The sequence below is a fragment of the Lygodium microphyllum genome, chromosome 27 (assembly GCF_053477565.2).
Source record: "Lygodium microphyllum isolate KBCC chromosome 27, Lygodium_microphyllum_v1.1.10, whole genome shotgun sequence".
NCBI classification, from domain to species: Eukaryota; Viridiplantae; Streptophyta; class Polypodiopsida; order Schizaeales; family Lygodiaceae; genus Lygodium; species Lygodium microphyllum.
Genome location: NC_141161.1, coordinates 99644187 through 99716275, shown reverse-complemented (window position 1 = coordinate 99716275; position 72089 = coordinate 99644187). Strand labels below are relative to the sequence as shown.

The 72089-nt window shown below is 38.4% G+C and overlaps 1 protein-coding gene across 1 annotated transcript; it reads left to right on the top strand.

The window, feature by feature from the left end:
- Nucleotides 1–48132: 48132 nt before the first annotated feature.
- On the top strand, nt 48133–48759 carry LOC148012649 (arginine decarboxylase-like). The gene is made up of 2 exons (XM_087669182.1): nt 48133–48425; nt 48570–48759. Exons 1-2 carry the CDS (start codon nt 48133–48135, stop codon nt 48757–48759), a joined length of 483 nt encoding a protein of 160 aa, XP_087525308.1.
- The last annotated feature ends 23330 nt before the right edge of the window (nt 48760–72089 follow it).

The window sequence follows — 72089 nt, the reverse complement described above, 5'->3', positions numbered from 1 at the left end:
CATTAGCTAATAGCAAAGCTTTCAACCTCTTCATTAAATCCTCACATCTACTTTGTTGGCCCTTAGCTTCGGACAGAATTCATCGAGAAACTTTGCTCTTCTCTATCACCTTGTTTGGCCAATCATCATCTGTCCTAGATTTAAGAAGCACTTCTTCAACTTTTCTGCGTGACTGCAAATTCACTGGGCTAGACTGGTCTTGCATAGTTTGAACAAGAGAGCTGAATTTTTCAAGCTCATTCTGCAAATTAACAGTGGAAGACTTGCCTATAAGCAATGTTCCTTCAAATACTCCATCATCTTTGACAAAGACTGGGCTGCAAGAAGAAGGGCAACCACAAATTTCTTGGAGAGGGCAGCCATTAACTCTTCCCCGAGCTTGAATAAGGTATGCCAATCCATTCTTGGTCTCTCTTTTACATCCAATTGTTGAGCTCATCCACTTGATGAGAGAGATGGAAAAATTGTATCCCTTCTTGAAGCTTGAGAGTGCCAATTGAATTCCCATCCCCATCCCACACTCTTGAAATGCATGCATGGCTGAATGCTCTTTAAATTTCTTTCCCCATTGATCAAGATTTTACTCTAATCCTTAACCATAATCTTGTCTTCATTCTTGATCGATAAGAGAGAAATTTTTAAGAAGGGTAAGTCATGCAATCAGTGAGTCACTGATTGCAGAGGTAACCCTTCCCCTATCCCATTTCCTTATTGGTCATGCATCTCATGAAAAGCCTAACTCTTCAATTGAAATTGCATAGCATGCTATTATCCCAATGCTGAGGTGCTTATTCCAAGACATCCTAGGCCTCAATGGTGGTTCTCAATGCCACATAGAGCCATACATCATTTGCATCAATAGTTCTCTTGCTGAGACTGTTTCTTGATTGCATGCCCCATCACTGCATACATCCACCATACATTCCCAAGTGATACATCTCATTACCAATACATCTACAAGGTTGTGGAATGTAAATGATCGGGCTCAGGCTATTCATTCAAGTGTACCTGCACCTACAAGAAATTTTGGGCTCCGGATCACTGGGAGGTGGGAAAAGTTCCCCTCGGGCCGGGTTGTGCACCCCTTCAGGGTCTTAATCGGGAGGGGGCTTCAAGGTTCCCTCTTTTGCTCCCGACTCGCCTGGTCTATGTATACATGGTAGGGATTTTTAATTAAAAAAGCCTTCTTGTGTGACTAAGCCCGGACCCCATAGCTTGATTTGAAGAGGAAAATGTTTCCTTCGGTTTGAGACAAAAATTCTCCCCATTCTGCCCTATGGTTTGGGAGATACACCCAATTTTGTGCTCAGAGGTATTGTGGGACAGACATCAGTCCTACAGAGTCAGCCCACAAAAGTCAATTACAGAAAAGCCTTGATCATTTAATATCAAAGATATTTTTACATAGCCTTGTGGAGGGGATTGAGAGCTTTAATTTGAATTAGAAAGTTTGGGGATCGGAGCTTCCTAGCTCAAGATATTGCCATTTCTGTAACAGGGGGTCTAGTGGACTGCACTTAGGATGGCAGGCCACAAGGGAAAAGCAAAGGCCCAAGAGGACTTCCAGCGTGAAATAAGGAACTCCCATGCCTCAATGAATGATCCTAGCTTAGCCCAGGAGGATTGTGAAGACAGGTTTGAAGATGGTACCCCCGACATGGATCGCTTGGCTATGCTTAACCATACTCTATGCCAACATGAGACATGTCATGCCGACTGGCATCGAGAGTTGGAACAACGCCATAGAGAGATGGAAACCCACCAAGATCAGCGTCATTACGAGATGACGGCCAAGATGGACTTATTCATCAAGCACATGGGCGCCCTCATCCCCGCCATCGCACCCTCCTCGACTCAGCCCAAGGAGCATGTTCCTCCACGTGAGGCCAACCGCCCTCCTCCCTTGGAGATCGAGCGTAGCCCACAAGGTTTTGGTGGCACCCATGGATTTCCCTATAGCACTTATGAGACAGGCAAGCCCTCCACTCGACATGATAAACCCATCCTTCCCTCCCCCATTACGAACCCTTCAAGCCCATCCTTGGGGCATCAGCTCCCCAGTAATGGAAGCTATATGCATACTCATGGGAATGGCCAGCAACGGCCTAATGCAAATTTTGGGCAGCATGGAATGCAAGGTGTACATGGGCAGCATGCACATGGCAATGGGTAGCATACACATGGTAGTTTTGGGCAGCAAGGCCCCAATGTTCAGTTTGGTTTGCATGTATTGCATAGGCAACATGGAAATTTTGGGCAGCAAGGCCCTAATGCAGGTGCACATGGGTAGCATGCACATGGTAGTTTTGGGTAGCAAGGCCCCAATGTTCAGTTTTGTTCACATGTACTATATGGGCAGCATGTTTATGGGCAACAATATGACCAAAGTTTTGGTAATAATCAGCAGCATGCATATGGAGATTCTTATGCAATGGAAGAGCAGCAAGCTCGTGTGATTATGACTAGCATCATGCCAATACCTATGCTTATGGACTCGCCACTCATCATATTTATGGTCAGCCTAGGATGCAAGGACACCATTATAGTCATATTGGACAGTCATCATGCAATCTTGGGTAGCATGTCTATGGGCAACAATTTGACCAAAGTTTTGGTAATAGTCAGCAGCAAATAGATGTACATGAGCAGTAGGGCTTTTATCACCATATGCAGTATGGACAGCATGAGTATCACTATGAGCAGCAGCCGCATTAGTATGACCCTCCATGGATAGCATGAGCATTATGGTCATGGGCAACCATCTGTTATACATGAGCAGCAAGATGGCTATGAGCAGCATGTTAGAACTACTACTGAGCTAACCAATGGTGATGAGCATGTGTGTAGATTGCTATCTAAGGCTAAACTCATTAGACACCTTACTAGTGATACGATATGGGAACTGCATGCTATGGGCATATGCTATCGATGTTCTAAGCCAATATCTTGTGATCATCAAGACAAATGTAGAGCACAGAATGCAAAACTCCTATTTGTATTCGAATATCATTATGCCAAGGATAGGACAGATCTTGCTGAAGACCATTTTGATGTGGGTCTAAAGCAAGACGAAGTTTCATTCAAGAAAGAAGATCATGTAGATCTTAAATATCATGCTCATATTACGAATCAAGAAAACATGTCCTTTCAGGAGACCCTTCAGTCTATACACATGTTGTTAGCTATATATAGTCTGTCTATATATAGCGCCCCTGTTAGCTATATATAGTTTGTCTATATATAGCACCCTAGGTCCCCACATGTGTTATGTTGTCTATAGAGTGGCGTCGCGAACCGTCTCTATAGACCTTGTGTTGTTCTAATGTCACTGTAACGTTTCTCTTTAAGTTTTGATGTGACAGATATATTGCTTACATCCCAAGTTCAGTTGAAGGAATTTCTTGGAGATTTTATCTTTTGCAGTGATGTCGCTTATCCTTATTTTACATGTTGTATATTTAGGAGTAATAAAGCTCTTTTGATGCCTCTAAATAGGTTGTTGTAATTCAGGAGTGATGTAGCTCCTGAATGATGTAGCTCCGTTGATGTTCTAATTCATGAGTGATGTAGCTCCCTTGATGCCTATGAATAGGCTCTTGTAAGTTCAACTTTGTAATTTTATATTTTGAATATTAATATAATGGTAGGCCTATATAGAGCTGTGGGTTTTTCCCTTGAGCCCCCAAGGGTTTTTTCATCCATAGTAAGGGACCTTTATTTGAGTAGGGGTGTTAGCTATATATAGTCTGTCTATATATAGTGCCCCTGTTAGCTATATATAGTCCGTCTATATATAGCACCCCATGTCCCCTCTATATATTCCTATCATGTGTGCTCAGTTGACACACTTCTGGGGTTCCACTTCCGATGTCTCATATCTCTCTTCTCTCCTCTCTTTTTTTTGTCTCTTGTCTTCCTCACAGTTTCTTACACATGTCACATATAAGGGTTGATGCAATACACTTTTTAGCTTATGCAACCCCATGTGTTATTGACAACATCCAAGCGTAGACTGAGCTTAATCATATGATGCTTATGGCAGGCTCGATGCAACAGCTAGTGGCACTCACCATTCTAGCTTTACTTGTGGATGGTAACCCAATGCATGAAAATGATAACCACTTTCCATTTGACCCCGGTGGTAGTGCAGAGACCTACGCTTGCATGGATGACCTGTATGCTAGTGATGCTTACCATGCAGGTTATCCATTTGATCCCGGGGGGGTTGAAAAAAAGCTCTATCGACATCAGCACTCCCCCAGTGCAGTCCCCTCACCTTGAGGCGGCAACCTTGGCTGAACGACAACTCGATTTGGGTCTGTTTTGCAGTAGACAGCCATCCGTTTTTGAATATTTTTGGGGCTACATTAATTGCACCCATGCATGACCTACCCAGGTTGAAAGTACGCTCAAAGATCTCCGTTTTGACATGCGGAACATCTCATTTGGAGTTGCCCATGGCAAGTTATGATAAGTTTTCCACTACATGCCTGTTCAGGACAGCATGCTGCCCAATGTTGTCTAGCCCTTCTTGTTTGGAATTGTTGCCTATCCTTGTACTAAGTTACCTTCTTCCCTCATGCTCACACTACATACATGCTCATAGGCCACTGTTTCACAAGATTTCACCCCCCCTCCCCCACCTAGTCATACCAATACATCCACTTTTTTTTTGTGAGGGCAAAAACCTTCCAAGTCGGGATGGAATGTAAAGAATGGGATAAGAGGGTCTTACATGGGGTTAACACGGGGCTAGCACATGCGAATACCCGGTTACACTGTATAAATATTTTTTGTTTAAAATAAATTTATGAAGCAAGGAAAATAGGGTAAAAAATATCGAAAAAGGAAAAGGTCTAAGGACGAGTTATTTTTCACCATTTACAAGTAACTTTCTTACTTCATCTCTCTCCTCCAGCTTTCATTACCTGACTTCTCTTTCCTATTCTTGTGTCTCTCCCTGTTTTTCTAGTATTTCTCTCACCTCTTCCCTATTTCTCTCTCTTTATACCATCTTTCTCTCTCCTTCTATAGTATTCTCTCTCCTATCTTTCTTTCTCTTAGTTCAATTTGTGACTAGTGGCATCAGAGCATTAGTCTTTTGTTCTCTTAGTTCACTTCATGACTAGTGGCATTAGAGCATTGGTCTTTGATCCATTCTCCTCCTCCCTTTTCCTTCATATCTAGGTTCAATTTTCAAAATAAAATCCTCTCTCAAACAAGTACTTTAGGTATAGGATGTGGATTTTGACTAGCCGTGACTTGCACATCTGCTACAACTAGAAGACCTCATAACTAGAGGCATTTATAGAAGCTTTGGCAAAAGTGGTGGCATCCATGCTTTTTTAGTGAGTCATGGATAAACTTTGAGTTACTTTGATAGGGAATTTGTAAAAATAGCCTTCAATGGACCTCGATGACACTAAAAGTCTTGCTACTTTTCAAAGGAGGATTTCCCCTTTGCTCTCAAACCTTCTTTCTAAAGCTTCCATGGAAGTTCTACCCTCAAATCCTCCCATTAGTCTGTTGCCTGGATGAATCTTGTACATAAAACCCAACCATGAGCTTTGTTGCTTCATAAGCTTGCCAAAGAGCACCTAATAGGGAGGGAAATGGCCACTTGTGTTGATCTAGTTGTGAAAACAATCCAGATTGTCCAACCATATCTCTTGATAATTTCTAATACATATAGCAAAAAAAAAACACTTTTTCCACATTGAGGTCAAAATGGCATCTGGTGTTTCATGTCTTATTAGAGTATTGGAGATTTCTTAACTTACTTAAAAAAGTTAAAAAAATCAACTATACTAAAGCAAAGATGTACTATGGCCATGATGAATTCAATTGACAATTGATGGGTTTGGAGTAATTTTTTATTTACATCAAAGATTGCTATGGTGTCATTTGTATTAGCTAAAAGAATAGGTTCTTGTTAATTGCAAGCATCCAAAGATTTTTATTATACAATAATCTTAGTATTGTTCATGGAGATCTTCCATCTAATTGTGTGTGTTGATTCTTAATTGCATAGAGAGTAGCATGGCATGGGTTGAACTATGTGAAATGCACTGATGACTGTGTAGACACTAGCATGGCATGCTCTAAACTGCATGGATAGCCATATCGCATGTTGTAAATTTCATGGGAAAGAGGGTGGACTAAACTATGTGTATAGTAAGTAGCTTCTTCTCAAGTTTATGGACATCATGTAGTTTCCTCAAGCTTTGATGTGAATATATTGGATAGCAAGTAGCTTCAACTCATGATTCAAGCTTATGGTGTGGATAGAAATTAGCTTTCTCAAGCTTATGATTCAAGTTTGTAGTGTGGATAGCAAGTAACCTCTTCAAGCTCATGATTCAAGCTTATGATAATTCTAATGCCTCTCTTAACCATGGCCATTGATGGCTTATATGCTGAAGATTGAAGGCTATTCATCAACATTAAAGCAATATACCTTTCCATTACTATTGTGATACATAGGGCATGCATAAATATTTTCATTCTTTCCAAGATTTGGAGCAAATAGGAGAGCTATTATTCTTCTCAACGGTAAGTATTTCTCTTATTTTGAAGCTTTGGAAAACCTAGATATGGTGAATTTTAGACAATATGGATATTTGACTTAAATTTCATTGATTAGAAGCTTTTAATCAAATCTAAACACTTATGGGATCTACTACAACCTTCATTCTACCATCCAAGTGAGGGTATGTCTCATTTCACCCCTCATTAAGCCTTAATCTCCAATGGATAAGAATGGATAGTAGGGGCCTCTAATTTCTCATCAAGAGTGCATCAAGATAGAGGGAATATTCCTTTTGGAGGCCAAGAAACTTGTTTACAACATGGACATATAAAGATCGTGCAAGCATGGTTTCATTGGAGGTTTCTTGAGCATTATTAGGTTGGATTTGGGGAATCCATCAACAACCTTACAATTTCCCATTTTTGAAGGCTAAAGGTAGCTGAATGCATTCTTACTTCAAGGATTATTCATCAATAAGTCAATCTTTGGAGTCATGGATTTCATGGGGATCTATGTGAGTATGGGAGCTAATACAAGCCAAAATTGGATCCTCTAACCTACATAAAAAAGAAACAAGGTATTTCCAAGACTAAAGATGGGTGATACAGGTCTTTAATTGTTTTTCACATATCATATATAGGTTTCTTAGTATCCTACATAGTCCCTTAGCTCAGTATACAAGGATAAATAGGGTGAAAGTTGGATTTATAGGTCTCTCGCATAATTATTTGGACAAAAATTTATGACTAATTTAATGACAATAGGTACAATAGGACTACACTCTAAAATGGCAAGGAACCCAAGTATTATGACCATTATTAAAGAGATTGATTCCAGCAAGTTAGATGTTCATATGGCTGACATGATGGATACTTTAGCACATGTATCTATAACTTTTGATGATTCCAAGATGGCATGAGAGGTGATAGATGTGCGTATGATAGAGCAATTACTTGTTCATCAACTAAACCCTCATGTTTCTCAGTTGATACATCAAAGTATTATGTAGGCCCTCATCAATCTTTATGACAACATTGTTTTCCAAGGATATATAGGTATTGTGAAAGCCAAAAAAATGCTGGTTGCATTGAGATGGCAAGCTCATTTGTGCCGACATTGATGATGAACCTCCTAGTTAACCTTTGTACTTAGCATGTGCGTGGTCATTATGATCCTCACATGGGTATTAACATATCAGTTATTATATTTGATATACTACACCTACCTACAACTGGCATAGCTAAAGCACTAGTTGATTAGTATAGTTAGTTATGCACTGCTTGACTTAGTAGGTCACTTTCCTTTATATTGTATCTTATCTATACTTTATGTACATTGTATTGGGTGAAAAAGAAAAAAAAGACCAAAAAGAAAATGTATTGGTCTCCATCTCTCTTCTTATGTTCTCGTGTAAACTATTTCTTGTGTATATTATGTGTCTTTGATGCAGTAGCTCAAGTAAGTGTCCCCACCATGCAATTCCTGACCTATGATCAAAGTGAAACCATTGATGAAAGCTAGGTTTAGAGGTTGAAGTAAATGAGAAGGAGCAAGGATTCAAATAATCAAGTAATTAGTAAGAAGCTCTCCCATTCTCTCTCTTTTTCCCAGGAGAGCATTTGATATTGGAAGATCAGAGTGAGAGCATAAAGCTACGTGCACAAGAGGGAGAGAAAGCTTAAATAAAAAAAGGAAATCTTGCTTAATAAGTCGTTCAAGTACAACTAAGGTACACTCTCTCTACACTTGTGAGTGACCTCAAGGCTGTTTATATAGCCTCAATGTGGGATAGGGTTAGGGTTTCCCTTCCTTTGTAGCTCATTCACACCTCATCTTCCCTCATGCACCCTTGCTTACTCAGGCTTCACATGTTAGAATTAATAACCTTTCTAAATTCTAAGGTGGCATTAGATTACATAGCATGTAAATGGTTTTCCCTCGATGAATGAATAGAATGGTTTTATAAAATAGGCTACAAGGATGTGTATGGACAAATGATACAATAGATATTAGAAAACTTGTTGGTCATCAAGAGCTTTGGAGATATAGTTGGCCTCCAATTCTTTGGGTACTTCAAGAGAGTGTGGACATTTACTAGTGATATGCCTTGTTTGTTTACATTTTTTGCACTTCATCTCGCTGGGATATTTTTTCCAGCAATTTCCCAAAATATGTCATTTTTTATTGCGAAAGGAACATTTACTAATCAGAGTAAGGACTAAGAGTTGGTTTGTTGAAGTAGATGTTGAGCCCGTGTTGCCTTCCTTTTGGTTTCTTTTCTCCTTATTCAAACAAGACTGAATGACACCTTCAAGTGTAGGATTTGCTTTCTTTTCTCCTTATTCAAACAAGATTGAATGGCACCTTCAAGTGTAGGATTTGGTACATTTATTAGGGTACTAAAACAAGGATTGAAAAGACTTTCCTTATACCTTTCAAAAGTATTGAAATGACATCTTGTTCAGCAAGAATCAAAGCTTGGACTAATGTTGATTAAGCCAGCAGATCCTTCATGTGGAAACTAAGCTTTCCTAGGTCTTCTCCTTGCTTGTATTCCAAGCTGAAGAACTCTATTTTTGAGGAAGATTTTGGAATTCTTTCCTCTTCACCATAAAATTTCTTGAGCTTATTCCACTTCTCATTTGTAGTTGCAAGTTGGTCAATATGGTGAATTACGGATTCATCTGGGTGCTTTATTATTATGGCTTGGACTCTTTCATCAGCTTCTACAACCATAGGGTTGGATGGATCAATGGGTTTGGTCCCTTTGATGAAGGGCCACTAACCCCTCTCCATCATTTTTATATTTCACAAACACCTACCATGGGTGGAAGTCTCTCCCATCCAAACTTTTAGATTTGAGGCTTTACATCAATATAGGCCATGATAGGAAGGTCTTCCTGATTGCATGAGGCAATGGCACTGTCTAATCGTTTACAAGGCGAGCAAGAAGAGCGGAAGCAACTAAAAGGATGTTTTAACCTAAGTGAATAGTAGGCTGAAACTAACTCATGTGTACTTCGACAAATAAGATTATATAAACAGAACAAAATGGTCTATGTGTTTATATCTAACACATAGCCTTACAATGATCAAGAGTGAGATGATGAGAGTTAAGCATTTAGAGGATATACTTAAGATGAGAAAAACCTAATCTTGTGCAAAGACCTAGAATATCTTCCACAACTAATTTAAACCAAGATAATGATTGGGGATTGGAGCATTAGTTCTTACAAGCACTCATCTCAAATTTATGTCTCACTTGATATGTGATATGTCGAGTCTTTTGATGGACTTCGCGATGTCCATTAAGTGTGTCTAGCCCAAAGAGAGAGCTTTCAAGTCTAAAATAGTCTCCATTGAAGATTAGTCACTAATTAGAATCACTATTAGTGTCTCCTAGGATGATTAAGGTTTGGATGAGAAAGCTTCAAGCTTGCTAGCTATGGTTGCCAGCTAGACCCATAGTTAGGATCTCACTATTTGTGGCCAATAAAGAGGGAGTTTTTCAAAACAGTTTTAGGTGGAGATAGCTCACTTAGGGGGTTATAAATGCCCAAAAAAAGCCCCTTCAGGGGGTTCATCAAAGAGAGCATTTGCAAGTCCCTCTCTAGGTGTGAAAACTACCCTAGATTTGGGTTTTTCTTCAATGCTGGGATCTTGTGTGCCGAATGTGGGCATTGTTGTGCCACGTTGCTACAGCCTAAGGTGGGGAGAAGGTTCCTAGAAGGAAACTTCTTGAGATATTTATTCATTTCTTTTCCCTAGGCCCTCCATTGGGCTAGTGGTCAGAATTGGCTATGGTGGAAAAGAAGATAAAAATGAGTAGAATGAGATCTTTGGATGTCCTTGAGAGTGATCTCCTACCTATTTATATAGCCTCACTATGGGCTAGGGTTAGCCCTTCAATTCATTCACATTCACCTTTCCTCATGCACCATTGCGGTTCACATACTATACTTCTAACATTTGAGGCCATTTCAATGTTAACTTTCATGGATGCAGATAGAGAGAAACACATAGAGTGAAGCAACATGCTTCCTCTCTCATTCAACTCATTTACTGAAAAGACATAGGTCAAGTATTTACAAGTCTAGAAGGACCATTCACACCAACCATAAAGACTAGAGTACTGACTTATTTAATATACCAGACTAATATAGCTAGACTAGCTGTGTCGGTCAAACACATATGAAAGAGCTTGATATTCTAACACTCCCCCTCAAGCTCAAGACATCATATGTACTCCAAGCATTTGCCTAAAACCACAGAATTTATCTTTACCCAAGGACTTGGCAAAGATATCCGCAACCTGTTCATCTGTCTTTACATGCATAAGATCAACTCGTCCTGCAAGAACCATCTCTCTAATGAAATGGTAGTGTACCTCTAAGTGTTTCCTTATGGCATGATAGACTGGATTCATAACCAGGAGTACACTACTCAGATTATCACATAGTAACTTCACTGGAGCATCTACCTGTATGTCCAAATCAGCCATAAGCTTGAGCAGCCATGAAATCTCGCATGCTGCCAATGCAGCACCCATGTACTCTGTCTCAGTACTCGACAAAGCAACCGTAGGTTGTTTCTTGTTGCTCCAGCTAATCATGCCGCTACCAAATCCAAATGCATATCCACTCGTAGATCTACAGTCATATGAGAAACCTGCCCAATCTGCATCCGTATATCCAGTCAATATCAAGGGCTTATCTCTGACATAGAACATCCCATACTCTACGGTGGACTTAACATATCTCATAATGCATCTATCCGCATCCAAGTGCAGCTTTCTAGGCTTCTGCATAAACTGGCTTATGAGCCCTACAGCATAGCTCAAGTCAGGCCTAGTGATGGTCAAGTAAATCAAGCTGCCAACCATCTGCCTGTACATAGTCACATCCTCTACTTCAGCCCCAATGTTCATGTATAGCTTGACATTCTGATCAAGAGGTGTATCCAACGGTTTGCATTCAGCCATGCCATACTTCTTCAGCATCTCCATGGCATAGTGCTTCTGCATCAGCCATAACCCATTGTCAGCTGGAACTACCTCAATGCCCAAGAAATACTTCAGTTCTCCTAGGTCTTTTATGTCAAATTTAGATTTCAACATCTTCATTACATGCTGTATGCCCAAGTCATCATCACCAGTGATTATCAGATCATCAACATATATGACCAGCACTACCAAGCCACTGTCAGTCTTCTTTGTAAATAGGCTGTGATCAGCCCTGCCAACAGCAAAACCCAATCTCTGCAAGTAGTTATTGATCCTAGTATGCTAAGCTCTCGGAGCCTGCTTTAGCCCGTACAATGCCTTTTTCAGCCTGCATACATAATGCTGAAAATCAGGGTGAACATACCCTTTCGGCTGAACCATATAAACATCCTCTGCTAGGTCACCGTTAAGAAATGCATTCTTAATGTCCATTTGCTTCAATTTCCAGCCTTTAGGAGCAGCCAAGGCAATCACAATGCCAATGGTTGCCATCTTGGCAACAAAGCTAAATGTTTCCTCATAATCAAGTCCATACTGTTGGGCATACCCCTTTGTGACTAGCCTGGCTTTGTATCTCTCCACACTACCATCTGACTTGCATTTGATTTTGTAGACCCATTTGCAGCCAATGGTCTTTTTCCCTTCAGGCACTAGCACTAAATCCCATGTCTTATTTTCAGCCAAGGCATTCATTTCTTCGTCCATGGCTACACACCAGTTCTCATCTTTCACTGCTTCAGCATATGTACCTCGTTCTTTGACCTCCATCACTTTTGTCATGTAAGCATAATGCTTTGCGGAGTAGCCACTGTATGTCAACCTATCAACAGGGTATCCGACCCTCTGCGACGAGCGTCTAAGCTGTGGTGCACTACTCGATTCCCCTCTCTCATGAGGCAAAATATACTTGCTTTGCCTCGTGCCAGGCGTATAGACAGTCGGAATACCAAGTTTGCTGTCTAAAGTATCAATAGACTCATAGCCAGAAGTCATTCTGCCAGGTGTCATCATACCAGATGCATCCTCAATAACTTTCTCTTTTACTTTGTTGTCCAAGACATCATGTCTCCCCCTCACTGACATACTAGTGTCAGTGGATGGTGAGCTCCTCAATCTCCCTGTCCATGGGGATACTGTCTGACTAATAGGTCCATTCATAGCAGTGCTCTGCTGTAAATCAACTATAGAGACATGAGTGGAAGGCATATCTGATGGCACTGCAACTAGTGATATATACCAAGAGCCCATCTCATCAAAGATAACATCCCTTCTCACCAAAGTCTCCCTGGTAGAGGGATTATAGCATTTGTATGCCTTCTTCTTCTGCGAATATCCAATGAAAACACACTTATGCGCTTTGGGATCTAGCTTCTTCCTTTTCTCATCTGGAATATGTACATAAGCAAGACAGCCAAAGACTTTTTTATGTGACTTACATCTGGCTTATAGCCATATAGCTTCTCAAACGGTGTCATGTCATGAATACCTGTAGTGGAAGTCCTGTTCAGAATGTATACGGCTGTCATAACAGCCTCTGTCCAATAGTAAAGCGGCATATGATTTTCATCATCATGGCCCTAGTAGCTTCTATCAGAACCCTGTTCTTTCTTTCAGCTACTCTGTTTTGCTGCAGAGTGTAGCTGCAGATTAGCTGCCTACGAATGCCATTTTGAGCCAAGAAATCATCAAATTCATTTGATACATACTCCCCACCACTGTCAGATCTCAAGCAAGAGATGAAGCATTGAAACTCCTTCTCAACCTGTGCTTTAAATTGCTGAAAAATAGCAAAGACCTCATCTTTTGTTTTCAATATGTAAGGCAAGGTATAGCGATTGTAGTCGTCAATGAAAGATACATAATATCTGGAACCTCCCATAGATGCATTATGAGCTCGCCCCCAAACATCAGAGTGCACTAACTGTAATAGTCGTGTACTCTGCCTTACATGCTTGACAAACGGCAATCTAGACTGCTAACCGAACTAGCAAGCATTGCATACATGACCAATATCTGAATATTGAAACTTGGGTAAACCTTTAACCAGATATTTCTTCTGCATAATTTGTAGCCTTTGCAAATTGACATGCCCCACTCTCTTGTGCCATATTTCCAAATCCCTAACAGTGCCAAAACCATGGGTAAACATAGCTGAATTCAGCTCCGGCAAAGAAGCATCAAGAGTAAACATTTGGCCATTCCTGTGACCATGAGCTATCAACTTGCATCCATTGCCAAACTCTTCAATAAAGCAGCCATGTTTATTGAATCTAACTTGCAAGTTTTGCTTCGCCAATAGACAATGAGTTCTTCATAATTGAAGGGACATGCAAGACATCATGCAAATTTTTCTTCCTGCCATCATGAACCACAAGAGGCACTTTGCCTTTATGCTCAATGCTATGCTGCGTGTCATCACCTGTGCATGTATAGCCATGCTTTTCAGCCACCATATCAGTGAACCAGTCACCGTGAGCGGTCATGTGATTCGATGCCCCTGAGTCAATGTACCACACTACATCATCAGATGATTTTTCAGCAGGCTTATCTTTGACATATTGCATGGCAAATAGTCTATCACCAGAGTCATCTTCCTGACTGGACGTAGCATAGTGTTCATGTTGCTTGCCCTTCTGGTTTCCCTGCTTCTTCCAGCAGTCCTTCGCAATATGCCCATACTTTCCACAGTAATGACAATCCTTATCCTTGTTCAGATTGTCAGACGAACGCTGCTGCTACCATGAGCCTCTGCCACACAGGAGTTAGATCTCCCCCTGTCTCAAAAATTTCCACCACCTCTTGCATTTGATGACAATTGATTGCTATTACCATAGGATGCATTCTGCTGGCCTCCTCTACCAGATCCATAGCCCCTACCACGGTTGCCACGGCCACACTGATTCGAGTAAAAAACTGCATCCTTATTCTTTGAATTGCTTTACCCTATAGCTAAGCCAAGCTTCACCTCTTCATGAATCAATAATGCAACCAGCTCATTAAAGTCAGGCATTTCAGCCCGCACAGACACTGAAGTATCAAAAGACTTGTATTCAGGACCCAAGCCATTCAAAGTCACTGCAACCATATCTTCATCTTCAACCTGTGAACCAATAGATGCCAGCTGATCTGCTATGGTCTTAACCTCTGTGACATAATCCTGTATGGATCTATTCTTCCTCTCCATGCTATTTAATTTCTGTTTCAATTGTATCTTCCTGGCACTTGTGGTTGTGCCATAGTATTTGACCAATATATTCCATGCATCTATTGGGGATTTACAGTTCATGATCTGCATCACCATAGCATCTGAGATACATAATGATAGCCAATGTAAAACCCTAGAAGCTCTTTCCATCCAAGCTCGATGCGCTCATCTTTGATCAACTGTAGGATTCCTTTCTGGAACTTCAGGTTCAGCCTCAACATCTGTCACTAAGTCCCAGTATCCTTTGCCTATCAGAAAGTTCTCCATGCGAAACTTCCATATTGCATAATTGTTGCTATCAAGCTTTTCTCCCACAATCTGGGTTACATTATCAGTTCTATCAGCATTTGCCATGTTGTAGACCTTGCCTGACTACCTGCAAACCAAGATCTTCTTAACAGTTCAACTTCAGCTCGAAACTGTTTATGATAGTTTTCTGCAATTAATTGCAGTAAAAAACTAGGGTATTTCAGCCCACTGACAACCCAAAACAGCCCACAAACAAGTGTCTTAACCTGTAGGTAAAACAGTCAGTACAAATGCTATGTATTTACTTCGGTTTGAACTCCTGCAACCTCACTGCCAGGGTACATACATGCAGTCTGAAAATTGTAATTCTGTGAGTGACCAGCAGTGGTTTCAAGCCCAAAACTGAGTGGTATACATGTCAGACATGTCCCAAACTTTCATAGGTAGTTGCTAGTACATGTGTCAAGCTGTACATAAGCATAGAACCACAAAAAAGTATATGACCAGCATATATGAATGTCATAAATACATTCCCAGATTTCAAACAGCCATTGCACTGGCAACTGGGATTGATTTCAGTCACAAAAACCATAAAGCATTTGCATTGCTTCCATTTCCAATGCTCAAGCATTTAATAGTCTCACAGACCAAGTCTTCAAGTACCTGTGGGGCTAACCAAATCAACTAGTTCTTCCAAGAACTGGAGTAACCAATTAATGCTATATGTCTGCAAATTTTTTAAGTTTTCAGCCTATCACAAGTTCTCAGATCAGGCCATTCCAAGCTCCAAGTTTATGTCAAAATACCTAAGAAATATGACATGTCTTCTACCAAGCATCAAGTGCTACATTCAAGCTCAATGTACATGCCAAAGAGCATCCAAAATGTAGACACCACAAGTGTATAATGTCCCTGTAACTCCAATAACAGTTCAGCCCTGTGTATTCAGATCTGTACAATTCTATTACAGCTTACACATGAGCTCCCACAGGGGAAATGGCAAAATATACCCTTCAAGAACCTTCCTTGGTATGCATCCATGCTCTATGCCACTTGACAAGTGCTATTCACCTTGAATCTCTGCCAATGAGAGCAGCCTGTTCACAGGCATAGTCCACACAGACAGTTCAGAGTATATTCAGATCAGATTTCATGGTAATGATGATGAATGCCCACTTGTTGATGCTCAATGGAGCCTTGGTGAGTCTCCAAACAAGCCACACACTTGTTAATGCTCAATGGAGCCTTGGTGAGCAGTCCATATACTAAATCCCAGCCATGGAGTTAAGCCTAGAAAACAGGCGCAATCATGCTGGCTGGATTGACCTCTGTTGCTGCACGATTTGCTGATTATTTTAATGATGAAGCACTCACTAGTGCTCAACCAATCCTTGGGAGACTCCTCAGCAAGCCACAGCTCCTCCTTCAAGCAAGGAGAATCCAATGCTTAACAATGCATACCTTTGTGTGATCATTGATGGAAATGACTGTCAGTCCTCTTCCTTTTCCAGCCCTTTAGGTCAATCTTCAAGTCTTGTTCTTCAGTGCATTCCACCAGTGAGCCCATTCATGGCTCTGATACCATGTAAACTTTCATGGATGCAGATAGAGAGAAACACACAGAGTGAAGCAACATGCTTCCTCTCTCATTCAACTCATTTACTGAAAAGACATAGGTCAAGTATTTACAAGTCCAGAAGGACCATTCACACCAACCATAAAGACTAGAGTACCGACTTATTTAATATACTTGACTAATATAGCTAGACTAGCTGTGTCTAGCTCACGGTCAAACACATATGAAAGAGCTTGATATTCTAACATTCAAGCCCCATTTTAGCTTCACAAGGTTGTGAATAGTAGTTTCAAGGAATATTGAAATCTTGCTTGTGTTAGTTGTTCTCATGTGCATATGTTACAAATTTCATATCTGTAAGTTTTGAGGTGTTTATTAGGAAGAAAACACAAGGTTTATCTACAAACAAGTTGCAAATTATATATGTTGTTGAGAAGTCTTAGCAAGAAAGGCTACGTACTGTGTTGCTGTGCATATCCAGGGAAAGGTTGTAGAAGACTTGCTAGTTTTCTGGTATTTAGTTTTGTCATAATGGTTGAGCATAGTGGAATTTCTATTATTGAGAAGCTAGATAATAATATCTCATCATGGAAGTTTCATGTGATAAACTTCCTTGTTGGAAAATACCTATTTGAGTTGATTTCATGTGAAGAAAAGGAACTAGAGCTAAGCAATTCTACAATTGTAGAAGAATTAAAAGCATGGAAAGAATGGAATGCAAAAGACAAAAAGGTAATGTATTGGCTATTTGCAGTCTTTGATAACACTATGTTGGGGGATCAAAAATGTAAAAACTTCACATCTTGGATAATCTTTAAGAATATGTTTAGAATAAACACAAAGGCATAGAAGACGTTTATAAATTAGTACGTTTTGAAGGGAAGAAGCATTGCATATACCTTAACAACTACTGATGCAATACTTATTAATGATGATTTTTTTTCATCTACTTATTAGGGTAAGCATGTATCCCTCTTTCAATTGACAATATGGCCCAAGTACTCCACCTTAGTCTACATGAAAGAGCACTTCTTCTCTTTAGCAAAGAGTCCATAATTCCTCAATACATTAAGAACCTTCCACATATGTGATAAATGGTCATATAGAGTCTTGTTGTAAATCAACATGTCATCAAAGATGACTAGGATAAACTAGAAGAAGAACGGCTACAAAATCTTACTTATCAGACTCTAGAAGGTAACTCGAGCATTAGTAAGCCTAAATGGTATCACTAGGACATATTATAGCCCATGATTAGTCCTAAAGGTAGTTTTAACTTCATCACCCTTTCGCATACGGATCTGATGATATCCTAACCTCAAATCAAACTTGGTAAAGAATCTAGCCCCCTTGAGCTCAACAAAAGAGAACCCATCAAAAAAATGAAAAAGGATATCCAAACCTACCAACCATTCGAAGAAAATTTTAAGGTCAACATAGAGGCAACGTTTTATAATATAGACAAGGCTAGAAACTTGGAGGAGAACTATCCTAAAAAACAATGCAAGTACTACAAGCTACAACAACCTATAAAACCACTTAAGTTGCCACTATCGTTCATACAAAGTGTAGGGCTCTTAAAACCTCTTCAAACATCCATGTAGATGGAAGAAATAGTGGTAGCATGTGTCTCATGAAGAATCCCTCCTAGATCAAAAGGAAAAGTGTCAACATGATCATAAAAATGTTCTTGCCCAACTTTCTCTTCAACATTCTCATTGTAAATGGTATTCAGAAATACATTTGTTTCATCATTATCATCCTCTGAGTCTTTAAAGACTAACATATTATGGACCTCAGATTTTACATTATTGTATACATAATTTTTTGCATAGTCAATTGTATACTTCTCTCCACATTTGAAACATAAGCCTTTTTCTTCTCTTTCTTTGTATAGATCCATAGGAATTGACTTTGGATTAACATTAGCTAAAGTAGTTATAAACTTCTTATCCCATTTTTAAAAATCCACTCTTGGACTACTTGTTATCCTAAAATCGCCTTGAGGTCTTGAAGCATTGAATGATGGATAAGTTTGCACTCTAAAGCTTCGACTTGGTGCATGATTGCTGCCATAAACATGTAAAACTTGTTCCTATTTTAAAACAATCCTTGGCTATCCAGAACCAGGCCAAAATGAGGACTCTCTTCTATACTTCATTCCATAATGTTTCGCAAGCTCAATGGCTTTGAAAAGAGTGGTGGGGTTTTGTGCTATAACATCAACTGATAAAGAAGATTCTAAGCCATACATATACTTGTGGAGTTTAGTTTCATCACTTATACTCTCTAAATACATGGTAAGGTTGACAAATTTGTTTATATAATCTTGTATACTTAGGCCTCTTTGCTCTAGTCTGTACTATCTAGCCAATTTCTCTTTTTCAAGAGGAGAGACAAAGACCTCAACCATAAGTGACTTGAATGTATCCCAACTCTCTACTAACATGTTCTCTTATCTTAATATATCTCCACTACGTATATGCAAATCCTTCCAAATATAATGAGGCAAAATGAATCTTCATATAATCAATTCTAAGGAATATGTCAAAATAGGACTCTTTCTTTGAAATCTATTCCTCTAGGTCAATGGTGATGATGATTGTCCATTGTACTTTTCCAAAATGATTTTTTCTTTCAATTCCCTTTCATGAAAAGGTTGTTGTCCCAAAATAGACTGATCGTGATTATAAGAATTGATTCTCCAAAATGAGACATTACTCTTCCAAAAGGTGGGTGAGAGTTAGTGTTGAACCTTCTTGATGGTAAAGGACCTCTAGAAACTTGAGGATTTAGTCCATAAGCCTATGGGGCTAGCACTATTCATCTTGCCTAATATAGTCATCATTTCTTTTGAAGTCTCTCCTACTTTCATATTTCCTATTGGGAATGCCTCTTCATCTAATAATTGATTGAATTTGACCATTTTGATTAGGTGGATGAAGTGGGACTGATGGGTCACTCCTTGATTGTAATTTCTCCCTAGAATCCTTGGTTCGCATCTACATTTGTATCCATTGAGATAATCAAGCCATGATTTGTGTATTGGATTCTACCAATTTGTCAATTGAAGGCTTTGTTTCGGTAGTGGAATCCACTAACAGCTCAGTAGAAGACTTGGTTTGATGACTAGACAACACCATTTATTCAACTTTGGATAGTAGCTCTATATACCTTTGACCATGTCTATTCTCATGTTCACACATGGTATGATTAAGAGCACTAAGTTATCTTTACACTTTAGGTTGTTCAATACTCTCTTTAGGTATATTTTCCAATAGATTATCTTTGATTTATTGGGCATATTCATCCTGGGCCTTACTCTTCTCTTTATGACTTGCCATAGTAGTGCACTCTTACAGGAATCCCTTATCACTAAATTGGCTATAAGTTGCGCTAAAAAATTTTAATTCTTTAAAATTTTGACTCAAAATATATCCAAAAATGCCCTCTTTGAGATGAGCTATACCATGTTATAGTAAGTCTAAAGTAAAATATTATGTAACCCAATTAGTGAGGCTAAACTGTCTAGGCTTGCATTCTATTTTAACATGTAACTACCTTGTTTCCACTAGTGAAAGAAAAATGGTTATACTTAATGGGCTTAAAAAACCCCGTAGGGAGATGGATAGGACTTGTGGGAAACCTACAGTAGTATGTGCACCTATATCCCAATGATGAAAATGCTACCTATAATGACTTATTCATACCCTATAGTGTCTTGTAAAAGCCTTGTTTCACCCTCTTTTGATATTCAAGATACTAAATCTTTGAGACTACATGAATCTTTCATGCTCCACTCGTGGTACCTATGTGAGGGATAAAATAGAATGATAGGATCCCTGTAGGTGCTCAAAATCATTGGGAGGTGGGCAAAGTTTCCCTCGGTTCGTCTCATTGCACCCCTTTAGGATCTTTAATAGTGGGAGAGGGTCACCTCTCTATTGTCCCACTATCTCCCTTAGCATCTACCTTTTTCCTTAGTGGGGATCTCAACATGGTAGTGATATTATACTCTAATAAATCAACATGATGTGCATTACTAAACTTTTCATTCAGCTCACTCCATGAGATGCAATAGGATTGAAATTGGAAAAATGAATAGGATGAGGGTCTTATGATATAGTGACTCATTTTGACTTATCCTTTACAATGGATTATGATATATTTTTCAATGAATCAAATAATTTTTAACACATCATTATAATAGAGTGAGAAAGTTAACCAATCAATTGGACTCTAACAAATAGGACTGAATGTAATGTTAAAAACTCAAGCAAGGGCTTCTAATTCAATGTTTGAATCAAGTAAGCAAGGCACTCCATGAATGGGCTGATTTAACCAATGATGGGTTGAAATTTGATGGATAAATTTTCAATTCTTTAATCTCTCAATAAAATGGATGAAGCTTAGCAATTGGATAGACGACAGAGATTGCGAATTGAAGAGAAATACCTCTTACATAGCTTGATGAAGGTTTGAATGATCCCCAAATGCTTGATGAAGCCTTTGATTGCTCAATGTTACTAAAATAACCTTCAATCCTTATTCCGTAGACACATAAAAGCAATCTTGAAACCTCAAAAATCTGAGATTGAAGAATTGAACCCATTTTCCCCAAAACTTGACTCCATGAAAACTCTTAAGGTTGAGGCTAATCTTGCTCAAATCCTTAAAATTTCTTCAAGAAATATTTAGTAGAATGAATCCCAGGGCTGAAATGATGAAGAATCTTCAATAAATGTAAGAGAAGTTGAAGCTTGGACTAAAGCTTTCATGGTTGGCCATGGACTGCAATGTTAGGATTCATAAAATTAAGTAATATGCCAAAAGGTTTGGAAAGGATGCTCTTAGTAAAGGAGGTGTTTTATGCTTAATGAAACCTTGATGTGCAAGATTGATCCAAAAGAAGATGAACATCAGCAAATGTTTAGCCAAGCTTCCTAAAATTGTGCATTTTTTTTGAGTTGTTCTTGAAGCAGCATAGATAGCTAAAACTCCTCTGATAGGTTATGTCCCAACTCAGAATGAAGAAAGAAAGCTTATGTAAGTATTGAATAGCCTCTAGAGATGAAGGTCTAAGAGGTAGAGTGAATTATCTATTGAAAACTTCATGGAACTTGTAGGGAAGTTTCAAGAAATGAGAAAGAGAATCCTCTCTTTGAAAAGTAACCATAGTTTATTCTTCTCCTAAGTTTGATTAACCTCTGTTTGACTAAGTTACCTCAACATAGCCTGTAATGGATGCATAACCTGCCATTTTAGCCACAATTTGGCCAAATCTATCCAAGATCTTAGTCAAAGCTCCAAGATTAGTCTTTTCTCCAAGTAGAACATTTGCAAGTACCTACAATGTGGCTCCTGTACCTGCTATCCAAGATTCAATGGTGGAAAATTGGAAAAAATATATCTAAAAATGAGAAAATCAAATGGGTCAAAATCCTAAGCTTTGATACCACTTGTCAAGGAGAGAACTAAGAGGTGAGAGAAAGAAGATCTAAGGAGAGAGAAAAGAGTGACGAGGAGAGGGAATACTATAAAGCTAGGAATGAAGAGATAGAAGCCATATAGGAAACTATGAGCAAGGAGGTGAGGTAAGAGACATTAAATGTATTAATGTCCAAAGATGTGAAAATTTACATGCCTCACCCCTTTTATACCTATGTTTGGGTGACAAGGTATTATTAATAACCCCACACTAAAATATATCTTCTTCCAAGCTTCTTAGATGATATTCTTAATCTACTATATAACAACATGGGTAACACAATATTTGAAAGTACTAGAGGAAGTGTTGAGCACATTATACAAATACAACTTGAACTTCCAACATTAATAATTTCATTCAGGAGCCAAAAAAAAAAGTTATTAGTGTACATAATTTAGTAGAATGAATTCAAGTTGATCCACCCAAGATACTTTCCATAAAATACTATGGTGCATCTACAATAGTTAAGCTATTATAATGGTTTTTGGGCATGATTGCTAGTGCTTTAAATTTCATTCCAAAAGCACATTAGACCATGGACTAGGGGTAGTTTTGTTACAACAAAAGGAAGGACAAGAGTGGTATTCAATATTATGTATAGATGGGGGGTTAACAAAGGTTGAATCCAATTTCATAGCAACAAAGAAGGAATTGCCATCTATTGTTTGGGCATTTGCCAACCACACCCATATTTGCATGGTCTAAAAATAATTTAAAAATTCGACAGTGAAAGGGGAGCACAAACAAAATAGTGGATGCATTGAGTAGAAGCTTACTAAAGATCCAAAATAATCAACTAACTCTCCATATTGAACTTCCATGCACACCGCAAGTAGTGATGGCACAAATTATTGATCCATCAGACATTAAAATCCTTGAAAATTGGAAAAATAGGACACATTTCAAATCAAAAGCAATTCATGGTTCAAAGAAAGATCCTTCATTATGTGCAATGAGAATAATAGGAGTAGATTTGATACTAGGAATAGTGTCTTGAAAGAAATAAATTTAGCATATCTTTGAGAGTGATCATTAGGAGCCTTGCAAGGAACATTGTGCATATAAGGTGACACTTCAAAACATTCTTATCATGCTGCGCAGATCGGATGCTGTACGCTCGCGTAGTGAATGCCGGAAGGTCCCCAAGAACAATAGAACTCTACTTTTTGCACATTCTACTAAACGTAGCAGGTGCATTAGTCAATCCAAATGGCATCACTAAAAATTCGTAATGACCGAACTGTGTTCGAAATGCAGTCTTGAATATGTCTGACATATCTAGTCTCACCTGATGATAACCAGACTTAAGGTCTATTTTACTAAATATAGCAGATCCTTGCAGTTTGTCCATAAGGTCATCAACTCTAGGAATGGGATACCTATTCTTTACAGTGATCTTATTTAAAGCTCAATAGTCAATGCACATATGATAGGTATTATTCTTTTTCTTGACTAACAGAACAGGTGCACCACATGGAGAACTACTAGGTCTAATCAATCCTCTATTTAGTAATTCCTCAACTTGACTCTAAATTTCTTTTTGCTCTATCTGGTTATGCCTATATGGTGCTTTGCAAGGTGGTTGTGTGCCAGGAATCAAATCTATCTTATGGTCTTCTGGACGTGAAGGAGGTAAACTAGGTGGTAGGTCTTCGGCAAAACAGTCCTTAAAATGTGCAAGAAATTCTTTATGCCTAGGATGCATATGATTTTCTTTAACTTGTAGTTCATTCACCCAAATGAGATAAGATTTACTACTCTTACGTAATGCACGTTTAGCTTGAGTATGCGAAAGCAATGGAAAAACATTAGATGCATTCATACCATATAATGTAATAGGTACAGTCTGTAACTTCAATTCTTTTACTAGCTTTGCTGAAATAAAATCATGAGTGCTACCGTCATCATGCAAAATAATCTTTTTCTTTCCATGCATCAAAGATTTCATAGTCAATAAAGAATGTGGAGTTGGCATACCTGGTAACGTATCCGAAGAAGTAGTAGTTTCGTCCTCATCTTCTGTAAAATCAGGCATATCTTCATGTTCTTCATCGTCCATTGCTCCAAGGTAGTTGATATGGGCAGGTGGCTTCTTTGAATGGCAATTTACTGCTAGATGTCTAGGCTGGTGGCATTTATAGCATACTATAGGTTTGGCTTTGGTTACATTGTTTGCAATGGCGGGAAGTCTAGGTACATTAGGATTTGGCTGTGGAATAGGCTTAGAATTTTGATTGACATTGGATGGTAAAGCAGGTGGCTTTGCCTAATTTTTACGGAAAGATGATGAAGAGAAACGACCTGGATTAAATCTTCTAAAATTGGAATTGAATTGCTTAGATCCATAGTTACCATTGGCTTGGAATTGCTGTGGACGTCTGTCTCTACCTCACAACTTGTCTTCAGTGTCGTGAGCTAGTGAAATGGCGTCTTCAAGAGTAGCAGGAATGAACATGTTAACTTCAATGTAGTAATGCCCAAGGAGTCCAGACATATACTTGCGCTTGTGTGTCGCTTCAGGTACGTCTTCAAGCATGCGTAGCTAGAGTAGTGCATTCCAAAAACGCTCTGTGTACTGAGGAATAGGCTCATGATCCCGTTGTTGAAGAAGATCCCATTGCTTTATGGCTTTCTCATGAAATTGTGGAGGAAGGAAACGTCAAACTGACTAATGAATACAAGAACAGTTTTTCCCTCTCGAGTGCCATTGAAAGTACAGAATTTGAAATTTCTTTTACTTATCTTTGATTCCTTGCGGATGGTTTGAGCTTCGAGAGTCGTGTCGATGGTATGTCGAATAAGATCTTCAGATTGAGGTTCTTCTTTGTTGGTAGACGATCTTTGTAAATTTGCCAATTGAACTTGCAATGCTTGCCTAGCTCGTTGTTCTTCATCCAATTGCATCATAATTAAGTCCAGCTTTTGCTCCATCGTAGGTTCAGCTAGGTCGCCTTCAGCCATTAAATCGTCCATATGTGGTTCCGTCATTTTGCAAAACTCAAAAGACCTTTCTCACTCAAAATCAAGTTAGTGGGATGAGCGTAGCTCAAGTTCGGGAATACAAGGCTTATGTGTTTTTGGGTGTAGCTTTCACAATCTTCGAATAATCTGTGTTTTATCCTTCTTCGTATGCTGAAAATGCTTCAGCAAACCTGTGTATGGGTAGAGTACCTTCCAATGAACAACTTTGCAGCTCAGAGTTTCTACACAGGAACAACCCTTCTATGAGTTTTAGACAGAAGTCAGTTTTGACTCCAGTTGACTTGTCTGACTTGCAGAGTACTTTACTAATGTGACTTGCAGAGTTTGTTGACTTGCAGTACTTGCTTGCTCTGTCGGACTTGTAGAACTTTGACTTGTTAAAACTTGCTGAACTTGACTGGTTGGGTGTGACCTGAAGTTGGTTATGACTTGCAAGATTGAAGAGCTTGTGTGACTATTGCTTAAATGATAAAGCTTGGAGCTTAATGGGCAGCAAACGACAAAATTCATGGGGGGGCGTTTTCTGTCGCCGTGATTTTTGGGATGTTGCCGCCGTTTTGTTAACGATTTGATGCTTGAAGCTTTTTAAAGCTTCTAACTAAGCTTAATAACTTGTAAACTTAAGCTTTGAAGCTTAATGAGAGATATGGAAGTTACTCTTTTCTCTGCACCAAATGACTTGAAGAGAGGGATGTAGGAGTGGGCCTTCGCCTCTGCAAACCGGTCCTTCGCAATCCGATGATGGAAACAGGGGTTCTTGATCGCCAGAAATCTATCTGTATTGATGGTTCGTGACGAGATTGACTGTAGAGCCCGATCGTTCCAGGAGCTCCGCCTTCGCACGAGATGGGTAGCGATTGGAACCTCTTGATCTCAGCTTCGCTCTGATACCACTGGTGCACAGATCGGATACTGTACGCTTGCGTAGTGAATGTCGGAAGGTCCCCAAGAACAATAGAACTCTACTTTTTGCACAAATTACAAGGTAAAAAGCATGAACGACAAGAGCAAGAGACCAATTGGGTGCAATCTCCCCCCATGCCTTGTGTGAATGCCCCACAAAGCATGTATTTTATGTATTAATCATCTTCAAGCTCAAATAACAGCCCAAATTACAAAATAGTAAGCTTTTAGCTTTTGAGTTTGCTTTAACACAAAATAGGAATAAAGCTAATGGACGGTGCCCAAAGAGTCTGACACGCCCAATACAATGTCCAAGTAGAAATAACATAATCGTGCACCCATGCGCATACAAAATAATAATAAATATCCGACGCCTTAATAAATAGGCGTGACAAAATATAGGCGCCATGCCTAAGGTATGCGCCCATCAAAATATAATCCATAAATCGAATACTCGCTATCCTTCAATGCTTTCCTCCGCCACTGTTGCTATCTCTACACATCAACTGAAGCATTCACAATCGTTAGTAAAATAATACAATTAAACCGACAAAAGTGAATACCTAGCTGTCTTCAGCTACATAAATAAATCAACTGGTTAGAAATAAATCCTAACCTTAATTTATTACGAGTGCGCACTCTAAACTCATAAACGTTTATTAATTTAATATGCATTTTGCGGAATCACCTGCTATGGAATCACCCATGTACACACTAAATTAATGAAACGCCCGAAAAGGACAGGCGTCCCCATCAACTTCTCGCACAAAGAATCCACTTTTTGTATGAGCCCCGGTCATCAAAGTTTACGGAATCCACCGTAAAACCTCACGGAATCCACCGTGGCACAGAATCCACCGTGAAATATGCCTCCTGGCATCATATCAAGGCATATATCTAGTCTAGTTTGCAAAAGGTCATTAGTTTTGAGTTTGAAAAAATGAGTAAGAGGGTATTTAAACCAAAGTTGAGAGAAAATAAATATTCTTTATGACATTTTAAAGATATGGAAAATAGATACCATTGGATGAGTACCACACAGTTCAAGGGAAATAACCTACATCTTGACCATAGTTGATTACCTTTAGTTGAAGCTCAAGCTATGAAAAACATCAAATAAAATGATGTGGAAAAATTAATCTACAAAAATATTTGTTGCAAATTTGGGATATTACTTGAAAACATCATATTGGGGAATATGGAAATTTTCCATAAGTTTGGGACACATGGTCAAATCTTTGGATTTGTCACAACTTGAACACTATAACTCCAAATCGAGCACTTTATAGCTCAATAGATTAAATTTTTCAAGTGCTTTCTAATGATAGGTCATATCATATGGTTTTGAGAAGCTTATGGGTATGTTATCAGTATGCCACCTTTTTAGTATTCAAAAAATGGGATTTGGGAGATTCCCAAACTCACTAATATTGTGTTTGAAAATTTATTCAATAGGAAACCAAATTCTCAAGTTGATTTGATTGACTATCTTTATGGAAAAATGCAAGTGAAAAAGCATGTGTTTTCTCCATATTATCTACAATGCAATTGTAGAAATGAATGTTTAAAAATATGGTTGAAAATTGTGTTATACATGTATGTACTCTAGACATGTTTGAAATCACAAAAGAATTTGTTAAACGGGAATATAAACGATTGCAAAATTGGGTTGAATAAATCTCTGAAATTGGGTTCATAAAAAGGCTATCTATTCAAAGGGGGACTTATATTCAGGATATGATTAGTTTTAGCCTAGTACTAGAAAGTAAAGATGTTACTACTATGAAAATGCCATTGGGTTTCATGTGCATATGTATCATTTTGCAAGGAGCAACAAATTTTGTTGCCCACATGATGAATAAGGTTTTGTGAGACTTTCTTCCCTAGCTTACCATGTTGTTTCTTGATGGTGTATCAATCAAGGTTTATGAAGTGCATGAAACGAATGAAAAGTTGGATGACAATGGTTGCTGGATATTTGTTGCCAATTATATTACAAATTACAAGAAGATTTTGACTCACTTGGAATAAGTGCAATTAATACTATTGGGTCAAAAGTCTCTATTTGGGGTTGAGGAGTTGTTGATCATAGGCCACATGTGTGGGCCTTATGAAAGAAAGCCCTTAGTGACAAAGATTAATAGAATTGAAAGGTTGCATGGGAATTGCTCTAATTTGTCACAAGTCAGAAGGTTTTTGGGCACATGTGTCTTTTATCCCATATGGATTCCTCACTTTACACATGTGATTGATGATCTCTATCAACTATTGAGGAAAGAACACAAGCTATTGGAAAAAGTGGCATACTAAAGCAATGAGGAAATTCAAGAGACTATTAAAGTCTACTCCAACATTAAGAAAGGCCAATTACTCAAATGGAAAGGCTATTATTCGTATAGTAGATATGAGCTTGATTGGAATTGGGTGGGTAATTGGACAGAATGATGATGAGGAAAATAGGTATGCCATCCAATTTGGTGCAAAGCTACTTGGTGAGAGGCAAAGATGATATTGGCAAGTAAAGCGAGACTGTTGGGGGTCATTATGATAGGGCTTAAATATGCTAAGGAATAATTTGTGGGTTCTCATGTGATTATTGAGATAGATTACTTGCCACTATTGGGGATGATTTCTAGTTGTGCCACTTCGAACATTGCTATATTGCATTGAATAGAATATATTACACCACTAAAACTTGAATTGTAGCATATTGCAACAAGGGATAACCTAGTTTGTTGGCATGCTATCAAGGCCATGGTTTGATAATGAAATGGATATGATAGAAGATGAAGTGGATGATGAATTAGCCATTGAAAATGCTTATTATACTACAAGGGCTGATTGGATAGCTACTATAAATCCAAGGATAGGTGTCATAAATGATGGTACAACTATCATAAATAGAGGAATATCATTAAATGCAGCAAGTATATCAACAATATCTCAGCACACTCCAAGAAAGAGGAGTGGTTAGAAGTAGAGTATAAAAGAATATAGAGAAAGACATTTGGAATTTTCTTGAAAGATAGTTATTTCTAGAAGCATGTGAAGAAAAAGAATGGGCTTTAATTGCAGGCCATTAGGGTTATAGTGTCTCAATAGATTATGCAAGAATTTTATGAAAGTCTATGGGCTCACCAAAGAGGTGTCTTGGGCACATTTTAGAAGATCAAGGAAAAATATTGGTGGAAAAGTACCTAAAAGGATATATCACACTTCATGGAGTCATCAATACATGCCAAGTGTACTTTACTATGAGATATAGTGATGGATTATAGCCAACTTATCCATTATCCACATATTATAAACGGGTGGTTGATCTAGTGACAACACCTACAAATATTTGGCATATGTGGTGTCTTGTAATCTCATGAGAGGATCTATCAAATCAAGTTAAGGGAAGAGCTCTTAGTACAAATACTGCATAGGTTGTTTTTAGATTTCTCTTATAAGAGGCATTTTTTTGATATGGATGTGTTGGCAAAATTATACTTTTGTTTGAGGGGAATGGATGAAAATGGGCTTGTGAGTTCTTTTCATGGTTTGGAATTAAGTAGACTCTGGCTATATCATATAATCATGAAGGTAATGATTAAACAAAAGGGGATAGTTTTCTATAATTATGGCACCAACAAAAGTATGTTGAGGTAGGATAAATGAGTGGTCAAGGATGCTACCATTTGCATTATGGGTTGATAGGACAACACACAATGTAGTATTTGGTTTTATGTATGCTAAATTGATGTATGGCTAGAAACCTATTATGCCAGTTGAGGATCTCATTATGCCATGGAGTATGCCACATTGGCAAGAAGGGTTAAGGTAGAGAGGAACTGTTGACTCTGCACATTAGATAGTTGGAGAGAAGGCCAGAAGACATTGAGGCACTGGTTTCTATGTTGTGGGCAGCAAGACTCTAGAACAAGGAGAGGTTTGATAAGAGGAATCAGCGGGACTGAGATTGAGGGTAATACAAGAGGGTGACTAGTTTATGATAGCAGCTTAGATAACACACATATTGTTATTTACAAGGTTTTGAAGTAGTGGTCTAGTCCCTATGTGGTATGATATGTACATGACAATGCTACATGTTCACTTAGTGAATTGGACGGGATTGCACTGCATATTCCTATAGTAAGTAAGTGCATCAAGCTCGTCCAAAATATGAGAGTCTAATGCATATGAGATACAAGAGCTAGAGATAGGATCAATTGATGAAATTGTGGAAGAGGATGGCATGGAGATGGATGATGAGGGGTTCAAACCTACAAATACTAAATACAACTGAACTAGATAAGTTGGGGTAGAATTGAAAATCTTGAAAATTTCTCTATTTTAGTGAGGATTTATGGTGTTCCCAACACTTCCAAGATGGGATTTTATACTTGGGGAAGAGGCCTACTAAGATTGATTGCCATCTAGGTTGATATGCAAAAGTCACATGGGTGAGAAGGTTCACATATGTTAACTGAGACTGCATAGTCATAGTGTAAAAGACACAGTTGCGCGTTGCATCTAAAATTTTAGGGGCTAACATCTTCAGAACTTGGTTTTGAGTTATTCACAAAAGTTCTAGGTTGGAAATAGTGCTACAACTTTGTAGAGGAAAACTCGGAGATATGAGTTACATATTAAAAGATATAAATTGTAGTTTTTTGTAGGGTGGTTTTGTCATTAGAAAGAGAAGGACTGAATCTTAGGCATGTAAAGTATTGTACATGACATATGCTTTAAGATAGGTGGATAGGGATGACTTATGGATACCTAAGAAATAGAACTAGACCAACATAGTCAAGAAAAGAGATCTAGAAGCATAAGCTGTGAAGGATGAAAGGTAGGATGACATGGTAGATGAAGAAGGTATTCTAGAAGAGAAAGAAGAATTCAAAGCACAAGATAGTGACTTTGAGTACATAGTTGAGCTTGGAAATAATTATGAGTAGTTGTGGGTGATCTAGAAGATGTGCAAGTTTGGATGGGATGGATGTCATGGCATAGTGTGTTGATTCAATAAAACTTATAAATTACATAGAAATACTATGATTTCCTATATGTGTCAACACTAGTTTTTGGCAGGGAAAATGAAAGTTTATTATGTCTTAAAGACTATAAAGGAATATGAGTAATAGTTAAGTAAAGACTTGTCAAGTGTAAGATGGAGTTTACATATGATATACCTACTAAGTTGGTGATCATAAACTTTAAAAATGTTTTAAATGGTTAGGACTAAACATATTAATAATTAGTGAATGTTTAAGATAATATCCACTGCTCATGGGACAAGGGCAAAGTATCCAAATGTAGTGAACATGCAAAGGGTAAAAAGGAGAGAAATGGGGCTTTTGTGTGAAGCCAGTCACTCATGGACAACCAAAAAGGAAAAACAATTGATGCAAATTTTTCAACCTATTGGTGACAAAAATATGGAGAGGTTGGGAAGGAGAGATCTACACTTCTTATGCTCAACAAGAAGCTCCCAAAATAGGGAAAGAGGGAAATTCATCAAAGCTTATGATAAAATGACTTGAAGGAGGGTTCTAGAATAGATTTTTGAAATGTCTTTGCTATCCATAACATGCAAAATAGGGCGGCATGCTCTTCATGAAGTTCACGAACTTCAAAGAGACTTTCAAATGCATCTCTTGATGGAATCAAACTTTCTAACACTAGAGAAGGTTTGAGTATCATCAAAACTCAAGTTTAGAGTGGACTTATTGCTAGAAAGGAGTGTTCTATTCTCCTTGTAATAAAACTATCATACATGGTTGAAGTGGTTTTTGAAGCCATGTAATTGATAAATAGTTATTTTGACAGATTTTGATGCTTGATATCACTTTCTGGGATTAATATGCACGATCCACTACACAAATTTAGATGTATGTATGGATTTATGAGGTGCATGTCTTTGCTTCTAGACTATGTATAAAAAATATCTTCCTGTATGTGAGAGGATGTAAAGTCTCAGATTGTGTGTTGGGCAATTGTCCCAAGTGTATTTGCATGCCTAGGATTTGGGAATCTTATATGGTTGTATTAATATGTATTGGTTGACCATATATAGAATGAAATCATCGGATTGCACCTCTAGGATTGTCTTTCACTTCATCTAAACACCTAGTACTCTTTCTTTCTTCCTATTCTTTATTTCACTCTCTCTAAACCCTTTTGTCTTATACCCCTATGGTATACCTTTACTTGACATGCTTTGACAATGACCATCATCATCAACATCATAAGAGACACTATATGTCCTAGTCTAGCTACTATAGTTCTATGTATAATAAAGGAATCCAAACATATAAAAAATGTAAGGGACAATCTTGAAACACATGCATAATTACAATAAAACAAACTTAAAATTTGGAAAATTATACCTAGATAGTAGAGGGTCCTACTCCTACAGCAGACTCTAGAGCAACTCATGCTACGAAAGATTGAAAAGTATTACTCTTCCACTTTCATAATGGACACTCACGGCTACACAAAAGAGAAAAGAATCCATATAAAGAGGATCTATAACTCTAAATTTCAAATAAATTCTAATATGGGTTTGTTTATCCACACCTCAATTCCTCAGCTTGAGTGAAATGACCCAAACCTTAGATGCTTAAGTTGATGAAAGCAAAGTTATACCACAACTAAGAATTAGGAAAAGTGATTACAATCTTCTCTAAAGCTCATTTTCAATGTTACTTTTTAAAAAGGGGGACATATCTTATAGGTCTATGCTTACCTAGCTTTAAGGTTAATCTGCCCTTCTTTTCATTGCTATAATTGTTTTCCAGACTAGATGATAATCTTCCCTACATTTGAAACATGTTTCTTAGTCTCACAACCAACATTTTCTATCAAGCTATATGCATTTTTACTCTTTAATCTATCATATTACTAGGGAAGCCGTTTGTTTACTTCATCTTCTTTAGTCCTCCTCTACCATGGCACTTTTTGACTCGTTCTATGGCTAGGACAACCATCCTACACCCCTTTTATACTCCATCTTCCCTAATCCTCCTCTAGAATGACACCTCCCTATTTTCCTAACAATGAAAAGCTTAAAGGTTTTGACTCTCTCACCTAGAGTCTTTTCACCAATGCCACTACTCCTGCATGTGAATGGAATAAAATTTCATAGTTTCTAGTTGAGTAGGTAAGTTATACAAGGATGACCTCTAGCTCCACTTTCTACTATCATTACAAAACCTCTCTTAGTATGATAGACTTGAAGATATAAGAACATGGTTTCCCTATTAAATGGGATGGGACTTCATTGTGTACCTAAATCTTCACTAATGATAACTCAAATGTGCTACAAGCTTCTAGATATAAGAATAGGGTTGCCCTACTAAATGGAATGGGACTCCATTTTATACCTAAATCTTCGCAAATAATAACTCAAATGTGTAGCAAGATTCTAGATCAAACATTCACTTGTTAATTGGAATAATTATGAGGGAAATTGAAATGATATTCCTCTCACTTAGAAAAGAAGAGGATTGCCCTATGGTTTCAAGCAATATGGCCCTATACATATCTTGCCCTTAAATTAATTTCAAGAAATATGGTTCAGACCATGCAGGAAAGGGTAAGCACACTTGCCCTCAAATTGATGGGTATGCTAGATTTTGATCTCCCTTGGGCTTTGATGGTCATACATTGGATGATGCAAGTCAAGCCTTCCAAGGGACATGTTGATTAGCTCTTAAAATAGCCCCTAAACATGTAAATTACCCAAAGTTTCATTAAATATCACTATCATAGAGAACATTCGTTCCCTATGCAAATGAAGCAAAGACCCAAAATGCATTTATAGATCTAAAGATAGTAGTATTTTGAGTATCTCCATAAGGTGGGCAGGAAGTGAGGAAATTTAACATGACCAATGTTTATGGTGCTATTGAAAATAAAACGAGAGGGAAGGAATTGGTTTAGCCGCGTGATGTTCCAATGGGAATAGGACTTGTGAGGGTGACTTCAAGATGGTTATAGTTGAGGCTCACTTAAATCATCAATTATGTTGAACAGGTGGATCTCATGACACTTGTAAACTCACTAAATCTATTGTGTTTTGCTATTAGAGAGCTCAAATAGAGGGTATAGTCTACAGAGGATCAATGGCAAATGTCCTATCTATGTTGTAATCACTAAATTTTACAAAAAATCTGTGTTTCTACAATAAATAGGAGGCCTAAATTTGCATTTTCACCAATAGCAAGTTAAAATATTATTTTTCAAGTATCAACGATGTAGTACCCCCTTTGGCTAAATGATTAATGTCCTTGCTTAGGTAATGATACCAGTTGAGAGTTCGCAATAGAAGAGGAACATGAATATGGAGAGAAAAGAGAAGAGAGAGGTAGTAAGAAGTGAAGAGAATGAAAAAGTGGAAATCCCATGAGGAACAAATTTAGTCAAGGGTGACTTCAAGATGGTCATAGACTAGAGTGATGTGTTTTTTCTACTAGCCTAGATTTTTTCAACCTATCATGTGCTTGTTGTGCTAGCTTCTTCCTTAAGGTATATGGTGGGAAAAGTTCTTATAATGGTTGAGAGAATAAAGCTTTGTCCACACTTTCACTACTATTTCCAACCTATGTACATGAGAAAGTATGGAGTCATGTAGTCTCGTAAAAGAGGAAGGACCAAGCTTGAGAGTTGAGCAGATCCCATAGGGCTACATGGATCCAACTATGGCATCCTTCATGTGATGAGGAATGTGGCTAATAACAATTTCCCAAAGATCAAACATGTCAGGTATACAGTCCACTTTACAAGACCAAAGGGAGTAGTTAGACCAATCTATGCAATCTTCTTTTGGAAGGGAAGGTAGAACCAACACTTGTATAATTAAAGGTGCCATTGTAGGCATATAAGGGCCAAAAGGATGGGCCTTATGCGAGATAAAAAGGAATCTTGGACAAGAGAGCTTCTTTGATCTTTGAGACCTATCACAAGTTTATGCCCATTGAGAATGGGACTCTGACCTTCTATCCCCACATCTATCATTAGATGCATATTGAAGTAATAGTATGGATAGATTGCTTGCCTACTCCACCAAACAAGTGAATTGATGGAATTCCATCTCTAAGACACCTACTACAAACACACTAAATTTGCTATGTTTTACTATTGGGGAGCCCAAATGAAGGGTATAATCAGCTACATCTACCAAAGAATTGTGAAAAATATCCCATGTATGTTGTAATCAGCCAAATAATGCAAAGAATTTGGGTTTTTCGCAATAAATAGTAGGCTAAAATTTTCATTTTCAACAACAAGCAGCTAAAATTTGTGTTTTTAAATAGGAATAGTGTGGTCTTTTCTTATTGAAGCTTTTGTATCCTCACCTAGGTAATGATTACTATGAGAGTATATATCATAAGAGGAACACAAATACTAAGAGGAAAGATAAGAGAGAAACATCAAGAATAGAAGAGAATGAAGTGATCATTTGCATGATACGTTGTAAAATTATAGAGCGATTAATTTTTTGAGACAAAAATGTCTACATTATTGATTTTTCTCATCTTCAACATTAGATGGCCTAATTTAAAATGTGTGGGTTTTTTTGTATTTTAACAACACATGTTAAATATTTCTAAGTATATTTGTTTTTGATAATGCGCAAAGGTGAAATGCACATTATTGCACATTTCTTTAGTTAAGTAGAATGTGTATGCAGATTGTTTAACATAGTATATAATGGGGACATTACATCCTCTCCTTCTTAGAGAAATCAAGAGGTCCTCATATTTAGAGAAATTAGGGATGCTCTAGTAGACTCACATGACATATATTATGGATCTTGAGATGGGTGGTAGTCTAAGATTGTAGGCTTATTTTCCCATCACCTTGAACACCTTTTAAGATCCACACTAACTTGGAATAAGCTTCTTACACATTTCCAAGGATAGTGGGTCTCATCCTTAAGAGAATCATGTCGACTTCCTTCAACATCCTTATGGACCTTTTAAGATCAGCATAGGACTTTTGTTAGTCTTGGGAAACTTTAATCATATTGAATAGTTTGACTTATTTGGTCCCCATCTCTTTAAGCATGGTCTTGGATGCTTCCACATTAAGAGTAGGATCCAAGAAACTTAGAGATACATGGCATTCTTTTCCATGCAATCCTTCAAATGGTGACATCTTGATTGTCTACTAATGTTGATGAGTAGAATTATAAGCAAATCCCACAAGAGGTAGATGCTCCATCAACTATCTCGATCCTTTGTGTCTTCAATGGTTTGGTTTACACTCTCAACGAGGAGCATAGTTTGAATTACAAGGCTTGATATTCCTTGAAGTATAGGCCATTAGACTTCCTTCGTATACTAGAACCTCACGAACTACAAGTCCACTTGCATCAATGCTTACTTTGAATGGTTGGTTGAAGTTTGGGAGCTTCACTATTAGAAAAGTTGTTACAATGTCTTTAAGTTTATTAAAGCTTTTTAAATATTCAACTACCCATATAATCACAATATTTGTTTTCAAGAGATTTTGTAAGGTGCTCTAATAAGAGAATAATCCTTGATGAAGATTTTATACTTCTGAGAGTTCACTGTGGGTAGCTTATGGAATCACGTAAGTGCAAGGGAGGGGTTGTTTTTTCAGAAAGTGCATAAGCATACATATTAGGGATATGCCCCAATTAATGTCTCCCTCCAATATTAAAAGGATGGGGGGAATGGGGTAGTTTGGGGGAAGGGAGTAGGGGTGGGTGGTGGGAAAGAAGACATGGGAAAGGGGGGAGGGGCAGGTGTGGGCCAATTGCATAAAGATTACCATACTTGATATGGCCCTTTATTTCAATTTCTAAGAGCTTATATATTAACAAATTCATATGCAGTACCACTTGTTGTACATATTATCAACAACAGTCTATAGTTGATTTCTGAGGTTGATTTCAATGATTCATGCAAAATAATGCACATGATAATATCTCATTAACATTGCAAGGTGTAATTTTTTGCATTAGAAATGTTCTAGTTTTCCATGCTTAGTCAATATATAAATTGAAAAGAATAAAAAATATTATATTAAAAAAAATAAATGTGATAAACTTTTTTGATACATCATATAAGAATAAGAATGTAGGTCATATGCATTTTCTCATTTTGATACAAAGTTGATTTTCACAATGTCTACCATGCAATCCTTAAGTGACCTTCATGATCCTCTAATGAACTTGAGTACAATAGTACATCGTCAAGGGATACTAGAACAAAGTAATGTAAATATGGTTGGAAGATATCTTACAGCAATCAATTCAATGGTGTTGGGACATCATTGAATTTGAATGGCATCCCAAGAGTTTGTAATGACCATACCTAGTATTGACGGTAGTCTTTGGGATATCCTTTACCTTGATTGAGGTTTGGTAATATCTAGATCTTAGATCTATCTTGGAAAAGACCTTGTCTTCATGTAGAGATCTAGAAGTTCATCGATCTTGGTTCTAGGGTACTTGTTATTAATCGCCACCAGGTTTAGTCTTATGAAGTCAATGCAGAGTCTAAGAGATCCATCATTTTTCTTTTGGAAAAGAATAGGCATGCCTGAAGGTGAATTACTTAGGCTGATGAATCCTTGCACTTTTAGTTGCATCAATTGTTCTTTGAGCTTGATGGCCTTAGCTACAAAACAACTTGTACGGTCTAATGTATATTGGTTCCATTCTAAGAATCAGCTCTATCTTGTGGTCAAAGTCATGTTTTGAAGGCAATTGGATCAAATTTTATAGAAATACATATTCAAAATCATTGATCTAGAAAGGTAGAATATCTTTTTTATTCTTCTCAACCTTATTTGGGCCTTATTTAACTGGATGATATAAACTAGCCAATCTTTCCTTATAACCCTTTTCTGAATCAACTTCCCTTGGCTAGTTAGAACCTAGTCTTTTGAGCTTTTCCATATGCTTTCATGGTATTATCTTCCAGATCTTGGTAGATCACTTTCTCTTTGGCACACAAAATATGTCCTCTATTCTTTGTAAGCTATTCCATTCCCTCAATGCAATCATAATATCCTAATGGTAGGATTTGAAATTTTACTTTAGTTGGATGGTTCCTTCCTACTAGCTAGTTCTATTATCATGTGTTCTTGTCTCCATAGTTCTAAATGCAATATCTTCTCTATTTTATGTTCACGAAAGGAATGAGTACTACCACAATCGACTAAAATTCTGAAGGATGTATCCCTGTAAGTATCTAAAGTTTGGATTACATGACATTGAAGATCTATCTTTTCTTCTTAGTGGTAGCATGTATGGATCCTCTTTCAATCTTTTCACCTAAGTTATACTCTTCTAATTGCCCTATCATGGTGTTTAGCTAGTCTCCGGCTCCTCTTGGTGTAGAGATCGGATACCGTAAGCACGCGTAGTGAGCATCAGAAGGTCCCCAAGAATAAAAGAACTCCACTTTTTGCACAAAACTCAATGTAGAAAGCATGCACGACATGAACAAGAGACCAATTGGGTGCAATCTCCCCCCATGCCTTGTGTGTGCGCTCCACAAAGCATGTATTTTATGTATTAATCATATTCAAGCTCAAATAATAGCCTAAATTACAAAATAGCATGCTTTTGGCTTTTGAGTTTGCTTTAGTGCTTAATAGAAATAAAGCTAATGGACGGGTGCCCAAGAAGTCAAGCATACCCAATACAATGTCCAAATACAAATATCTAAATCGTGCGCCCATGCGTATACAAAAATAATAAATAAATATCAAACGCCTTGATAAATAGGCGTGACAAAATATAGGCGCCATGCCTAAGGTATGCGCCCATCAAAATATTGACGATAACTCAAATACACGTTATCCTCCAATGCTTTCCACCGCCACTGCTGCTATCTCTACGCATCAACTTAAACATTTACAATCGTTAGTAAAATAATACAATTAAACCGACAAAAGTGAATACCTAGCAGTCTTCAACTACATAAATAACTCCATTGGTTAGAAATCAATCCTAACCTTAATTTATCAGGAGTGCGTACTCTAAACTCATAAACGTTTATTAATTTAATATGTATTTTTCGGAATCACCCGCTATGGAATCACCCATGTACACACTAAATTAACGAAACGCCCGAAAAGGATAGGCATCCCCATCAACTTCTCGCACAAAGAATCCACTTTGTGTATGAGCCCCAATAATAAAAGTTTACGGAATCCATAGTAAAACCTTACAGAATCCACCGTGAAATATGCCTCCTGGTATCATACCCCTGGGGTGGGATAGCAATTGTCCTCAATTGCTATTAGCTCAATGTGGGGCTAACAGAGTGGGGATCGCATTTAAGTCTCTAGTATGCATCCATTGGGCCTCTTCAACAGGATGATTTTTAAACTTGACAAAATATCTAGAATATCTACGGCCAGTTCTAGTGGTCATAAAGTCAGTATCTATAATAGCTTCAGGCTCAAGGATTTCAATCTCTTCATCTAGTAAAGGTGGGTTTTCATAGACAGGGTGTACATGTAATTGGCCTCTAAAGGGTCATAATAAACTAATATGAAAGGTGTTGTGAATTTTCCAATGGGGTGGTAGTTCTAACTTAAATACATTGTCATTGATTTTGTGAATGATCTTGAATGGTCCATAGAATCTAGGTGCTAATTTCACAACTGGGTGTTTATCTACACTTTGTAATCTACATTTTTCTATTCTTAACCAAACATAGTCATCAACTTTGAAATTCATGGCCTATCTTTTCTTATTGGCTTGTTTTGTATATGATTGCTGGGCTTTGGCAATCATTTCTTTAACTTCATCAAAAATAGTAGCGTGCATGTTAGCAATATCATTAGCACTCTGAATTTTATTTGATAAAGATGCAACAAGTGTAGACAATTTATAACCATAAATAACTTCAAATGGTGCTTTCTTTGTAGCTATGTGTGGTGTATTGTTATATGAAAATTGAAGTAAATCTAGATGTGTATCCCATGAAATAGTATAAGCACGTAAAAGATCTAAAATAGTAATGTTAGTAGCTTCTGTTTGACCATTTGTTTCAGGATGAAATGCAGATGAAAAATCAATCTTTGTGCCTAAGTTAGCAAACAAAGTAATCCAAAAATTATTACAAAATCTAAAATCACGGTCAGAAATAATAACTTCTGTTAAACCATGATTAGTAAAAACAGTTTTAAAAAACAATTGAGCTGCTTGAGATGTAGTTAAAGTTTTCTTGCATGGAATGAAATATGCTTGTTTGCTAAACCTGTCTACAACACTCCAAATCATATCATGGTTAGCTTTAGTGTTAGGTAAACAAGTAATAAAATCCATAGAAATCTGTTTCCATGGTCGTGATGGAATAGATAAGGGCATTAGTAAACCATACTATTTACCATGATGTCTCTTAACTCTTTAACAAATTAAACATTCAGAAACAAAGTTAGATACATCAATGTCCATATGTGGCCAATAAAAATCTTTAGTCAATGTATGCAAAGTAGATATAATACCTCTATGACCTTGATATGGAGGACAATGAATCTCATTCAAAACAAAAGATGTAAATGGAACTGTAACACATAATCTCTTTTCATAAAAAATGAATCCATTATTGTAAGATAGTGAATCAATAGGAATCCAGTTATTTGCAACTAATTTATTCCAATCATCATGAAAAGTAAGATCCTAATGATAAGTATATTTCATAGGGATAAGAGAATCAAATGATATGACAGAAATATTATGAATGGTCGGTCTTCTACTTAAAGCGTCAGCTCTAACACATTCTCTTTTCTTGGTTGATATTGGATAAGGGGATGAAAACGCTGAATGAAAGCTGCCCATTTGATATGTCTATCACTAAGGAGATGTCTAATGCTTTGTTGGTCGATTTTAATCATAAATTCAAAACCGATTAAGTAATGTTTCCATTTACATAAGGCTTGTACTACAGCTAGTAATTCTTTATTATATGTAGAATATTTAAGTTTAGATAGTTTCAGTTTATAGCTAGAGTAGGCTATATGATGATTATCTTACATAAGTACAGCTCCTATTCTAGATCCGCTAGCATTAGTAACTACTAAAAAGAATGATCTATTGAAATCAGGTAGTTGTAATACAGGAGCATGGGTTAATGCATGTTTCAATAAATCAAAAGATTTTTGTTCAGTTATACACAATATCCTTCTTTAAAAGTTTAGTCAAAGGCAATGCAAGTAATGAAAAAATTTCACACAAACTTCCTGTAAAAACTAGCAAGACCTAGAAAAGAACATAACTTATGCATATTTTTGGGTATGGGCCAATTTAATATTTCTTCTATCTTTTTAGGGTCAACCTTAATACCTTCTGATGAAATAATATGAACTAGATATTCAATTTTTGTTTGAAAGGATTTACTCTTTTCAGGATTAGCATACAATTGATTATCTTTCAACAACGTGAAAACTAAAGAGAGATGTTCATAATGCTCATTCTCATTTTTACTAAATACCAATATATCATCAAAGAATACTATAACACAATGCTGATATTTCAAAAATATGCGATTCATCATTCAACTAAATGTAGCAGGGGCATTAGTCAATCCAAAAGGCATCACTAGAAATTCATAATGTCCAAATTGTGTTCTAAATGTAGTTTTGAATATATCAGATTTATCTAATCTCACTTGATGATAACTAGATTTAAGATCTATCTTACTGAATATGGCAGAACCTTGTAGTTTATCCATAAGATCATCTACCCTAGGAATCATATATCTATTCTTAATAGTAATCTTATTTAGGGCATGATAATCAATGCACATGTGATAAGTATTATTATTCTTCTTTACCAATAAATCAAGTGCACCAAATGGAGAACTACTAGGTCTAATTAATGCTCTGTTAAGCAATTCTTCTACTTGATTTTGAATTTCTTTCTGTTCAATTTGATTATGCCTCTATGGTGCTTTACATGGTGGTTGTGTACCAAGAATTAAATCTATTTTGTGATCTTTATGACATGAAGGTGGTAGTCCAGGTGGTAAATCATCAACAAAATAATCTTTAAATTGAACAAGAAATTGTTTATGCCTAGGATGCATATGTTTTTCTTTAGCTTAAAGTTCATTCACCCAAATTAAATAAGATTTGCTACTTTTACGTAATGCATGTTTAGCTTGAGTATGAGTAAGCAGTGGAAAATTATTAGATGTGTGCATACCATGCAATATAATTTATTTTCCTTGGAAATAAATTTTAATTGAATGCGTGGAATAATCTATGTCAGGATTATACTGATGACGCCAAGGCATACCCAGGATAATATCACTAGACTGCAAAGGTACAACTAGGAAATTCCTTCGTTCAGTGTATTCACCAATTTTAATTTCTAAGTTATGCACCTCTTGTGTTCCATTATATCTTGTGCCTAAGAATGTTGCTTTAACGCGATAATGTGTAGAAAGAGTTTGTAAATTCAATTCTTTCACTAACTTTGCAGAAATAAAATCATGTGTGCTATCATCGTCATGCAAAATAATCTTTTCTTTACCATGCACTAAAAATTTCATTGTCAACAAAGAATGTGGAGCTGGCATACCTGGCAAAGTATCCGAAGTAGTAGCAAGATTGTCATTCTCTTCCGTAAAGTCAGTCATTTCCTCACGTTCTTCTTTATCCATTGCTCCATGATAATTGATATGGATAGGTGGTTTCTTCGATTGGCAATTGGCTACTAGATGTCCAGGTTGATGGCATTTGTAACAAACTATAGGTTTGGCTTTAGATACATTGTTGGCAACGGTAAGAAGTCTAGGAATATTAGGATTTGGATGTGAGGATGGCTTAGGGTTTTGATTGGTATTTGATGGCAAGGCAGGTGGTTTTGTCTAAGACTTACGGAATGAAGATGGAAGAAAACAACTTTGATTGAATCTTCAAAAATTTGAATTGAATTGCTTGGAACCATAGTTACCATTTGCTTGAAATTGTTGTGGACGTTTGTCTCTTCCTCGAATCTTGTCTTTAGTGTCATGAGCCAAAGAAATTGCATCTTCAAGGGTTGTAGGCTTGAACATATTGACTTCAGCGTAGTAATGTCCAAGTAAGCCAGACATAAACTTGCGTTTGTGAGTCGCTTCAGGTACGTCTTCGAGCATTCGGAGTTGCAGTAGGGCATTCCAAAAACGTTCAGTGTATTGGGAAATAGGCTCACGATCTCTTTGCTGTAGAAGATCCCATTGCTTTATGGCTTTTTCATGGGATTGGGGAGGAAGGAAATTCTGCAAAAACTTGTTTTTGAAACTCTCCCAGATAGTGGACAATCAATGCTCTTACGAATCACATTCCACCAAAGAGATGCCCGATCGACTAAATGAATAGTGACACATTTTATTTTGTCTTTTTCAGCGTATGTCTCTTCATGAAAGTAGTCATCAAACTGACTGATAAATGCAAGTATAGTCTTTCCATCTCGAGTTCCATTGAAAGTACGAAATTTGAAGTTTCTTTTACTTATCTTTGTTTCTTTGCGGATGGATTGAGCTTCGAGCATCGCATTGATAGTACGTCAAATAAGATCTTCGGGTTGCGGTTCATCTTTGTCAGTGGTAGATTGTTGCAAATTGGCCAATTGAACTTGCAAAGCTTGTCGGACTCTTCGTTCTTCATCAAGATGCATCATAATTAAATCCAATTTTTGTTCCATCATAGGGTCAGGAAGATCACCTTCAGCCATTAAATTATCCATATTTTGTTCCGTCATCCTATAAAATTCCAAAAGACCGCACTCTCTCAAAATTTGATTAGCGGGATGAGCGTAGCTCAATGTTGGGTATACAAGGCTTATAGATTTTTGTTTGGCCTTTACGGTCTTTGTCTTTTGTGGTTACGACGTTCGTAGTCTTCGTACAAACTGCGTATAACCTTCTGCGTATGCTGAAACTGGTTCAGCAAATCTGCGTATATGAATAGAGTCTTCCAGGGAGCAATTTTGTGGTTCTGTGCTTCTGCGTAGGAACGGTCTTTATGGGAGTAAAGAAGATAAGTCGGTTTTGATCCTCTGTGACTTATAGGACTTGCAGAGTAAGTAAGTTTGAACTTGGGAAGTTAGAGAGCCTGAAGTAGACTTGTAAGGCTAAGAAGCTTTAAGCTTCTGAAGCCATCGTGGAAATTTAGGACATATTCATGTCCTTGACGGATTCGTTGTTGCCCAGCACATGCCGCTGCCGTGCGTCATCGAATTTTATGATTGGAGCTTTTTAAGCTTCTTAAAAACCTTACCAAGCTTTAACTTAAGCCTTTGAACTTTTAGTTATGATGAAGCTTACTGGTCTCTCTACAGAAAAATGACTTGAAGAAGGAGATGTTGATGTGGTCCTCCGCTTCCTTAGGCCGGTCCTTCGCGATCACAGGCTGCAGACAGAGGTTCTTGACTGCCACGAATCCACCCGTATCGACCGTTCGCGATGAAACTGACTGTAGAGCTCGATCGTTCCAAGAGCTCCGCCTTCACACAAGATGGGTAGCGATTGGAAGCTCTCGATCTCAGCTTCACTTTGATACCACTGGTGCACAGATCGGATACCATAAGCGCGCGTAGTGAGCGTCAGAAGGTCCCCAATAACAAAAGAACTCTACTTTTTGCACAAAACTCAATGTAGAAAGCATGCACGACATGAACAAGAGACCAATTGGGTACAATCTCCCCCCATGCCTTGTGTAAGCGCTCCACAAAGCATGTACTTTATGTATTAATTATCTTCAAGCTCAAATAATATCTCAAATGACAAAATAGCATACTTTTGGCTTTTGAGTTTGCTTTAGTGCCAAATAGAAATAAAGCTAATGGACGGGCGCCCAAGAAGTTCAGCAGGCATACCCAATACAATGTCCAAATACAAATATCTAAATCGTGCGCCCATACGTATACAAAAATAATAAAAAAATATCAAACGCCTTGATAAATCGACGGGAAAAAATATAGGCGGCATGCCTAAGGTATGCGCCCATCAAAATATTGACGATAACTTGAATACACGGTATCCTCCAATGCTTTCCACCGCCACTGCTGCTATCTCTACACATCAATTGAAGCATTCACAGTCGTTAGTAAAATAATATAATTAAACCAACAAAAGTGAATACCTAGCAGTCTTCAGCTACATAAATAACTCAATTGGTTAGAAATCAATCCTAACCTTAATTTATCACGAGTGCGCACTCTAAACTTATAAATGTTTATTAAATTAATATGTATTTTGCAAAATCACCCGCTATGGAATCACCCATGTACACACTAAATTAACGAAATGCTCGAAAAGGATAGGCGTCCCCATCAACTTCTCGCACAAAGAGTCCACTTTGTGTATGAGCCCCAATAATAAAAGTTTATGGAATCCACCGTAAAACCTCACGGAATCCACTCTAGCACGGAATCCACCGTGAAATATGCCTCCTGGCATTAGCTCTCCCATGCCCACAACCTTGGTTTTGTTTTTGTTCTCATTGTCTCTTTCAATACAATGATTTGGGTTTGGATTTTGAGGAAAACTTGGACAGTTGTCCCTTAGGTGTCTAGTCCTTCTACATAGTTAGCTTTACATGTTTCCTAGCCCATTTGGTCGTTGGTGATAGTATTGGCCCTCGCATTTTCTCTTGCATTGTCCATGTTGGGACTAGGGTATAATATCTTCCATAATTGTTGTTCATAAGGTGGTTTCATTGGCCATTCTAAGCAATTTCCTTAGCTATGATGGGCTTTGCTCACATCAATATACATTTGAGAGTTTCTGGTCTCATTGATTAGAGGTAAGTGTGTAAGGGTTGATCTAGTACTTGGCATGGAATTTGCTATGTTCCAGTCATGCATTGTGCATACTTGCATTAAAGATCCAAAAAATTTCAGCAACGCCCTTCTAAAGTTAAGTTCATTTGGTGCAAGTTGTAAATTTTATTCTTTATGATCAACTCAAAGGATTGAGAAAGGTCTCGACCTGTCATAGCTTCTTTGGCTTGTTTACAACTCTGGGAGGCTTCTAATACTCCTCATATGCACACCATTGTTTCTACCAAAGCTTTGAATCACCAATAAGATAAAGGCATGTAGTCATGGATTGATTTGTCAAAGTAGTTTTAGTAGCCAAGAAATAGTCACCCATACCTTCGATCTATAGTTCCACATCTTGCTTCACCTTGGATCCTCCTTTGTTGAACTTGGGTGGTAGTGTCTGCATCTTAAGAAACTTTTTCTCTTGGAGCTCTTTGTATGTATCATCTATTCAAATCAATTGGTGATTCCAATTAATAAAGTCAAATGCTAGATTGAACTTCTCAAGAGTTTATATCCCTCATCTCTTACATAGTTTTATGGACTAGGGTAATTTTTATTGATTCAAAAGAAAGGAATACAATAGATTTTCAATAGTGGACTTTTTCATGTTTATTAAATGAGTAGGTTTCTTATCTATTTCAAGGGCTTTGTAAACTAAAGATAGGGGAGCATATTCTCTACTAGAATAACAATTTTAGGCATGCTTCCCATGAAGTACTATAAAGTGAGGAGGTAAAACTTAGATGACTTTGTCAAGCATTTTTTTGAAAACTAAAAGCCCCTAGAGAGGTTTAATTTTTGTTAGCCTAGTTGTTTGCGTGACTGTTTGTTTTGACATTTCATAGTTGGATTTTCTATGTTTGTCTAGCTTAGGATTTGTTTTTGTCTTTTTTTTTTGAATTTTGAGTGTGAAAACTTGATAGCCTTGGTTGAGATTTGGTATTTTTTGGGACAACTAAGAGTTCGAGATTGTTGGTAGTTGCTAAATATTATAGAACATGTATGTTTTCTTGCCAAATTTTTGCATAACACAGGGATTATGGGTTCATCAGCACTTTATGTTGCACTTGTTTGATACATTGCATTCAAAAGGTAGTCTCCTGTTTTTTTCAAATATTTCCATACCATGGGTTGGGTTGATGTACATTTTGCACCATTGTTGAGCACTAGCATGGCATGAAGCCTACTACATATATATGTAGTAAATCTTAGATGCATGCCCACTTGAGAGAGGACCTTTCATTGAACATGCACAGTTTCTTGCACTCATGATATTTGGGGTATAAATCACAAAGTTAGGAACCTCTAGTTGGATGGGAAAGGTGCTTGGGTGAGTTTGAGGGTCGTGAAGGTTGCCGCCACTTGTGAGATGGGTTGTTTTCCTAGTCAACATCTTGAGGATCATCATTTCTCTTGAGTGACAAACAGATTTTAGGTGGGTAGAGTGGAGTACCATATCTTCTCTTGATAAGTGTTAAGAGGAGAGGATAAGGATCTTAAATAATCAAGGAATTATGTTTTGCATGACACACAGGCACATGTAGATAGGCTAGGCACTATTTTCTTCAGTGTATTCATTTTCTTTCATATGGAAGCATCGCGTCATTGGTTGCATGGCATGGATTTGATGCATATTTTCTCAAATCACGTATGTCTGAGCATGGAGCTCATTTTCAAAAAGCATATTCTTTCCAGGACACATTGCATGAAGAAGCAGGTTCATATGAAGAGAATATCTGTTTTGAAGACTCCAAGGATGTGTACATCATATTGGAGTTTATGAAGCATGCGAGGGAGGGATGAAATTCTAGTTTGGTTTGAATACACAAGATACTTAATCAAGTATCTTGTAAATGGAATGGCAAAAACTATTGTTTATGCAAGTGGAGAAGGTGTGCTTGTGGAGGTTGTTAATGGTTCTTGGACATGAGTTTTGCAATGTGGCTAATGCTACATTAGCAATTATTTGAGGTCACAAGCAAAACTTTGATGTTACTATTATTTTTCAAGGGCTAGATGAACTTGATCTAGTAGAACTAGTGGAAGCACTAAAAAGGAGGAATGTCCAACTATCTATGGTAATACGGTTTCTTGACATTCTTCAGCAACTTCAGCATTTCTTTGATGTTGCAAGGGCAAAGTATAATTATGAGAAATGCTTCCAAGGCATGTTTCCCAATAAGTGCAACCATGATCGATTTCTTTTGAAAGACATTTTGACCTCTTGGACAGCCCTTTCGATTTGGGCTAGAAGCAAGATCCAAGCCCAAGCTTTTAATTGCTTTTGGCAAATTGATGCAAAGCAGAGATGCATTGCTAATATGCAATGGATACAAGGATCGGGTGTATGTTGAAAGTGTTCTCCTAGCAAGGAATCTTAGAATTAATGCAATCAATGTCTTTGAAGAGATGAGAGAGCTGAACCTGCTAATCAAAGCTAGTCAAGCTTTGGGAGTGAGGCCTATTATTGGTGTAAGAGCAAAATTAAACTCAAGATATAGCAGCCATTGGGGTGCAACATCAGGTGACGAAGGGAAATTTGGGTTGACAGTGAATGAGATTGTTAAAGTTTCAATTAGGATCCTGGACTGTTTGCAGCTCCTTCACTTCCATATCGGCTCTCAAATACCCTCTATTTCTACAATCAAGGAGGCGTTGCTTGTGATGTTTGGGGGTGTTGATTTGGGAGGTGGTGAACCGTTGTGAGGAGGACGACGATTCTCTGTGAGATTTTAGGAGACTCCAAGAGGATGTGCATCTTCCCGATTGTTAGAGCACTGTAGTGAAGGATGAGAGCCGGATGGTCCTCTGGATGTGTAAGAGATGCTCTGAGGTCGACATTGTAGCTCAGCAGATTTGAGAAGAAGGCATAGAAGCAGGGATAGATCTCGAGACAGAGAAGAAAGTGGAGGTGAGAAAGGTGTGGTTGGAATTGAAGATTTAGCGAAAGTGAGAAGCGGCTTAGGGCGATCAAGACATGATGAAGGCAATGGTTTCTTTGGCGAGAAAGGAAAGAGACACAGGCCAATGAAGTAACAGGGAGGAGAAATGGCTCGGGTTGTGATGGTGGCAATTTTCGATGGGGGCAGAAGAGTCGATGATTCCCTTAAGATGCAGAGAATGGCGACATTATTCGACGGCTAAGATGGCAGCATAGTCTGAAACGCAGGGTGGTTAAAATCATGCTTAAGCTTTAGCTTAAGATTTTAAAGCTTTTGACTTTTGAACGAGTAAAGTCCTAAAGCGTTCTTACAAGCGTTAGACTTTAAAAATGTGACTACAGCTTTTCAATGGAAAGCCAAACATGTCGAAAGCATAAGCTTTCTTAAAAAAAAACCAAACTCATGTATTGAGAAAACTATATAAAGGAAGGTGTGAGAGGTACTAAGGGTGCTTCACCTTGCATTCAATTGGTCATTTGTGTGAGGAGAGTGGAGGGTTGCACATGTAAGTGTGGAGTCTTGATGTGATGTCCGCAGTGATCAAGAACTTGGCCAAGAGTTGTATCAAGGTTTTTTTCAAGGTACTAGAATGCAATACAATTGTTTTTTATTTCGAAGTGTGAGTTTTCAAACATTACGCAAGGTGCGTGATGCTCTAGTTAAATTGTATTTTTGATATTTTTGAGCTACAAGAGGCATAGTGTGTCATTTGGTTTTGTGTGTGACTTGTGTGGTAACTTTAAAATTTTCCATGTTGGCGTTGATCAACAACAAAGTCAATGACCCTAATTGGCACTCATTAACGTCTCCTTATCGGGTTGTGAGTAAGGTTTGCTCTCGATCACCACTCACGTAACATCTCTTTTTTGGTGCCCCCATAGCTTATGAGGAGTGTCAAAAAAGTTGACTTTGTGTGATTTGTGTATTGATTTCTTGTTTGAGATTGTTTTTCAATGGCCAATCCTTTTCTTTAATTTTATGGAAAGAAGGGAGAGGATCCTCAGCGATTCCTCCAAAAATTGGATCTTGGATGTATTATCCAACGAATAAGTGACCCAACCCTGAAACCCCAAATTTTAAAATTTCAATTCTTTGATGAAGGTCAAAATTGGTTCAAAGATTATGAAAAAATGTTTAGAATGAGAAATCCTCCTATTCATATGGAATATGAAGCAACCAAGCAAGCGTTTCTTGATCGTTTTAAGGAAACTGAAACTTCCCATAACCTTTGGAGAAAAATAAGAATTTGTCAGAAAAACGAAGGCTAGACCATAGAATTCTTTGCCCTGGAGTACACCAGACTTTGGGGTTGTTGGAATGCATCTTTAGGCTCAAGTGAGAGAGCACCTGAAATGTTGAAAATTTAACATTTTGTTAAAAATTTATAGGGAGAGGTGAGGAAAAGTTGGAAATTAAGAAACCAAGTACTTTTGAGGAAGCCATATTAACTACCATAGAAAAAGAGAGATTTTTTTTTTAAAAAAAGAGAATAATTTAGAATACCTAATTGAAAGGGAAGTGGAACCTAGGAGGAAGAAGCTTGGCGGTGAGAGCTATGGCGGATGGAGAGCAAGAGCCAAGACAGAGAGAGGCTCAAAAGTGAGAACTCCAATAACCACAATGTGTGGCCGGGCCTTCCTTTATTCAAACTCTCACTAAAAGAATAAAGAATAAGTGATTGTGATGGGTACCCGCCACCTATAGTGTGCAGTGGCGGGTATTGTCAGTGTAGTAATGCACAGGCGGCTAGGCGGAGGCGCCTTTACCTCCAACAACCTCCCACTTAAAGGCGAATCTACCCTAGTGAGAGAGAAAAAATAAAAAGACAGTACAACATGTACACATGTACAACAAGATGAGGGAAAAAGACATCATCTCATCCAATGCCCATCAATCTCCTAAGGAAGGCAAAGCACTCGGTAGTGAGGCTCTTCTTGAGCAAGTCTGCAAGATTTTGCTCAGTCAGAATCTTGACAAGGTTAACAGACCGGTCCTCAATGACTTCACAAATGAAGTGATACCTTACCTCAATATGTTTCATCTTCGCATGGAAGATCGGATTCTTGGCCAGGATTCTTGGCCAACTAAATGATACTCATAGAATCCGAATGTAGTATAGACATAGCATCTGTCATACCAAGGTTAGCAATCAAACGGCCTAACAAGATAGCCTCCTTGCGAGCCTCTATGGTTGCAATATACTTGGCCTCTATAGTAGAAAGGGCCGTACACTTTTGCGCCATGGACATCAAAGAGATAGCCCCTCCAGCATAAGTGAACACATAGCCAGAAGTGGACTTCCTACTATCTGCATGTCTTGCATAATCACAGTCAGTGTATCCCACGACTCCTATATCCTAGCAGTCATAACAAATACACATATATACTGTGCCCTTCAGGTACCTCATGATACCCTTCACAGCATCCCAATGTTTCTTGCTAGGTATAGCCATATAACGTACCAAAACCCCAACTACAAAAGCGATATCTGGACCGGTGGCTATCATGGCATACATAAGACTTCCCACAGCGGATGCATGGGGAATCTTGGCCATCTGAGCCCTCTGCTCATCTATCTGCGGACAATCGGCCTATGAAACCTTCACATGAGAAGGTAATGGACATCCAATAGGCTTAACATCCTGCATGCGGAAGTGCTCAAGGACTTTATGAATGTACTCCCTCTGTGATAGATAGAATAGTCCCAGACATCTATCGCGTGTAATGCGCATACCAAGTATATGAGAGGCATGTCCTAGATATTTCATCTCAAAGCTCTTCTTGAGCTGAGCCTTAAGAGCATCTAGCTCCTCATGAGCTATCCTTGCTAAAAGCATGTCATCCTCCCAAGAGTGACAATTACCCCTATATATAGCCTCATCATAAGTGAGAGGCTCTCCTGCATTTGTAACCAGTACATAATCCATAGAGGGCGCAAAACGGTCAAGAGGTCATCTATCTCTAGTAGAACGCCTCAACCCAGGCACTGTTGCCTGATCGAAATCCTCTCTAACATCAACATGTTTAGCATCTGGGCCATGAGCATCAGGTGATGCTGTACGCTATCTAGCTGGTCGTGGAGGAGACTGAATGGGAGCAGGTGGCTCCTCCTAAAAGATAACTCTACTTACCTCAACCACTTTCTCAGGCTGCATATGCATTTTGTCCTCATGAAAGATGACATCATGGCTGTGGATCACTTTCCGCACCTGTGGATCCCACAGACGGTAACCCATCTCTCCTGCATCTCCATAGCCAATGAAAATGCATTTGACACGTTTAGGATCCTCCTTATTGCATTTGTCCTTGGGCACATGGCAGAATGCCTCACATCCAAAGACACGCAAATTATCATAAAAGGAGGGCTTGCTTGCCCATACCTCCTCTGCAACCTGAAAGTCAATGCTATTGCTAGGTGACCTATTAATGAGATGCATTGCAGTAGTAACTACCTCAACCCAAAAGTGTTGCGGTAAGCCAGCCTGGCTAAGCATGCTACGGATCCTTTCTTGAATGGTCCTATTCATGCATTCACTAATACCATTTTGGGGAGGGGTGTAAGGAGCGATCAACTAATGCTTAATACCCTGCTCATCACAAAACTGTTCAAAAGCATGTGGTACGTACTCACCCCCATTATCTGACCTTAGGCATTTTAGCCTTTTCCTAGATTGGTCCTCTGTCAATGCAAGCCAACACGGAAATGTGTCTAAGACATCAGATTTTCTCTTTATGGGATAAGCTCAAACCTTACGTGAGTAATCATCTATGAAAGTAACAAAGTACTTTGCCCCACCAAGTGATTGACACGGCATAGGCCCACATAAATCTGAGTGCACAAGAGCCAAGGGCTCACCCATGCGTTTCTTACCAGACTTTTTATGCGTATTTCTAGTTTGCCTACCATACAAACAATTATCACAAGAATCAAAATACAAAGAGTCAAAAGGTGGAAGATACTGTAAAGCAAGAAGCATTTTCATTCCTTTAAGAGGCATATGCCCCAAACGAGCATGCCAAAGGGATACATGGGGAATAGAAGCCACAGATAAAGCATGATCTAAGGTAGCTCTAGATACAAGTAAGGGATAGAAGCTACCAGACTTGGCACATCTTGCAAGCACAAGCCTGCCACGAGTAATCTTCCATGTAGAGTCTCCAAAAGACACAAAATACCTTGCATCATCAAGCTATCTAGTTGATATAAGGCTGCAAGTTAACGCAGGTACATGGCGTACATCATGCAAAATAAAAGAACTGCCAGAAGGAAACTGTAGCCTAACATCTCCAATGCCCACAATGTCACGAGACTTGTCATCACCAAGACGCACAGAACCAGACATGGTACGATAGGTATGAAACCAATCTCTACAGGGTGCCACATGAAATGACGCACCCAAATCCAAAAGCTAGCACTGCCCATACATAGAATGTATCTCAGAAGTTTGTAAGGCATCGCATGAAGAAGCTCCATGTATGTAATCATCATCTGAATTAGTGGCTTGCATGACATTAGCCTCTTTTATCTTCACACTAGACTTTGCAGGTACAATACTGCGCTCAGAAGACTTTTCATGCACTTCTTCTTTTCCCTTCTCCTTGCGCTTATCATCACGCATTTTATGGCACTATAGCCTAATATGTCCTGCTTTCCCATAATAATGAGAGGTAAGATCATACTTCCATCCACGGGACTTACTGCGACTACGTGACTTGGACCTGGACTTCTGAAAGTCCTTGCCCTTATGATCATTATCATGCCTACCATGTCTGCCACCTCTAATGGTCAATGCATGTGAAGAGCAAGAAGCATCATTGCTGCTCTTGTTGATTTCCTCAGTCAATAAAGCACTCTCAACATCTTTGATTTTCAGCCCATCAAGCTTATTCTTGCATATGGCAGTACGGAAGACATCCCATGATTCAGGCAAGGTGCCAAGCAAAAACAACGAGTGCAAGTTTTCTTTGAACTCAATACCCTGTGATAACAGACTCTTCATGATAGCATGAAACTAAGTGAAATGAGATGAAAGGAAGGTCCCCTCCTTCATGCGAAGGTCCATTAACTGCTTCAGCCAATACATCTATGATGCAGGACTCTGCTGCACATAGAGCTCCTGAATCTTCTTCCATAAATCCCATGCACTCTGATTCTCATATTCAACAACATTATGTTGGACCTCTTTTGAGAGTGACAAAATAATGGTAGACTTGCATAGCTCATTAACTTCCATCAAAACATCATCATCCATATCCTCAGGTTTAACACCCTTGAAATGCAAGGGTTTAATTTGCAATTTCTGCACCAAAACTTGCCATATTTGGGACTTGGTACCATCCAAATTGCAATGTTAAAGAGAGCTATATCTTTCAGATGACCAGCCATACCGTCCCAAATCAAAGCAAAAAGGTAAAATTGAAGGTTGTTGTAACTAGTAGAAAATGCACTAAAACCACTACTAAAATTGACTGAAAGGGTAGATTTCACAAAGAGAAGCACTCATCCACCAAAAATGACCAAGACAACATCAAATAGTAAGCATTACCCTCATAGAAGTGCTCAAAATCTGTATATTTTAGCTTGTTGTAATAAATGATAGCAGTATGTAAAACTGTCCCAAAATGAAGCAATCACTGATACATATGTCACTGCAACTGCGAGGTAGCAAGATACATCCAACATGAGTATCCAAGGGCAAGAAGGTACCAAGAAATGGCAAACCAATCACGTGTCAGGCAAGAGACATCTCAGAGGTCTAGAAGTCATGCATGTAATGGGTCTCGAGGTAAGAGAAGAGACTAAGCACAAGCACAACTGATAGAGCAAGAAGCTCAATACATAACTATCCAAGATGCATACAAAACTGACAAACCTGTGACAAAGATAGGTGCCTACCCCAATAGGCGTAGCAAGTCAGCCCACTATAGACTAACTGCAAACATAAAGCTCTCAAGAGAGCAAATGCATATAACTGTCCCACAAGCTCAAGCTCAAGTGTAAACAAGACTTTGTGTACATCCAAATATACCAAGAGGCTCCCACTAGAAGTAAAGTCAGATGCAAAGAGAGCAAGCAACGCTCTGATACATCAAATACATAGCATCAGACATGCCAAATCCCAAAAGGGTACATCCGAAGCATGAATTCCAAGCTATCTCAGATCCGTAAAGCATAAGCCGAAAAGCATTTAAAGAGCATGTAACTGACAACCAAATTTAATGCCAAGTAGATCCAAAATGCTCAAATACATTTGAAGATGAAGCCCCAAGTAACTGTCAAGCATGGGCAAACCAAGTGGCATCCATATCTGACCAAAGCATAAATGCAAGAAGCCTAAGTGTCAAGTAGTGACAATAGGTATAAACCGGTCCAAAGCATGCCAACTGCAGCTAAATGCCAGTGACGATAACCAAGACAAAGCCTATTCCAAGCTCAAAAGCATTCTAGAACCAAGAAGAAGCATTTGAAAACCTCTAAATACATCAGTATGATCATTCAAACCTCTAGTAAGCACCCCGTATCCATGAACCAATGCATACACCAAGTAAATTAGCTTCAACCCACTGTATTACAACAAGCAATTCACTGTTAAATGAAGCTCAAACAGTGCTCAAATCTGCTCCAAATCAGTCCCAAAGTATAGACATAGCGTCCCATAACATCCGGGCATCATCGGGCATCAATAGGCATCAAACGGGCAATGCCAAGAAGCATCAAACAATAAATGTCAAGTACTGCCTTGTTTTGACAATCCTGGGATGGTGTATACAGCAAGGGCTGAAGGGGGAAGCACTCCAATCGATCATCAGGAGGCAAGCACTAGTGAAGAGGAGTCCGAGAAGGTTGCCAAGAGTGTCGGGAAGTCAAGAGGAAGAGCAGGGAAATGCCATGAGCAGGTGAGCCCAACCCCCTAAAAATGTGCCAAAATTTGCGATGACTGTTCTTGGGAGCCGGGGGGTCTTCAATAGTCCTTGGGGCACTTGGAAAAGTCGAGGGGGCTCTAATGCAGCTTGGGAAGAAGCCAATGAAGGTCTGGAAGCTCGGGGAGAAGGTGAGAGATCAAAACATACTTGCAAATGAAGGTGCCATGGCTGCCATTGAAGCTTGGGTTGAAGCTCTTCAAATCCGGGTTGAAGAGAATGCCGGAAAAGCTCCAATGCCTTTGCTGTGATACCAGTTGAAAGGGAAGTGGAACGTAGGAGGAAGAAGCTTGGCTTTGAGAGCTATGGCCGATGGAGAACAAGAGCCAAGAGAGAGAGAGAGACTCAAAAGTGGGAACTCCAACAACCACAATGTGTGGCCGGGACTTCCTTTATTCAAACTGCCATTGAAAGAATAAAGAATAAGTGACTCTGGACAAGTGCTCGCCACCTGCAGTGTGCAGTGGCGGGTACTGTGAGTGTAGTAATACACGAGTGGCTAGGCAGACGTGCCTTTACCCCTAACACTAATGTTGAAAATAGAGACCAAATTGGCAAGGGGATGGACAAAACTTTCAAATTTTAATGAGACAAAATGTTCAGTTAGCATTGAAGGTTGAGGATGAATTGTCAAGTCAACTGCAAAATATGAGATTAGGAGCTTTGAGAGGAAGATCTTGGGGAAGAGGAATTGGAGAATTAGGAAAATCTAGGAAGTGGAAGAGGAAATGGGAGAGGATAATTTCAAAGATAGATGAACGATGTTTCTCTTGTGGAGAGTTAGATCATATGAGCACACATTATCCTTATCCACCTAGAGCAATGGGGGATATGCATAATGATTTTGGGATAGAAATAAAAAGAGATTCTACTTCACAAGCTCCTAGGTTGAATAAAGAGGAGAAACAAAAAAATGCCATTAATTTTATTCTTCTAGAAAATCAAAATCAAGAAAATAAAAGTGTTGATGTAATGACTTCAATTAAAAGAACAAGAGATACTGAGAGAGATGAACCTAAAACTAGTAAGGCTGGTGAGGAAAGAGGAAGAAAAAAAAGAAAGGAGAGAAGAGAGAATAAAATAAGTTGCGAGTGTCTAGAAAACACTATCATGCTATACTATTGGTATTCCATTGGGGGAAGGAGAAAGTAACTACGACCTTAAAAGGGATATGATGGGTAAGAAAGCTAAAATATCTTTTGCTCATTTGATGGAGTTGTGCCCTAAGATGAGAGGACAATGGAAGAAATTAGTAAATCCAAAGTATAAGGATAAAAAGAAAGGGACAATGAGAGTTTTGAGAGTTGAAGAGTTGCTTGATATTTTTCCTATTGTTGATGCTTGGCATAAGAACCAAAACATAGGTAAAGCATATATTAATGGAGGAGCACAAATCAGTGTGATTACTTAGGCTTGTACAGAGCAGTTTGGACTTTGAATTATCAAAGGGTCTAAGTTTTGAATCAGGCTTACTAATCATGCTAGAGTCAAGTTCTTAGGTATCATTCCAAATTTGGAAGTGAAGGTTTATGGCGTGTCTATGAAATTTGATTTTCATGTTATGCGAGCAGGGTTGGGAGCTTTCCCTCTTATACTGGGTAGACCTTGGCTTAGGAAAGCAAGAGCAATTCAAGATTGGGGGAAAGGAATCATAACAATTTATGATTGTAGAGTAGTAGCAAAGAAATTTGACATGTCGTCAAGGAAGGAATTGGTGAATAAGGATGATAGTGAAGAAGAACATGATGAAGAGAGTGATAGCTTTGAGGAGGAAGATGATACTGAGGATGAGAGTTAAGAGAGTGATTCTAATTGGGAAGTTTCATCTATTGTAGTTGAGTTAGTTAATCTTGAAGGAGAAGAAGAGAGAATTAAGGAGGATTTCTCAAGTTTGTTAGAAGATCATGAGGGGAGGCCTTCAAATTTGTAAGATTGATTGATGAAGTTAAGGGTTCAAAATTGTTGCCTAATGAGGTTTTGACTCATGTTGTGATTTGGATGTTGTTGGTGCTGTTTGTGAATTTAATGAGTCTTGTGAGATGGTTGTTGATGGTTTGAGTAGCCTTGGAGAGGCTTTTGTTTCTGATGTTTTGAGTAGACCTAACCTCATGCTTCTTGATAGTTGTGTGGATGATTGTTTGGTTAATTTAGGCAACATTGATGAAGAGAAAACTTAATCTAATAGTCTTGTGGTTTCTTTGAGTTCTCTTAGTGTTTGTGATGATGATTGTGATGATTCTGATTGGGTTTTTGAGGAGGAGAGTGACATTGATGAGGATGTGAGAGAAAATTTGAGTAAGGCTATGGAAAGGATTTAAAATTTGAGGGAAAAGAGATCTAACACTCAAGGTAAAGAGTTTGAAATGAATAGTGAGGTTGTAGTTGAAGAGAATTGGACAATTGGGTGTTTGGATTAGAACAATGACTCAAATGAGTTGCCTGATTTTGTTGAAGTTTCTTGTGAAGATTTGTCTCACATTGATTGTGAGAATGAAATGAAAAAAAGTTGACAATTGTGTTTATGGAATTGAAGAGTTGGAGTCCTTTTTTTAAAAGAGATGAAGTCTTGGTGTTTGGGTGAGTGTCTTAGAGAGATTCCTTATTTTGATGAGTTTTAGTTTGTTGTGAATAATGATGTGTTTGGATGTTTTGTGGTGCTAGAAGATGTTTTTCTAGTTTTCTCTAAGATTTTTGCAATATTTTCGGATGGAATGGATTATGGAAACATAGAAAGGTTATAACCTCATTTCAAAATCCTAGATTTGTTATATTTTCCTCTTGGGAGGATGGGAGGGGGATTGTTGGGGATGATGAGATCTTTTGTATTGATAGTGTAAGTTGTTTTGAGAACTTTGGATTTGAAAATTTTGAGGATTTTAAAAAGACAATTGTGGATGACTTTTGTGTGTTCTCTGAGGAGATATTTGAGAATGATATACCATGTATATTTCTAATTTTTGAGTTTGAAGAACTCAGGGATGGAGTGTTGGATCTGACTTTTGATTGGCTCATAAATGTTGCATTGTTTTATGAAAGCAACTACTACACATAAATGTTTGCAGACTAGGGGGAGGGATAAATATGTCAAGCATTTTTTTGAAAAATAAAGGAGTTAAAAGAGTGCAAATATTCTAGGAAGATGACATTAATAAGGCCAATATTTAAAAAATAATGCAACAAAAAGGGGGAAAATAGCAAACCATGCTACGCTAAAACTAAAAAATGAATGCTTTCCAAAGAGCAACAAGCAAAAATATGATGAGCATGATATGCTCCTTCTTCCCTCTCTGTTCCCCAAAAATTTATACAAATCACTCTTCTTGTTTAATGTGCACTTTAATATTTAAACAAGCCGCTCATGCCTCTTCTCTCTTAAAGTATGTTCACATTATCCCTCCCTTCCTAGCCTCTTATTCTAAGCCCTCATTTTTGCCTATAGTTCCTAGAGGTTATCAAAAGGTCTAAGCACCCAAAAAATTTGTGGAGGTTGTTATAGTCATGATCTACCCTTGATCAACAACAAACTTGGATCTAAAGGCTTATTCACACACTCTTGTAAAAGCCAACTTTCAAATAATATTTCTATGGTTCCCAAGAGAAATAAAGCAGTTGTGGAAGCTCTTGCTATTTACAAACAGGTTGCTGATTGTGAGGCTCAAAATGAGGACAACATTTCTTTTTCTCACTCTAAATTGTTTTTCCATTCTCCTTACAAAATTTTAACTTCTCAAAAGTGTTTTTCTCTATTTTCTTACATCTAGGGTCTAATGCACTCTCGAGAGTCTCTCGATGTTGGATTAGTATGTTGTAAAATGCATTCACTAACACATCTATTCAGTACATCATTTGGAGTGAAATTGTTTGATGCTAAAGTTTTGAGCTTTCCCTTGTGGTCGACATGTGTTACAAGTGTTCTTGTTACATTCTTTTTAAAGGAGTTGGCATTCAAGCTTGTGAATTGATACTTTGAAGAATGTTGCTACCTTATAATAGATGCATTTTCAGAAGATATTTTCATTGTTTGTAGAAAATGCATGATTATTTAAATTCTTAAGTAAAGGAGTGTGTGCTCTACATCACATTTTCTCAATCATCCATTCATGATTGATGATAAGACTAGTGTTCGCAAGTACCAACCTCATAGATATTTCACTGAAAGATACATTACTAGTGATAGTACAGGTGAAAGGGAGCATTTATCAACTACTCACATGGTAGCTATGCTCATGCTTCCATGAATACATAATTACAATCCTTTTCACATTTGTGTAAGTGAGTGTACATGATTGAGACATAAAGTACATGATGGAGCAATTAATTCATACAAGATTGTGACACAAAGTAAATATTTGTTAATTAAATTTTTCCTAGCTGAGATGAGAAGCACACAATGTAACAAATCACTCGTACAAGATTGAGGCAAAAAGTACACAATGGAACAATTGGTCATAGTCTTGACTATACCATAACTAAACATTAGCTAAAAGCCAGGAGAACAAAAGTTGCACAAGAGAGAAAAATAGAGACAAGAGTGCATGAAAAGAGAATAGATGTGATCGCCCTCCATATATGAGTGTATATCTCCCTCATGTATGAATTTATGTGTTTATATATCTCAGTTTTTGTTCTAAAAAATCATTAAAAGCATCATTCTGGATTTTGTTATCCTTATACAAATGATATGTTTTTGTCTAATAATTTTCTAACACTTAACCAGTAAGTCTAACCTTACAAAATATTTGTCTTTTTCTTAGGCCTTAGTGTAAAGTGTAGATAAATAATAAACATATTTAAGCATTAGTGTAAAAAAAAATTCATATGATAAAAATACCCATACACTACTAGAAATAAGTAACTTTTTCTAGGGATTGTAAATTTGGCAAGCATCACATATGCAACACATATTATAGGTAAGAGATAATAATTAAAAACAAACATAGTGTAAGCCATGCAAAAAGTATCATGCTTATATGACACAATTTAGGATGTACAAAAATTGAAAATCGATGGTTAAGCAATGCTTGTGAATGTTTGTCATATAAGTGACACTTTTGGTTAAAAAATTTGCCTTGAGCAAATGTTTCACCTTTTGTTTTATTTTTGGTTGATTCTGTATCCTCTCTCTCTCTCTCTCCCCCCTCATTAGATAGCAAACAGTAGACAACAAAGACATCACGAGGAGTAGTAGTTCTCCCCCTTTGGCAAGTGCCATCATGAGAAGTCTAGTGGTACCCGTAAGTATTCTTCTCTATCATATCCCTCATATTTGGTATCATACATGATTAAGAGATTTGGAATAAATATTATATTGCATGTTCTCAAATCAATGGGGGTATGGATTTTCTAGTTCACAAAAACGTTTTGCTTGTTGAGAAGATTTCACTCCTTCCTTTCACATCTTAGTGTATTAACTTTTCACATATGGCATGCACTTAAAACTCCTTTCGTTAGCAAAGAAATAAACCATGATTGTTACCCTTGTAAAGGATAGGAGCTACAATATTGTGTCACTAATGCTCACAAACTTAGGCCTCATTTTTGAAATAATAAGCAAGGCCCATCATTTTGAAAAAAAGTAGGAGAAGATGTTTAGTATCCAAAACACTTACCCTAATTTTGACTCTTGAAATGAACTTGGAGGATAGAATGATGATAAGGGATTTATGATAACCACAAATTATGATAATTAATAGGAAAAAAGGCACAATAGGTAATGGATATTGATAAATAAGAAACAAGGATAGGAAGAAGAGGAGGGAGGACTCTACACCTTTGGCATGGATAGATAAGAGTGACATACCTATATGAAGATGCTTTATATCCCTAACCATGGGGAGATTAAAGATCTAGAGCATCTCCATACAAACTTCACATTAACATATCAATGTCAAAGCTCCAAATTAAAAAAAACTCATTTCTATCTTCATTATCACTATCCTTGAACTTGTCTCCATTATGTAAGCATACTTTGTCAAAGTAGGAGCCAACTACCATAGTAGGGACACTGAAGTCTGGTCTAATTTTAACAACCATTGGTTGTTCTCATAGCAACCTATAAGGATCTTCAAAAGAAACACCAAAAGGGCATTGATACTCATTAGACCGTTACTTGTATATGATGTATTTAGAGAAGATGTACTTTTCACAATAGTAATAAAAATCATTTTATGTCTAGAGAAATTCAAGAGAATAGGATATTGTATTAGCGTAGATGCGGTTAATCATGTCTAAAAAATGTGTATGAGGTTGTTGCAAACTTTCAAATTAGTACAATTGCCAATTTAAACATGAAATGCATACCAAATATTTTTCATTCTACTTGTTTATTCAAACTAGTTATAGGAAGATTTTTATGTGGATATCTATATCAATTTGCATAAATATATTCAATTTCAATCTAGGTAGTAGATCAACATCATTATCACTTAAAACTTTGTTAACTGGATATCCTATAAGTAGCACAAAGCCCATGAAATTACAAATGGGAGGAGGGGACTATAAAGTTTAACCACCAAAGGATTTTCGCCCTTTAATTTAGAAGGGTAGAAAGGGAAGATCCAACTTTGAATCAAATAAAAACCTTGGCATTAAATGTACATATAATATTTAGGTCCATATCATGTCATAGAAGATTATGATGTAATGCAAACTTACCAAAAAACAAAGTTAATAATTTCATGTTAGACTGACAAGTAGTGGTACGATGGGAATAATGTGAAGTGGATATTTATTCCAATGCCAATTTCTAAACTCAATATATGGAGCATTTTATAGACTCATAACATTCTATCCATGACCAAAGGTTTTTGATAGTGCTATAAACATTGTCCTATAGGCAGGGCTTGAAAAACCAGCAAGGTAAGATTTTTCTTGTAAGATTTTTCTTTTAGACTACCATTGTCTAAGGGTTTTGAAAGCAAAGTCGCAACCACAGAGGTTCTTGAGAAATTCCAAGATAGAAGATTAATCAAGCGAGTTCACGTTATGCAGGAAAACCTGTGCGTTCTCTAGGCTCTTACATCTAGCATACATGTCAACAAGAGCACCTCCAACGAAAAGATCCAACTCGAAGCTACTATCAAGAATATGATTATCAATAAACATCCCATGGGATCATGCTGCTATGATGGAGCATAATTTAAGGATAGTCACAAACAGATATTTGTTTTCTTTCATACAAGAATCATACATCTGCCAATACAATCGCATAGCTTACTCCTCTCTCCAAACTGCACATGAGCTGAAATAATTGCAGTCTATGTGAAGACATTTTGTTGTTGAATATGCCAAAATATATAAAGTGCTTCCAAAAAACTATAAGCAGATCTTTCTTTTCTATACAACCCTGTATAAGGAAAAATGCAATACTAGAAGAAACATTATGCCCTTGCTGGACCATGCAGTCCGCAGATTGCAATGCATAAGAGAGTTGTCCTTCTTGGTAGTGTTTCGTGATAGCATTTCCAGACATTGGTACTTCATTCTTTACTATTGATGGCCTTTACATTACTCAGAGCCAATTTATTGACATGGCTCATTTCTTTTGTGTTCAACTATGTGAGTTTTGCAACCTTCTGTCATTTTGGGGTTACATGATCCTTAGTCTTTTCTTTACCTATCTGAATGGCCAGGTTCTCTAGCCCCTTTGCCTTTGTTCCTTTACTCCTTTGAGTGGATTTTGTTTGGGTTGGGCTTCTACCTTTTTCTTTTCTTTACCTATTTTTGGCACGTCAGCTGGCTCTGGCTCCTTTCTCTTGCCACTGGTGCTGACTTGTGTCCCTATTGTTGCTGATTCATACAATGCTTTCCAGATTGGGCACAGGTATACAACTTTTGGTTTTCCTCCTTTATTACTACCATTTGGTTGATGATGGCCCTCTCGAAAATCTTGGAAAAATTACATTTGCCTCCCGCCAACACCCTGTGGTGGTTGCTTCCATGAATGCCTATTCTGATAGATGCTTATCATCCTTTTTCAGGCATTCCACCTGGGCTACGAATTTCATTAGTCTGTTCTAATCTGCCAGTGCCATGGTGGGTATTCTATGGGCTCCATGATTGAGCAGGATCTTGACAATGTCTGTCTGACCTGCTACCACTGCACAGTGAAGAGAGGTATAGCCTGCAACACCTTTGCTTAATATGTCAGCACCTTCTTGAAGGAGATTGCAAATAGCAATTGTATAACCCTTGAATGCAGCACAATAAAGAGTAGTCCATCCATGTTGCAATGCGGATCAAAAGCCTTAACCCTGCCAAGCTGCTTCTTATTGTTCCAGCAATTAATTAACTCCTGTGTATTGTTTGTCACGCTTGCTGTCAACACTGAAAGAGGACCTGTGCTGAATTCAGCCTCCTTCTCGGTTACGTTTGATTTTCCTTACTCTCGGGTATGCCTCACATTCCAATTCCTTTTGCAAGATACCACATTTTCTGCTGCCCTGTCAAACATTGCCTCCCTTAGATGGAACAAACACAAGCTTCAATTTCTCTGGTCCCTTGATCACAGTATTAGTAGCTCTAAGAGGCGACTTCGTCTCTAATGCCACGGCCATGGAAGCTTCTGCCAAACTGCGATTTGAATCATTAGTATTATACATACTCAAGGCCACTCCACTAGCTCCCTCCAAATAAAAAAAAAACCTCCCACGACTCTGTCTGCCTCTGATTCACAACACGATCCGTAACCAGTATTATCATGCCCATGCTTTTTCTTCTCCAGGCCAGATTTACTGCGCTCCAAAAAGCGGCCTCTTTCTTCTACCAGAAAAGCGGCCCCTTCTCTGAAAAGCAATAGATACATATTTTAGCCATTTTAGACATCACAGAGTGCAAAGACTCTTGAAGTGCTTTCGGGCACCATAGCTATTGCAGCAAACACAGGAACCCTTAAATTTGGACATTTAGCATAAAACATTGATCCTTGAGCATGGCTCTGATATAATGCACTATTGTCAACTGAATTTGACAACATCCACCATCCTTCCTGATTTTTCATCTCACCAAGGAATTTCTCACAGTCATCACTGCTCTCCTTATCCTCAGAAACAGAAGAAATATATGTCTCTAATTTGCCAACGTTCTTTGCTTCTGCTGACGGTTTTTCGTCCGCATTGTCCAGCAATGTACTTATGTGAGAGGACAACTCTTCTTTATCCCTTCCTGTATTAGTTTGTGTAGAGCTCTCTTGAAGGTTTAGTGGCAGATCGAGGACAGGTTCAAGAAATTGCATTGTATTCCCACTGGCAGGGATTGAATATTCTGTCTCCCCATGAGATACTGGACTTGCATAATTGTTATTTGGCTTTGAGCAGTTACAATCCTTGCTCACAGATCCTCCACCACTCTGTTCAGCAAGTCCTGCATTCATCACTTGGCATCTTACATCTGTTCCACATTTTCACAATCTGTTGGTGAAGCACCTTCCATAACACCTTTGCCACCAATAAGGGTAAGATTGTCTTGCTGCTACCGCCTGCATCTGTATTCTTTGTCACAGCTGAGATCACACAGGCAGATTTTAAACCTTTCTGCAAAGCAGCACTCAAAATCTCCTCAGACCGCATCCTCTTCACATCTGACCCATTAGTCTGCCCTTCTTCACTTTACTACCCACGCAGAACAAAAATGCAAACACAAGGAGTAAGTATGTACAAAGTAACAAATGTCACACACATAACTTTTTGGTGGATTTCACACCTTGGATGCGCAGCAATACGACATCCACCCCCTCTAATCTTGCGCATCCTCCGGATGGGCCAACTACTCATGATCGTTATCATCAAGATCCACAAACAGATCAATCTCTTCATTGTGCATTTCCGGTATATCAACAAGATTATTTGTCATATCATCTATCTCTTCCATTGGAGTTTCTTCTCGTTGCTCTTCTCTTGCAAATTCTTCCAATGCATAATCCTCATCATCTCTTTTCTTGAAAATCTTGATTCTTTTTCGAGCTATATGCACTCTAAGCACTGTCCCATCCAATTCTGTCAACTCATATGTTGCATTATCAAAGACATGTCTGACTATGTACGGCCCAAACCATCTTTTCACCATCTTCCAAAGAATTTGCAGCAACTTCCTCAATTTTCGCATGGCTCTAGTGTGACACTCATCCCAAAATAATTTCTGCCCCTTTTGAAACAGCTGATATAAACAATCTGCTATGTGTGCAAAATGGGGTATCCAAATCATATAAAACACACATACTCCAATGAATCTCCGTACCTTTGAAGTGCTAAAACAATACTGTGTAATCTTGCCTATAGAACCCACCTTCTTATCCACAGTCTTGTATTTCGTGTCAACCCTGGCTTCATTATGATCCTCTGCATTACTCAAATCTTGCTGTAAATCAGCAATTCTACACTCTGGTGGGGCTGAATATCCTCAACCCTCTGCTCTATGGACTGCATAGGAATAGCCCTAAACTCTGGATGCTGAAATATTTCAGCAGTAAACTCTGTTGGCTGAAAGTTTTCAGCCCTCTGTGTCTCTGTAAGCTGATCATGATCAGCCGAAAACTCTGTTTGCTGAATTTCTTCAGCACTCAACACTTTTTGCTGAGTCACCTCAGCCTTTGACTTTATCTGTGACACAAAATCTGCAATTTCATGAAACATGTCTAGGGATTGCACTAATACATTACTGTGACAACTCTGCATATTAGTTTTCAGCATATTTTCCATCTCTATCATCGTATCTGCACAAATCATACTGTCATACATCCCATCTATATGCTCATCATCCTCTAAAATTCTTGCATTTTTCAAAATTTTCTCCTTCCTGCATATGTACTGCCTGGCAGCTCTAGGCAACTTAGAAGTCTTTTGATAACTCATTGAACTGTTTGTTGAAATCCCAACAAAACGGGAGGAGAAAACATTACTGCCAGGAGGCGAGAACTCCAATCTCCTCTGCTCTATACCACCGTCGTCTCGCGAAACGGCGGTACCTAATGAAAACCCGAATCCCTCACAGTGGGCAAAGGTCCATCTCTAAGAGTATCCCTGTTTCTAACATGGTTCACACACACAGTCATAAACTGAACTGCTCTCATACCATATTTGTTGCGAATCCGTGCATAAGCAGATCCATCATCCATTACCTTTGTTTCCATGCGCATCTCTGTGATGAATGACTATCCAAGAATTATGGGATAAGAGCATGAATCCTGCACAAAGAAATGAAAATCCTCCTCTACATCTCGAATAGAAACCCTGACACTAGGACAAGCAGCGTACAAATCACCTACAGTGTTGGCAGCTCTCATACGCCACCCATGCTCTACATCCATAGGCCATCTATTACTCTCATAAACTCCATGAACTATGAGATTAATCTCTGAACCATGATCCACCAAAGCAACATAGGGCACCTGTTTCTCTCCAATTTTTACCATCGTCTATGTAGTTGCCTTAGCCCAATGACCCCGCGAAAAGTGACTACGCGGTATTAAGACACGCTCATCAGTTTCAGCATAATGCATAGGCTGAACCCTCTTCTCTATCTGTGGAAAAACATAAGCATTCTCAACCAAAACCACATCTTCATCCTCATCCAACTCCCCAATCAAAACTCCCTGTGTATCAGTAATAGGCAATGCGTGTCTTTTCCTCTTCAGGACCTCTTGAAACTGATCTTGAAACTCTCTTTTCGAGATGCCCAAAACCTCAGAAATAGTGAAAGTCACCTCACTGCCAAGTATCTTGTCATTAAAGATTTTCTTCATGTCTGTAGATGTCTCAATATCAGACATCAATCTAAACCATGGCTGCTTTCTCTCTCTAGGCTCTTGCCTCTTTTCTCTCTTTTGAGCATCTTCCATCTGTCGTTCTGGCCCTGGTCTCAAAGACGGTCCTGCAGTAGGTGGAGTAACAAACTCACCCCCTCTAGTCTTTTTAGCTGCACTTGGATTTTCTTCATCCCTCTTACACTTCTCCTCAACAAGTACATCTGCTCCCTGAGACTTAGCCAAGTAGGCATAAATAGAGTACCTGTCAACAGGCAAATCCCAACCTGTCTCAGATCTGATGCTAGAGCCTGCACTAGTCAAAACAATTTGCTAAATTTTTCCCTTGTTTGCAGTCTCCATAGCATAAGTCCATAATGCTGACTGATTCTCTGATCCTTTCTCAATCTGGACTCCATATGCAAAAGCATCTCCTCTAGCTGTCACATAAGAAGTACGCGCAGCCATGTCATCCACTAACTTTTTCATTCCGCCTTTCCCAAAGTTGGTAGCAAGCGGAGCTCCTATTTTAGTCAACCAAATCTTACCGTCTTGTCCCCAAAATACCAAATTCTTCCTCCTTGCATCCTGAAAAGATTCACAATCCCTGCAATGCTGATGGTCCGTACTATCACACCAAATACATCCTCGATCTCTCCTAGGTGCACTAGGAGCACTCCTAGGTGTAGTAGGAGCACTAGAAGAAATAGTAGACGCAGTCAAAGCAAACTGCTCTTTCAATTTTCCCACCAATTCTGCTTTAATTGACTCCAGTGTCAAATCTGTTTTGCCTTTGATTATGTCATCAAGAGAGGTAGGCACCGACGGAGTGGATGGTTTTGGAGCAGAAGGAGCCGGCATCGGTCGCGGAACAGGAGGAATAGGAGGAGTTGAAACAGTAGGCACTGGCATAGGCCAAGAAACTGGCTGAGGAGGAGAAGAAATAACAGGGATAGAAGCAGGCATAGGAGCAGAAGACGGTGTCAGTGTCATAGAACCATTTTGTAGGCGGGTCTTCCATATCCTTCTCTTGGTCAAAGTCGAGACTGCATCCTGGGCATCTTGCCAATCTGTTTTAAGTCCCATAGGCTTCATGCGATCCTCAAGAAGCTCTCCCAATTCTTCCTGAAGAGCAGGATCTGCAGCTTGTAAGAAAAGCTCAACTTTTTCAACATCCAATGCTCTTTGTTCAATGGCATCAAGCTGACTATACCTCTCTTCAAATTCTCGAATCAACTCTGAAGCAGCTAGACCATTGTTTCGCATGTAGACCCACTCTCGAAATGACCCCCGTGTAGCCATCCCAAAGTCCTCAAGGAAATACTCTTCTTTCAGGACTTTCTTAAAATCTTGCCAATGCGAATTTTGAATAAAAAGATCAGTCACTTTTTCCCTCAAGGTGGGTGTGACAAAACGAAGGAAATACTTACTCATAAGTCCGGCTGGAACTCCAAAAAACCCCATTTTGATCTCATATTTCTTTAAATATGCTGAAACATTATGGCCATCAAATAGCTTCTTCTCATTCTCAACTGCTTCAATCGCCTTAGTCGCGCTGATTGCATTCTCTTGCTCCGAATATAGTTGCCTTTGCTGAGACAATTGTTGTTGATGTAATTGCTGCTGCTGCTGCATATACAATTGTGTCTGCTGATTTTGAAGCTGCATATACATGGACATATTCTGCAAAATCTGCTTTAGATCATCTGTTAAAGTACTTGACGCAGCAGTCATTGATGGAACTAAAGTAGAGGACGCAGCTGGAATCGTAGAAGAAGCTGAAATGGATGCTGAAGTATCTCCCATCCTGAAATTTCTGCGACGCTTCCACGTCGGGTTCACCAAAGATGTCGAAGGGTTTTGAAAGCAAAGTCGCAACCACAGAGGTTCTTGAGAAATTCCAAGATAGAAGATTAATAAAGCGAGTTCACATTATGCAGGAAAACCTATCCGTTCTCTAGGCTCTTACATCTAGCATACATGTCAACAAGAGCACCTCCAACGAAAAGATCCAACTCCAAGCTACTATTCTTCTACCTTTTTCTTTTCTTTGCCTATTTTTGGCACCTCAGCTGGCTCTCGCTCCTTTCTCTTGCCACTGGTGCTGACTTGTGTCCCTATTGTTGCTGATTCATACAATGCTTGCCAGATTGGACACAAGTATACAGCTTCTGGTTTTCCTCCTTTATTACTACCATTTGGTTGATGATGGCCCTCTCGAAAATCTTGGCAAAATTACATTTGCCTCCCGCCAACACCCTGTGGTGGTTGCTTCCATGAATGCCTGTTCTGATAGATGCTTATCATCCTTTTTCAGGCATTCCACCTGGGCTACGAATTTCATTAGTCTGTTCTAATCTGCCAGTGCCATGGTGGGTATTCTATGGGCTCCATGATTGAGCAGGATCTTGACAATGTCTGTCTGACCTGCTACCACTGCACAGTGAAGAGGGGTATAGCCTACAGCACGTTTGCTTAATATGTCAGCACCTTCTTGAAGGAGATTGCAAACAGCAACTGTATAACCCTTGAATGCAGCACAATAAAGAGCAGTCCATCCATGTTGCAATGCGGATCAAAAGCCTTAACCCTGCCAAGCAGCTTCTTATTGTTCCAGCAATTAATTAACTCCTGTGTATTGTTTTTCACGCTTGCTGTCAACACTGAAAGAGGACCTGTGCTGAATTCAGCCTCCTTCTCGGTTACGTTTGATTTTCCTTACTCTCGGGTATGCCTCACATTCCAATTCCTTTTGCAAGATACCATGTTTTCTGCTGCCCCGTCAAACATTGCCTCCCTTAGATGGAACAAACACAAGCTTCAATTTCTCTGGCCCCTTGATCACAGTATTAGTAGCTCTAAGAGGCGACTTCTTCTCTAATGCCATGGCCATGGAAGCTTCTGCCAAACTGCGATTTGAATCATCAGTATTATACATACTCAAGGCCACTCCACCAGCTCCCTCCAAATAAAAAAAAAACCTCCCACGACTCTGTCTGCCTCTGATTCACAACACGATCCGTAACCAGTATTATCATGCCCACGCTTTTTCTTCTCCAGGCCAGATTTACTGCGCTCCAAAAAGCGGCCTCTTTCTTCTACCAGAAAAGCGGCCCCTTCTCTGAAAAGCAGTAGATACATATTTTAGCCATTTTAGACGTCACAGAGTGCAAAGACTCTTGAAGTGCTTTCGGGCACCATAGCTATTGCAGCAAACACAGGAACCCTTAAATCTGGACATTTAGCATAAAACATTGATCCTTGAGTATGTCTCTGATATAATGCACCATTGTCAACTGAATCTGACAACATCCACCATCCTTCCTGATTTTTCAGCTCACCAAGGAATTTCTCACAGTCTCATCACTGCTCTCCTTATCCTCAGAAACAGAAGAAATATATGTCTCTAATTTGCTAACGTTCTTTGCTTCTGTTGCTGGTTTTTCTTCCCCATTGTCCAGCAATGTACTTATGTGAGAGGACAACTCTTCTTTATCCCTGCCTGTATTAGTTTGTGTAGAGCTCTCTTGAAGGTTTAGTGGTAGATCGAGGACAGGTACAAGAAATTGCATTGTATTCCCACTGGCAGGGATTGAATATTCTGTCTCCCCATGAGATACTGGACTTGCATAACTGTTTTTTGGCTTTGAGCAGTTACAATCCTTGCTCACAAATCCTCCACCACTCTGTTCAGCAAGTCCTACATTCATCACTTGGCATCTTACATCTGTTCCAAATTTTCACAATCGGCTGGTGAAGCACCTTCCATAACACCTTTGCCACCAATAAGGGTAAGATTGTCCTGCTGCTACCCCCTGCATCTGTATTCTTTGTCACAGCTGAGATAACACAGGCAGATTTTAAACCTTTTTGCAAAGCAACACTCAAAATCTCCTCAGACCGCATCCTCTTCACATCTGACCCATCAGTCTGCCCTTCTCCACTTTACTGCCCACGCAGAACAAAAATGCAAACACAAGGAGTAAGTATGTACAAAGTAACAAATGTCACACACACAACTTTTTGGTGGATTTCACACCTCGGATGCGCAGCAATACGACACCGTAGGAGCATGAGGCTCTACCCTCGTAAGTATATTCTTCAAGGTTATTTAGCATAAGTTACTTTAATTATGCATGTGTGGTAGAATTATATTTTACATTTCTTGATATACTTCATTCTCCATGTTATACCACGTGTATAAGGATGCATGGTATCACTTGTGATATTGACGAGGATTATTGTTTCATCTTGCTTAGAGGAGATTTGGGTTTTGTTTTTTATTTATGGGTGACATTGTCAATCTATATATTGCACATGTTCATTTGGAGTGGAAATAAATATAAATTCAAGATTATTTGTATAATGCAAATCTAAGTATTATACCCATTTTGTTTGTGTCATTGCAATGAAACCTTAGCCCAAAAGTACTATTGTTAACCTACTTGACTAACCATATTGCGAGATCTTTATTGAATAGTCCTATTCATGCACTCTACAACACCATTTTGGGGTGGGGTGTAAAGGGCAGTTAATTGACACTTAATACCCCTCTTATCCTAAAATTTCTCAAATGCCTAAGAGATATATTCACCTCCATTATCAAATCATTGACATTTCAGCCTATGCCCAAATTGGTTCGTGAGCATAGTAAGAAACCATTGAAATGTAGGAATTTTTTAAAACTTTTTCTTTATGGGATAGGTCCAAACCTTATGCAAATAATCACCAGCAAATGAAAAATACTTTGCATCACCTAATGACTA

Bases quoted from the DNA above. Each gene is read 5' to 3' on its own strand.
- LOC148012649 (XM_087669182.1), top strand. From the start codon at position 48,133: ATGAGAGAGCTGAACCTGCTAATCAAAGCTAGTCAAGCTTTGGGAGTG. The intron at 48,426-48,569 runs GTGAGGAGGACG...TCGACATTGTAG, and splicing joins TTGGGAGGTGGTGAACCGTT to CTCAGCAGATTTGAGAAGAA.